This window comes from Hyperolius riggenbachi, chromosome 3 (assembly GCF_040937935.1).
Source record: "Hyperolius riggenbachi isolate aHypRig1 chromosome 3, aHypRig1.pri, whole genome shotgun sequence".
In the NCBI taxonomy this organism is placed as follows: domain Eukaryota; kingdom Metazoa; phylum Chordata; class Amphibia; order Anura; family Hyperoliidae; genus Hyperolius; species Hyperolius riggenbachi.
This window is the reverse complement of record NC_090648.1, coordinates 439,304,100-439,376,188: the sequence shown is the minus strand read 5'-3', so window position 1 is coordinate 439,376,188 and position 72,089 is coordinate 439,304,100.

Here is a 72,089-nt window from a genome sequence, read left to right as displayed (position 1 = left end):
TCTGTTTTATCCTCACTGCTAAAAGTGTCTGTTAACAGCTGTGATAAGAATCCCAGACTGAGCATTCAGTCTGGCTTTGCAGGGAATAATTATAGCTGAGTCATTATAGCAGAGCCACAAGGGGGCAGGCTTGGGCTTGACAAGACACCAGAGAAGACAGACTCTGCTATAATCTTTCCCTAGCAAAGCTAGACTGAGTGCTCAGTCGGGGATTCTTATCAGAGGTGATAACAGTCAGATTAAACAGAGAACAATGAAACAAAGAGCAGATTAGGTGTTTACTGTCATGTTCCCACTGATTTATAAGGTAAAATACAAGAGGGTGCTTCATCTCTGGTTCTCTTTAAGTATTTAATATTACAGTTGGAAGATTGAGACTCTTCTGCATCTGTAATTTGCAACAGTGCTGTTTTCTTTGTGAAGACATGTGAGAGAACGCGGAAAAGCCGCCGCGTGTGCTACTGAGGAGGCGGCTGATTCCGCGTCCAATGCGGCGGTCTGCACGCGGAAGCGTGTGTCTGGTAGCAGGGCAGAACGCGGAAAAGTCGCCACATGCAACAACAGTAAAGCGGCTGGTTCTGTGTCCAGCGCGGCGGTTTGCACGTGGAGGCGTGTGTCTGGTGTGGCTAAGTCTGTTGGTGCACACAGGCTTAAGAGGACAGCTGAGAGGCAGAATTCTTATACTGGGCAGAGAGAGTCAGCTGATCACGCCGATCAGCTGACTCCAGAGCAGGACACTATTGGTTGATCAATTAGGGGTGGTGCTGGAGAGCACTACTCCATATATAGTTACTGCTGGCCAGTTGCAAGTTGTCTGCCGTTGCGAACACTACGTGGAAGCACTCAGACCTTAGTTAGATCCAACAGTGTGTTTGAACCAGGTGGACCTGGGAATTCACACTGAGCCAGATTACTTGCGGGCGCGATGACGTCATCGGACGTCCGCCGGGCTGTACTGCGCAGGCGCAGTAGTTCTGCGCCTGCGCAGTACAGCCCGGCGGACATCCGATGACGTCATCGCGCCCGCATGGGACGCAGAAGTGCCGGGCCTTGGAGCACAGAAGAGCCCGACCTGGCAGCCGGCCTGGCCAGATCGGGTCGGCCACCGGGAGCCTGCGGAGCGGCGGCGAGGGCACCTCCTGCCGGCCACGGGCTGGAGGAAGCCCCAGGTAAGTGGATATTGATTTTTATTTTTTTACCTCCCTCCCTGAACCTTCCCTTTAAGCTAGTTCCAGGGTGTAGAGACCAAGGACCTCACACCCAGACTAGGGAACTGTATTATCATTGTGTTATACTCCAAACTAGTTCCAGGGTGCTGAGACCACGGACCTCGTACCCAGATTAGGGAACTGTATTGTCACCTGTGTTATACATCCGACTAGTTCCAGGGTGCTGAGACCATGGACCTCGCAACCAAGACTAGGGAACTTGTGCGATCATTTTGTTATACATCAGTCTAGTTCCAGGGTGGAGAGACCACGGACCTCACACCCAGACTAGGCATTGTTTGATATCTGTTATGACTTATTGCTTTCCTGACTACTCCTCTGTCCTCTGATTCGGTACCTCACATATCTGATATTCCGTTGCCAGACCCTGCTTGCCTTGGATACCGAATCAGCCTTCTGTTTTTGTACTTTATCTGTCCGTGTGTTACCAACCAGGCGTGCCCGACCACAAGAGCTATCTCTCCTCTAAAGAGATAGTCTCCAGATCAGATAGTGACATCCACCTTCAGGTGTCACTTAATCTCTGGCCCTTCCTGTCTCCAGCCTGACTCCACCCCTTGGAGAGTGTCAGGCTGCTGGAAGGTTCCTGTGCTCTCAGAGCAGTGTTCCTTTACTGCCTATTATCACCTGCTCAGCAGGTGCATTGCTCAAAGTACAACTGTTACACCAAACACTTACATACCTATAGGTGTCCAGAGGTTAGCATTATATCTGTATTATCAGTGATTTTGCAGATCATCAATAATCAGGTATATATCTGCATTCTTGGTGATACTGCAGATCACCAATAATCAGATTCTCTCTGTGTGCTGACACCAATCATTACAAGACAGAAGCAAAGAAGGCATTTAATAACTCTGCCTTACCTTGGTCATCCACCACTGAGTTCCCACCCTCATCTTTTAGGAGTCCTATACAGTCAACCTTTCTTTTTTAGAGTTGATGTACTTGTAAAACACTACAGAGGTGTTTGAGATAAGCAGCTAGGCAGGGAAATAAATGGAAGAGGAGGAATATATTGGATAAAAAGAACCCCCAGCATGCAACTGAATGGCAATGGTTATTAAAGGGCCAGTGTTCTTAATGTATGTGATAACCCCACACCATAACAGCAGAAAAAGTTTTGAAACTTTTTAATGCAGGATTAGCATCAATACACTCAGACCAGTTACTGTTGAAATTAGATTTTTATGGTGACAATACCGCTTTAAAGGTTATTATACTATTGTGTATCTTTTACAGCAGAGTGGATCTCTGAGTTCTGGTCCACTTTGGTGCCAGACGGGCCGTCTGAGTACCTCACAATCTGCTCAGTTACTAGGTTTTTTACGCACAACCATTTCTAGGGTTTACAAAGAATGGTGTGAAAAGGGAAAAACATCCAGTATGCGGCAGTCCTGTGGGTGAAAATGCCTTGTTGATGCTAGAGGTCAGAGGAGATTGGGCCAACTGATTCAAGCTGATAGAAGAGCAACGTTGACAGAAATAACCACTCGGTACAACAGAAGTATACAGCAAAGCATTTATGAAGCCGCCCACAACACAAATAAAAAATATTTATTTACAAAAATTCTTTTTAAAAAATTAGGCATCCCATCTGCCTCCGGTGCCCCTTAGTTGGGCGATTTCTTCCGCCTGCTGGGCAGATCGCTCTCTAAGCTCCAGGACCTGTTGTTGCAGGATCTGGAAGTCCCGCACTGGCACTCCCCGCTCCTGCCTCCTCAGGCTGCTCCTCAGCCTCCTCATTTCTCTTCTCACTTGCAGGTAAGAAGAGAGAGAAACTGTGGAAAGAATGGGAAAATATGTATAATCATTGTATCAATCAGGTTAACCTTTTACATGTAAAAAAAAAAACCAATTAAACCTGTAATGTTGTGTAAAGCTTATACAATAACATTTTGGGCCCTGGTCCACTATAGAAGTGATGCGAAGATAGCCACCTTGCCGCATTACATCACTTCTGCTGGCCTTCACATCACTTCCGTATCTCCCAAGTCCCGATGCATAAGTAAATAGAGGCGATAGGACGCGGATGGGGCCCTGCGAGAATCTGCAGCATGCTGCAGATTATTGGATCAGTCTACACCACTCCGCTTAACCTGCACGCAATAGAAACTATTCCATTGCCGTGCAATGGTTTCCGGACACCCGAGGTGTGCTGCATCGTACCGCATGTAATAGAAATGGAACATAACTTGAGTTAACCTAATATGAGATATTAATTATAGTACAAGATTTTTACCATATTGCAGGCTTCCGGTGCGCCTCCTGGCCACCCGTTCACTGTGGTGGGAAGGCCCCGGGGAAGATGAACTGGAGCTGGGTCTGGCGGCGCGGCTGTGGGTCCCGGGGTTGTGGTGGAGCATTTCCAGCTGTAATAAAGAAAAATAAATAATGTAATCTGAACTAAATATGTCATAAAATGGGTACAAAAGTATTAACTTTTTACTCAAGCTACAATTATTTTGATTTGTATTTGAAAATAATGTTTCAAAAAACCCTATTTAAAGTGAACCTTAAATGTGGCAAAAAATAAATAATAATAATAATTTACCTGGGGCTTTTACCAGCCTTCTGAAAACGACCTGTGTCTGCGCAAGTGCGCAGGACATTGACGGGTGCGAGGACGCGCAGTGGCTCGAAAGCAACACTCAGAAGTGGCAGGGGACTAAAGGATTGTCAAGTACTGTGCCTGTACCGTACGTCTTCAAGAAGGTTGGTAGAAGCTCCAGTTAAGTGAATATTTTTTAAAGGCGTCACAGTAAAAATTCACTTTAACCACTTGCCGACCGCACACTCATAACGTGCGTCGGCAAAGTGGCAGCTGCAGGACCAGCGACGCAGTACTGCGTCGCCAGCTGCAGCCTAATTAATCAGGAAGCAGCCGCTCGTACGAGCGGCTGCTTCCTGTCAAATCACGGCGGGGGGCTCCGTGAATAGCCTGCGGGCCGCCGATGGCGGCTCGCAGGCTAGATGTAAACACAAGCGGAAATAATCCGCTTTGTTTACATTTGTACGGCGCTGCTGCGCAGCAGCGCCGTAAGGCAGATCGGCGATCCCCGGCCAATCAGCGGCCGGGGATCGCCGCCATGTGACAGACCACATCCTGTCACTGGCTGCACAGGACGGATAGCGTCCTGTGCAGCCCGGAACACCAGGGGGAGGCAGCAGGTAGGAGAGGGAGGGGGAATTTCGCCGCGGAGGGGGGCTTTGAGGTGCCCCCCCGCCACCCACAGCAGGCAGGAGAGATCAGACCCCCCCAGCACATCATCCCCATAGGGGGGAAAAAAGGGGGGCAATCTGATCTCCCTGCCTGCACCCTGATCTGTGCTGGGGGCTGCAGAGCCCACCCAGCACAGATCAATCAAACCAGCGCTGGTCCTTAAGGGGGGGTAAAGGGTGGGTCATCAAGTGGTTAAAGGGAAACCAGAGATTAAATAAACTAAAAGATTTATACACACATGGGGCTTCCTCCATCGCTTCCACGTGTTGCCATCCTCCTGTCTCCTGCACCTGGTCCAGTTACTTGGGCCTGTTACGGAAAGTCTGACGTAGGACAAGTGCACTCTTGGCCTATCTCTGGGGAGATACGTAGTGGGCACAGTTGACTTGCACAGACTTACTGCGACTGTATGAAGTAACGGGACCCGGTGCAGAACATGGAGAAGACTGAGGATGGTGGCGTGAGAGCGATCCGTGCCCATGGGGCTGTAGGAAGCCACAGGTGTGTCTAAATCCACACAGCAAAGATATCAAAGGAGTGGCTTTGAGACAACTCTGTGTATGCCCTTGAGTGGCCCAGCAAGAGCATAAGCATCAATAAAATTGAATAACTGGCGAGATCTTAAAATGGCTGTGCACCAGAGCTGAATCATCCGCAAGGCAAACCTAGGCAGTTGCATAGGGCCAGGAGAAGTTCTAGGGTCCTGATGGATGATAGCACCTATCAAATCTTTCTAAAAAAGCCTGGTGATCAATCATCAGTGGTTATCAAAAACTAACAATTAGCAAATACTGCACAAATATCATCACTGCCCACACAAGAACACAAAAAATAATTTAGGTAACCCATTTTGGAATAAGTCCATAACAATAAAAAACTGTGGGAAAAGTGATCACTGATGCGCTGTGATGATGAATACCTTACTGATACTTTGACTGTATATACTACACAACTCTACTACAGCCCATGGCATTTTTATAGGATAAATTGATGCAGCATATTAAACCCAAGATACACGTACATAAACTAATAGTCTGCTGACTTACATCTTATTTCCTCCGTGACACGCCTGATGAGGTCCTGGTCCCTCCTCTTCATGTCACTCCACAACATTTGGACCTGTTTAGGCCTTAGGACCCGATTGAACTGGGTCCTCAATATGTCCTGCACCCTCCGAACTATGTCCCGCATAGCAGGACTGGCGCAGAGGTCATATCGGCCTGTGGTAAAGTTCTGGAAAAGAAATATTACAGTATTAAAGGGATTACCAGTTCAACGTAAAATAAAAAAAAATCACTTACCGGGGGCTTCCTACAGCCCAACTTGGCCACGAGGTCCCCCGGCATCCTTCTGGCTCCTCTTTGGGTCCCGCTGGTGGCTCTGGAAACTGGCGACAGTCAGGCCTACTGTCGGGACAGTTACTTCCTGGTCTGAGGCGTGCGCGTATTCGCCACGCAGTGTCAGCCACCGCGATGATGTGTAGTGGCTGGCGTGAAGACACCATTGACCTCAGACAAGAAAGTAACCGTCCCGACACTAGGCCAGAGTGTCGCCGGTTACCGAAGCCACCTGCGGGACCTGAAGAGGAGCCAAGAGGATGCCGAGGGATCTTCAGACCTACACTGGGATGTAGGAAGCCCCAGGTATGGCACAGATGATACAAGTTCAAAATGACAGTTATCATTACCAGTGACCTCACTGTTGCCCAAACATCATTGGTTATGAAAGCATTCGAAAAACTCATAATGGCTTATCTGAAATCCATCACAGATCCCCTGCTGGACTCTCTGTAATTTGCCTACAGACCTAATCCACAGATGATGCCGTTAACATGTGCATGCATTACGTACTACAGCATCTAGACACCCCAGGAATCTACACCAGGATTTTATTCATAGATTTCAGCTCTGCATTTAATACCATAATTCCATCACTGCTACATAGCAAACTCGGCTACCAATACCTGAATCCATCTACAAATGGATAACCAATTTCTTAACCGACAGAAGACAGCAGGTCAGACTTGGGAAACACACATCAAGCTCTCTGACTGTCAGTCAGTACTGGTGCACCCCAGGGCTATGTGCTTTCCCCACTGCACTACTCACTTTACACCAATGACTGCATCTCCACAGATCCATCTGTTAAAGAGGAACTCCAGCCTAAACAAACATACTGTCATTAAGTTACATTAGTTGTGTTAATTAAAATAGATAAGTAATGTAATCTCTTACCCACCCTGTTTTAAACGAACAGGCAAATGTTTGATTTCATGATGGCAGCCATCTTTTTGGTTGAAAGGAGGTGAAAGGGAGCATGCATGAGACACAGTTCCAATTGTCCTGTGTGCTGATCACCCCTCCTAGTTGCTAGGCAACGTGAATAACAACATAGGAAATCCCATCATGCTTTGCACAGCATCAGGGAAAAAATCCCAGGCTTTTTTCTTTGATGAGGCGGAGCTTAAAGAAAATCAGAACTGAAAATTAAAAGTGAAAATATACATACACAGGTCATACATACCTCCCGTGTAGTCTACTCCTCAATCTCTTTCTCCTCTCCTGCGTCCTGTTTGTCCACTGTGATCAAGGTAATTCTCTGCCCTCCATTTTAAAAATGGCCATTACACCATAACAGCTTCCTGCTCAGCACACAGTAAACTGTAACATTGCCCACTTGAGCCATAGGGAAACATGGACACATCAGCTCTCCTCTCAGCTGTAACTGACAGCAACTGATATATTTCAGTTCTGACAAAATGTTGTCAGAACTGGAAGGGATCATTGTCAGAAGAAAATTGTGAGCTTCTGAGAGGAACTGATGGCAAGATAACTATGTAATGTTCAATTGAAGTTACCTCATGTGTTTATTTTAAATAATTTTACTCAGTGCAGGTTCTCTTTAAGCTTTTGTGCAGCTAAAAATAAGAATATGAAAGAAACACAAAGTTCTGATGCTGTGAAACTGTTAAAGAAACACCAAGCCTTTTCAGTGCTGCTGAGTAGATTTTTAGTACAGAGGTTCACTTTAAGGTTCTGAATTATGCAGATGACACAAACAGTAGTTGGTCTCATACAAAACGGGGATGAGTCTGCATACAGGCATAGTGGGATAGCTTTCCTTCTGGTGCAGCAGCCAGGGCAGCCATCAGGGGGGGGGGGGACAACTGACACTGCAGTGAGGGGCTCAGGGCTTCTGGGGACCCTGGGCCCCCCCAAAGTGCTGGAAGGGCAGCATGTGCTGCCTGCGGCTCACTAACCAGCACACCGCATTCCAGCACTGAGAAAAGAGTGACATCAGCACTTGAACGTGGGGAGCAGATGAGTGTTCTTTACAGTAAGAGTGATTAAGATGTGGAATGCATTACCACAGGAAGTAGTTATGGCAAATTCTATACCTGCATTTAAAGAGGGCTTAGATGCTTTCCTTGCGTTGAAAGACATCTGTCACGGAACAGCCGTGAGGAACGAGAACGCAATCGGTTTATTGCGCCGATTGCCCGTGAGTGTAGTCAGGCCAGCGATTTAGAGACTGACATTCCTGTTTTTTTTTTAAATAGGCAGTTTTTTTTTCCCCTGTTAGCAGCTGGCAGGAAGACTGGCCCTGTGACTGCTGATTAAGCCAGAGGTGTAAACTCAAAGTTTGTCTAAGCTGATCTCACATTCAGATGTTAATTAAAGGAGCCAACAGGGCCTTTCATAGAAGGAGATCCCAAGAAGCAGAAACAGCTGGACTCCAGTCAGCCTGGCTCCAGCCTTAGCAGGAAGAAATGAATGTACTATATAATCTTTTGCCCATTTACAGAATACAATAAATAGGGTGGTTATGAGAGCGGTATCATTGGATCCGTAGGGTCATGCTGGATCTCTTGATACCAGTCAAGAGGAGCCCGGGGCCCCTACAACCCAGGTATAAATCTACCCAGGACCCTGATCTGCTGCACTAGCCATGTCGGATATCATATTAATCTGTATTTTCCACCAAGTATGAAGCTGTTACCCCCCTAAATATAACGTGTATGGTTCAGGAGTTACAGCATTTCATAAGTTTAGCCCTAAAATCTCTCAGAGGGAATGGACTGGCATTTGTTGGTGACTCAGAGGGGCCGGCATTGCCACACCCCCAAACCAGCTTCATCAAAAGCACCTGGCCAGCAGGCGGGCTGCGAGTCCTCCCATTCCATCCATCTGAGAACATCCTGCGGCCAGCCAGAGGACATAGGGCTGGTGGCCATTTTGCTGACCCATCTGAAACAAAGGACACATGTGCTAGCGGCCATCTTGATTGGCATCTTCTGGAACCTGGAACAAATAATTCTGCTGAACTTTGATTGAAACCAAGAGCTTTAAGAACTTGAAACCGTTTTGCTTGAACTTTATGATTTTCCCACAAAAGGACATATTTCCACAAACCATAAGTATTTTCTCCCTTTTTATTTCATACTGGCTATTACTGTCTTAATAATTGTGATTTTAATAATTGTCTGTATATATTAATTATTTATATTGCGTGAATAAACGACTTTCTCCAAGTCATTCACTGTCCGCTACCCTGCTTATCAGCACACGCAGAACTGATCCCGGGTCTCTGAAGATACGCTACTGTTTGTTTGTTGTTGGCCAGACAGAATATCATGTGTTTAACCGTTTTATTCGCAGGATTAGTCAGTCAGTGGGCTCCTCGGTCCCATGGTAACCGCGGTGGTGGCAGACCTACCCTGAACCAGTGTGTGAAGTTGTAATCACCCGTATCTCACAGGCTCCCTTCTGGTTTGTCTGCTGCTATCTCTTAACGGTTCCTGCGCATTGACTGCGACCAGAGTTTGCACGATCTGTGCGCTGGCACCGTTTAGAAGGCTAAGTGCGGTCAGACCACTGAGGGCTCCTGTGACAGTGTTAGGCAGCGGTTGGGACCTGTGTTGTGCTGAAAGTATCTAAGAAACGAACTAATTCGTTGGTGTAGCTGGAAGGCAATATATTTTTTATATATACAGAGAGACTGTGTAGCCAGTACCCCTCCCCAAAAGTTTTATTTTATTTGGCGTGGAAATGTCCGGGAACTACAAGAAAATGTGCCTGGCGGACCTGCAAAATCTTTGCCAAGAGAGAGGCATTGATGTCGGCCGCAAGAAACAAGGGGACCTGGTAACGGAATTGTTTCAATGGGATACCCAGCAACTGCGGGAGCCGGGAGTGTCCGCTGAAGTGGATACCAGCCCATCTGACAATCGAGGGGAACCAGAGACTGAGACTCCTGACCGTACAGAGGTTGTGCATCCTGAGGGCCCTGCATCAACAGTTACGCAGGAGACTGTCAGTATGGACCCCAATCCCAGAGTTTCTGACAGTACTCGCCTGGAACTGGCCAGTACTGGACTGTCCATGGGTGCTGACCCGGTAATGCAGCAGGCATTACAAAAGCTGATGGAGACTGACCTGGAAAAGTACATGCAGTACATGAAAGCACGAGAGGAATGGGAGCGCCAATCTGCAGAGGCGCGGGAGAGACGACAGCATGAGCTCAACATGGCAAAGGTTCAACAGGCCAGCCGGAGTTCACTGCCCAGCCTCCCTGCTGAAGGAGCTGCAGCACCCGTAAGTGCAAAATTTAAATTTGCTAATATTGAGAAAGACACAGACATTGACTTGTTTTTGCGGTCTTTTGAAAAAGCATGCCGTCAGTATCGTCTGTCCCAAGACCAGTGGGCCAGACATCTGACACCTTTGCTGCGCTACAAAGCGCTTGATGCCTTCGCAGAATTGCCTGCGGAGAAGGATAATGATTATGCTGCTATAAAAGACGCTATCATTACTAAGTACCAGCTGACGCCAGAAGCCTATCGGAAAAAGTTCAGGGCCTGGCAGAAAAAGTCTTCTGATTCATACCGAGATGTGGTCAGCAGCTTGCTCACCACACTCCGCCAGTGGACTCTAGGCCTCACCAAAGGGTCTTATGATGTCCTGGAGGACTTGATAGTCCTGGAACAATTTCTGAACATTTGCCCTGCTGATGTACGACAGTTTGTGCTAGAACGCAGGCCGGCTTCAGCCACTGTCGCTGCAGACCTTGCTGAGACTTTTGCAACTACCCGGGTGGCTGATACCCGCAGAACTGTCCCATCCAGCTGGAGAGGAGGTCAGCCCAATACCTCGGCAGACTCTCCTGCCCCTGTGAGCCGTCAGCCACAGAGGCCACCCAGCACAGCTTCTGCACCCAGGGCTGCAGCGCCTGGAGAGGTCACCTATCACTACTGCCGCCAGCCCGGACACATGAAATTCGACTGTCCGGAGCGGAGACAGACACCACCAGCACCTGGATCATCTGCATCACCTGTACCTCACCCACAGCAGAGGCAACCCGCCAGCGAACCACAGCCTGGATCATCAGATTTTGTCCTGTTTGCCCGCGGAAAGGAAATCCGCGACCGAACCGACCAGCAGCAACTTGTTAGAGTGAACGGCAAAGTTGTCACTGGATTTCGAGACACCGGAGCTGACATCACGTTAGTTCACTCACACCTTGTGCCAAAAGAGAGCATCAGCTCCAGCCGATCCCTTGCTCTTACTGGAGTAGAGGGCACCCTTTTTCACATAGCCCACGCGAGGGTGAAGATGGATTGGGGGGTTGGAATCCAAGAAAGGGTTGTTGGGGTTATAAAGGATCTCCCAGTCCCTGTGTTGCTGGGGACTGATTTGGGCAAGCTTGTGTCCTACTATGAACCTGCCACGACCGCCTTGTCGCTCACGGAAGGAGACGGACTCTCCACCCACCACCAGGTACTTTATACACTTGGGGGAGCACCAGGGGGAGGTGGGTTGAATGTGCCCAGTTCAAGGGTACCCGGTTCAACAGTGCCTGCTTCAAAGGCACCTGAGTTTGATGTACAACCTGTCTGTAATGAAAAAATGTCTATACCTGTCAATGTCATTGCTGCATGCAATGATGATTTGAGTAATGTCCGTCTGTGCCATTCTGACAGTGTACCTGTGCTAGCAGTACCGCGCGGCTGCACTGCTCAGAACCCGAGCTCAGAACAGGTGGAGGGGGTTCCGGCCTCCTCCCCCTCCTCTGACCGCAGGGATGAGACCTTTCAGCCGCTGGCCTCGTGTGACATGAGCCAGTTGGCTGAAACTGACAGCGCCGTATTCTCAGCCGCACTACAAAGTGACCCAAGCCTGGAGGTGCTCAGGCAGCAAGCCGCTGAGCCCCTCGCAGACGGGGCCGCTTTCAAGGTGTACTGGGAAGGTGGGAGACTGTACAGTGAGTCTGTACAGCCCCCTACAGGTAGATCCCACGCGAATACCAAATGGCTTGTGGTCCCGAGTGCATTCAGGGGACATGTTCTGATATCCGCACATGGTAATCCTCTGACAGGGCACTCGGGTGTCCGCAAGACACTTGCCGGTATTCGGAAACAGTTTTATTGGCCCCGGAGGAACAGGGATGTAGCGAACTACTGCAGGGCATGTGCCGTCTGTCAGGAGCTGGGAAGGTCCAGGGATTCCCGCGGGGTTCCCTTGGGTCCACAGCCACTTAGCAGGGGAACCCTGCGTGGGCTGGCTATTGACCTAACCAACCCACTGCCCGTTGTCGGCAGTCCCGGCAGACACCACGTCCGACTGCAGTGGCGCAAACGCCCTGTCCAGAACGGTCCATGTCGGGTTAACCCTGAGGGTAGAAGACCGCGACCGGTCCAGGGGAACCGAGCCACAGGCTCCAATAGGTTTTCCCGCCGCACCGGCAACCCGAGACCCGTCAGCCAGGTTGGCCGACACCGGAACGCTGATGGGCTGTCCGGGTGTCAGGGGGCACTAGACCCAACAGCGCCAATGGCTGCTACGGCGGATGTCTTGCTGACAACCCCCTACTCAGCGTCAGGAAGGGGAGGTGTCACGGAACAGCCGTGAGGAACGAGAACGCAATCGGTTTATTGCGCCGATTGCCCGTGAGTGTAGTCAGGCCAGCGATTTAGAGACTGACATTCCTGTTTTTTTTAAATAGGCAGTTTTTTTTTCCCCTGTTAGCAGCTGGCAGGAAGACTGGCCCTGTGACTGCTGATTAAGCCAGAGGTGTAAACTCAAAGTTTGTCTAAGCTGATCTCACATTCAGATGTTAATTGAAGGAGCCAACAGGGCCTTTCATAGAGGGAGATCCCAAGAAGCAGAAACAGCTGGACTCCAGTCAGCCTGGCTCCAGCCTTAGCAGGAAGAAATGAATGTACTATATAATCTTTTGCCCATTTACAGAATACAATAAATAGGGTGGTTATGAGAGCGGTATCATTGGATCCGTAGGGTCATGCTGGATCTCTTGATACCAGTCGAGAGGGGCCCGGGGCCCCTACAACCCAGGTATGAATCTACCAAGGACCCTGATCTGCTGCACTAGCCATGTCGGATATCATATTAATCTGTATTTTCCACCAAGTATGAAGCTGTTACCCCCCTAAATATAACGTGTATGGTTCAGGAGTTACAGCATTTCATAAGTTTAGCCCTAAAATCTCTCAGAGGGAATGGACTGGCATTTGTTGGTGACTCAGAGGGGCCGGCATTGCTACAAACCCAAACCACCTTCATCAAAAGCACCTGGCCAGCAGGCGGGCTGCGAGTCCTCCCATTCCATCCATCTGAGAACATCCTGCGGCCAGCCAGAGGACATAGGGCTGGTGGCCATTTTGCTGACCCATCTGAAACAAAGGACACATGTGCTAGCGGCCATCTTGATTGGCATCTTCTGGAACCTGGAACAAAGAATTCTGCTGAACTTTGATTGAAACCAAGAGCTTTAAGAACTTGAAACCGTTTTGCTTGAACTTTATGATTTTCCCACAAAAGGACATATTTCCACAAACCATAAGTATTTTCTCCCTTTTTATTTCATACTGGCTATTACTGTCTTAATAATTGTGATTTTAATAATTGTCTGTATATATTAATTATTTATATTGCGTGAATAAACGACTTTCTCCAAGTCATTCACTGTCCGCTACCCTGCTTATCAGCACACACAGAACTGATCCCGGGTCTCTGAAGATACGCTACTGTTTGTTTGTTTGTTGTTGGCCAGACAGAATATCGTGTGTTTAACCGTTTTATTCGCAGGATTAGTCAGTCAGTGGGTCCTCGGTCCCATGGTAACCGCGGTGGTGGCAGACCTACCCTGAACCAGTGTGTGAAGTTGTAATCACCCGTATCTCACAGGCTCCCTTCTGGTTTGTCTGCGGCTAATTCTTAAAGAGTAACTGTTAGCCCCCAAATTGAAATTTAAAACACTATTGCAATGTTTTATTTATTATATAAGTGAGCCAAAAAGCCAATGTAGAAGTTAAAAATCAATCTAATTTTGTTACTATGTAACCTTTCCCCCCAGCTCCGGACGCAAGCCGCATATCAGATACTGTAGCATGCAGAGCATGCCTAAGTCTGGCCGACCCCCCTCTCCCCCTTAGGACCAGGTGCCGATCTATTCGCACCACAAACAGCTGACCGCTCTGACAGGGAGAGAGAGCGGCAGCACTTCCAGAGCAGCACCGCAGAGCAGCCGGCGCCGTGCATCTCTCTCACATGTGATTCTCTCACATGTGACTCGGCGGCGGCTGCTCTGCGGTGCTGCTCTGGAAGTGCTGCCGCTCTCTCTCCGTGTCAGAGTGTTCAGCTGCGGTGGGGAGAATATATTGGCACCTGGTCCTGGGGGGGAGAGGGGGGTCGGCCAGACATAGGCATGCTCTGCATGCTACAGTATCTGATATGCGGCTTGCGTCCGGAGCTGGGGGGAAAGGTTACATAGTAACAAAATTAGATTGATTTTTAACTTCTACATTGGCTTTTAGGCTCACTTATATAATAAATAAAACATTGCAATAGTGTTTTAAATTTCAATTTGGGGGCTAACAGTTACTCTTTAACGGTTCCTGCGCATTGACTGCGACCAGAGTTCGCACGATCTGCGCGCTGGCACCGTCTAGAAGGCCAATTGCGGTCAGCCACCAGGGCTCCTGTGACAACATCCATGGCTACAATGTGGTGTACACGTGAGAAGTGGAACGAAAATCATACATGATTCCAAACATTTTTTACAAATAAATAACTGAAATATAAAATAAATGACTGAATGGAAGGCCAATTTGCATAGCTAGCTAAGGAGTTGTGGGCCCCGATGCAATTTTTAAATTAGGCCCCCCCAAGCACTCTATACATATTACATAGCAATTGATACGGGCGGCACACCAAAACCTGCCAACAGCAACTACAGTGTCAAAGATGCAAGAAGTGGATGGGAAACAGTGTGTTAATAACTACCACTATTCAAAGTATCTATAGAAGTGATTATTATGAGTACAAGACCAATACAGAGCTAACACTGGAGTTGAGGGAGGGCCCTTTGGGGCCCCTCTGGCCCAAAGGCCCCGATGCGGTCGCAACCTCTGCAACCCATATTGCTACGTCCTGGCACTCCCAAAAACAGTACCATTTGAATATAACTGCACCATACAATATCACTAACACTCTGCAATATGCCCAAGGGCCCCGATGTGGTCGCAACATCTGCACCCCCTATTGCTATGCCCCTGGCACTCCCAAAAACAGTACCATTACAATATAACTGCACCATACAATATCTCTAATACTCTGCACTATGCATTTTGTTAATATCGATTACTTACCATAATCAGCATTCTTTTTAGCTCTGGGGGTATCTTGGGAGCCATTTGGAGCGTCCAGCACAGCACAGCAGTCAGTCCTGGGGCACTTGCTTGCTTCCCTGAAAATCCTTACTTGCTAGCAAGTTGCTCCTGTGTGGACAGATCACAGACAAATCATAGCAGCCCTCAACCTGTGTCTCACACTCTACAAGCAAGGGGAGAGGGAAGAGGCAGGACGGAGAGAAACACTGTGGGGTTGATTCACTATAACAAATAACAGCCATATCAGAGTTAACATGCATTATCAGCGTCGACGTGCCTTATCAGAGTTAACATGCCTAATCAGAGTAGCATAGCGAGTGCTATGAACTTATGCCTGCTAATTAGCAATGACGAGAGCTCCACTTGTCCTGCCCTGAGCCTCTTCAGGTCCAATCACTTTAAAGGACATTATCTCTGCACTTTGATTGGTCCAATAGGCTGCCTGTCACTTGACAGGCAGCCTATTGGGCCTGCAGATTGGCAAACATAAGGGAATGTAGGAAGCTGGAGAGTGTACTAGTTAATGGCTCTGCCTCTGACACAAGAGGCCTGGGTTTTTAATCTCAGCTCTTCATATTCAAGACAACACCTATTCAGTAGGAAACCTTGGGCAAGACTCCTGCTACTGCCTATAGAGCGCATCCTAGCAGCTCTGCTCTGGTGCTTCGAGTCTGCCAGGAGAAAAGCACAATATAAATGTTATTTGTCTTGCCTTTGTCTAATATGAGGTATTTTCCCCTGGATTTGCTGTTTTCCCCTGGATTTGCACCCATTATCATCTTGTTTACTTGGCAGCAAAGGCAAGCAGGCAGGATGAGTCTAGGTGAGCTCTGGCACAAATGTACTAAGCTCATTGTTGATCATGGTGAGGACAGATGGTGTGCTGCAAGGAAGGAGAAGAAAAGAAGAAAGAAGTAATACTATAAATAAAAGATATTATTGAGTCATACCTCCCAACTTTTTGAGATGAAAAAAAGGGACACTTAACGGGGCACTACAGCGAAAAATTTTAAAATTTAAATTATGTGCAAACATATACAAATAAGAAGTACGCTTTTCCAGAATAAAATGAGCCATAAATTACTTTTCTCCTATGTTGCTGTCACTTACAGTAGGTTGTAGAAATGTGATAGAAGCGACAGGTTTTGGACTAGTCCATCTCTTTAAAGGGGATTCTCAGGGATATATTTATTTTCAAAAGCACTTAGTGAATCGCAGTTGCTCTGTCCAACTGCCAAAAAACTGTGTAGGGAGCAGGGAGGCTGGCCAGCATCATTGTTTAAATCCTTTTTAGGGAATATCTTTATAAAGAATAAAAGCCTTGCTGAGAATCCCCTATGAAGAGATGGACTAGTCCAAAACCTGTCACTTCTGTCAGATTTCTGCAACCTACTGTAGTGACAGCAACATAGGAGAAAAGTAATTTAAGGCTCATTTTACTCTGGAAAAAGTGTACTTCTTATTTGTATATGTTTGCACATATTTTACATTTTTTCGCTGTAGTGCCACTTTAAGCCATGCCCATGCCACACCCCTGGTCATGCCCCCACCACTCCCCTAGTCACGCATACCATAAAGATTTCATAGGAAAAATATGTTGTTTTATAATTCAAACCACACTGGTCCTTTCTATCCTGGTTCATTTTCATCCATAGTAACATTTTAAAATTAGTAATATATCAATTTAAAGGATGGGAAATACAGTTTAGAGTCAATCAAACATATTTTTAGTTTATAAATATATATATTTACATAGAAAGAGGGACAAAGTCCTGAAAGAGGGACAAATGAGGGGGAAAGAGGGACACAGGGACAGGGCTCCCAAAGAGGGTCTGTCCCTCCGAAAGAGGGACAGTTGGGAGCTATGTTGAGTGTTTCAGATCAGGTCATAGATATAAATAAAAATTGTGCAAAAAATAAATAGCAATGAGCACTTGGCTATAGTATAGCCGATCACCAGCAATGCAGGATATTGGAGGGGGCAGCGGTAGGGATAAGTAAGCAGGCTTTAGGGGTTTGGCTTCATAATAGCTGAACCCCACCTTGGCTGTAGGTTAGTGTTAGGGAGGTGTAAGTGTGTATGGGGGGTAGTGTTAGGAGAAGGTGACAGTAGAATATCGGTGCCATTACTGACACTCCTCTATCTGCAGTACACCATGTTCGCCCTCTCCCCACCTCACCTCTGTATCATGCAAATTGGCAAACATAAGGTTAGATATGAGAGGTGAGGTGGCTGCTCTGATGGTAACTTGCACACACAGGTTATCTTTGCGTCCGTGAGACGGGAGTGCACAGTTGCTGCTTGCGTTTTTGTAGGGAGTGGGGGGAGGGGGAGCATGTCCTGAAATGTTTTGCTGGGGGCCCAACATATCTGACTTACAGCCCTGGTGCTCCCTTAAGCTCAGAGAAGGATTACCTTGAAATGGGGCTCTAGGCAAGATGCCAAATTTGGGCCTGCTGCTGGTGGCCATCTGGCATCGTTGGTAAGGTAAGATGAGGGAGGTTTAATCATCAGTAAAGGTGCTAGCCAGGCCCCTAGGCCCCCATCAGGCCATAGGCCCCCACCTAGGTGGGGGGATCGGGTGCGGGCAGGTGGGGAGAGAGAGCAGGAGTCGGCGCTATACATCCGCACAGCCCGCATTCTAAGATATAGTAACCGGCTCATCAATGAGCCGGTTCTTTTTGTATTGAATCAAATGAATCGGCTCTGAACCGAATAAGTTAATTGGCTTCCCCCTAAATTGGCCCTAGACTAGGATACATGCGCTACACTACACATACATAGACATATGCCTATGGTAGGGATTAGACTGTGATCCCCTCCGAGGGACAATTAAGTGACAAGACTACACTCTGCACAGTGCTGTGTAAGATGTCAGTGCTATATACATATTTAAATGCATAATTCACTAAAAAAACAGCCTGCCAGCGCTGATCGCTGGCTGGTAGGCTGATCGCCGGGCCCCACTGTGTACAGTGACAGGAGAGGGGGCTCTTGCGAGTGCAAGCTTCCACCAAATCTCGCTCCTTGCGAGATGACGCCATATGGCCTCGCTGAGACCTGAGAGAGACGCTGTCCCGCCGACATCCTGCGTTAGGCAGAAAGGAAGCGGTTAAACGACAACTGTAACAAGAAGGATACGGAAGCTGCCATATTTATTTCCTTTTAAGCAATACCAGTTGCTTGGCTGTCCTGCTGATCCTTTGCCTCAAATACTTATAGCCATAGCCCCTGAACAAGCATGCAACATATCAAGTGTTTCTGACATTATTATTAGATCTGACAAGATTAGCTTTATGCTTTTTTCTGGTGTTACTCAGACACTACTGCAGCCAAACAGACCAACAAGGCTGCCAGGCAACTAGTATTTTATATATATTGTTATATATTATTTATATATTGTTTAAAATGAAATAAATATAGCAGCCTCAGAGATGGGTTAACATGTAATAGGACCCTAGGAAAGCTGAAGTGGAGAGAGGTCAGAGAAGGGTGCTGGTGGGCCCTTTGACACCCACTAGGCCCCAGGCACCTGCCTAGGTTGGCAGGGGGATGATCCTGCTCTGGGCATCATCCATATCCCTCTTGTTACAGATGTCCTTTAACCTCACTATGGTGAATTGGTGCCCATGGTCCCGTGTGCTGAACAGAAGTGCAACCAGGGGGTCTCCTTTACCTTTAAAGGATACCCAAGGTGATGTGTGACATGATGAGCTATACATGTGTTAGTACAGTGCCTAGCACACAAATAAGTATGCTGTGTTCCTTTTTTTCTTTGTCTGCCTGAAAGAGATAAACATCAGGTATGTAAGTGGCAGTTACGGTCTGAGTCATGACTTTGTCAGACAACAGCGTGACCCTCACTGATGAGAAATTACGACTATACATCACTTTCCTAGCAGAAAATGCCATCTGAGAGCAGGAAAGAGATAGGAAGGGTATATAGTTCATAGATTTTAGCTCTAGCATACTTCAATGAATGTGTCATTGAGCAAAAACAATACAAACTCAAAAAGTAGATTTAAATATAAAATAAAACTGTGGAACTTAAAAAGTCATTTTAGGAGAAGGAGGATAGATACAATTGTTTATTTTATTAGTTTATGTTCACCTCGGGTGTCCGTTAAAGATGCCCTTGAATGGTGCAATCTTTTTAGTACAATTTTACCAAATCTATGTAGTAGAAGGGTAAACTGTCAGAATATACTTTTAATGAATACTTTCGGTAGTCCCTCATATTACATGTGGTAAGATTGTATAATCAAGATTGTATCATTAGTTGGTACCTTAAGTCTACTGCTCCAGTTTAAAGGACACCCGAGGTGAAAATAAACGAATGAAATAAACAATTATATCTATCCTCCTTCTCCTAAAAATGACTTTTTAAGATGTTCCACGGTTTTATTTTATATTTAAATCTACTTTTTAAGTTTTTACTGTTTCATTGTCTCTGCTCAATGACACCTTCATTGAAGTATGTCAGAGCTCAAATCTATGAACTATTGACCCTTTTTGTCTCTTTCCTGCTCTCAGAAGCCATTTACTGACAGGAGAAAGTTTTATGGGTGCAATTACTTATCAGTGAGGGTTTTGCTATAGTCTGACCTGGTCTTGACACAGATAGAAACTGTCCCTTGCATACCTGATGTTCAACTCTTTCAGGCAGAGAAAGAAAAAAAGGAACACAGCCTAGTTATTTATGTGCTTGGCAGTGTTGCCAACTTTTCACGTTATTTTTTACTGACAAATACCTAAAAAATTACTGACAAGAGATTGTTTTTACTGACAAAATCCCCTGCGTGTAGCGTAGCGCGCCGGAAATGGGCGTGGTCATGCAACAGAATGTGGGTGTGGTCATGGGTGGGGCCAAATATACATGATTTTAGTAGTGCTGTAAAAGGTCTGCCGGGGAAGTTTGAGCTCTGCCATAGTGTCCCCCCCCCCCTTCCCCCAAAATACATGTAATCTTACAGCATTTCACCAAAAATCCACATAAAAATACAGATAATATGGCAGTGGTTCCCTAAAAATAGATGTAATCTGGCAGCAGCAATTCCCCCAAAATACACATAATCTGACAGTAGTTCCCCAAAATATACTTAATCTGACAGCAGTGGTTCCCCAAAAATAGGTAGCCCCAGGTCTATAGGTGTCCCCAGAATAGGTGGCCAGTGGTATAGATGTCCCCAGAACAGGTAGCCAGGGGTGTATGTACCCAGTATATGTAGGCAGGGGTATATGTCCCCGGTATATGTAGGCAGGGGTATATGTGCCCAGTATATGTAGCCAGAGGTATATGTGCCCAGTATATGTAGCCAGAGGTATATGTGCCCAGTATATGTAGCCAGGGGTATATGTGCCCAGTATATGTAGCCAGGGGTATATGTGCCCAGTATATGTAGGCAGGGGTATATGTCCCCAGTATATGTAGGCAGGGGTATATGTGCCCAGTATATGTAGTCGGGGGTACATGTCCCCAGTATATGTAGCCAGGGGTATATGTGCCCAGTATATGTAGGCAGGCGTATATCTCCCCAGTATATGTAGCCAGGGGTATATGTGCCAAGTATATGTAGGCAGGGGTATATGTCCCCAGTATATGTAGCCAGAGGTATATGTACCCAGTATATGTAGCCAGGGGCATATGTGCCCAATATATGTAGTCAGGGGTATATGTGCCCAGTATATGTAGTCAGGGGTATATGTCCCCAGTATATGTAGTCAGGGGTATATGTGCCCAGTATATGTAGTCGGGGTATATGTCCCCAGTATATGTAGGCAGGGGAATATGTCCCCAGTATATGTAGGCAGTTGAATATGTGCGCAGTATATGTAGCCAGAGGTATATGTCCCCAGTATATGTAGGCAGGTGTATATGTGCCCAGTATATGTAGGCAGGTGTATATGTGCCCAGTATATGTAGGCAGGCGAATATGTGCCCAGTATATGTAGCTAGGTGTATATGTGCCCAGTATATGTAGGCAGGCGAATATGTGCCCAGTATATGTAGCCAGGTGTATATGTCCCCAGTATATGTAGTCAGGGGTATATGTGCCCAGTATATGTAGGCAGGTGTATATGTCCCCAGTATATGTAGTCAGGGGTATATGTGCCCAGTATATGTAGCCAGGGGTATATGTGCCCAGTATATGTAGCCAGGGGTATATGTGCCCAGTATATGTAGTCAGGGGTATATGTGTCCAGTATATGCAAACACTAGCCAGAGGTATATGTCCCCAGTATATGTAGGCAGGGGTATATGTCCCCAGTATATGTAGGCAGGGGTATATGTCCCCAGCAGGGCCTCCATCAGGGGGGACAACTATGACTCCATTGATGGGCCCGGGGCCCGCAGGGGTCCCGGGACCCCCACCCAAACCTCCACCACCCCCTTCCCCCTACGCACGGTGCCTCCGCTAGCTACAACAAGCTGGGCCCTTTCTCTAGGGCTTGGATGCCATCACCCTCGTGCGCCTTGTCCTTGCCCGAATCCCCCCTCCTTCCCTCCCTGTGCTCCGGGCTCCCTTCTCCGTTAACTCACATGATAGCCCGATCCACGCGCCGGAACACGCCGCTCTCCTGCATAGCGTCCTGGCCGTCACCATGGTTACTTCCGGTATGTGCATTTGACATCATGAGATGCACATACCGGAAGTAACCATAGTGACGGTCGGGACGCCATGCAGTGAGCGGGAGAGCGGCAAGGTTCGGTGTGTGCACCAGGGGCCATGTATGTGAGTTAATGGAGAAGTGGACACGGAGCACAGGGAGGAAGGGGAGAGATGGGGAAAAGGCGCACAAGGGTGGGGGAAGCTGGCACATTAAGGGTGACATGGCTGGGGCCCACGGGACATGGGGAGTGTGTGTGTGTGTGTGGGGGGGGTGCATTGATGACACAGAGGAAGCTGGGGGAATGTGAGATGACAAGGGGGGAGAAAGCTGGGGTGTACAGGAGATGAAATGGAGTAGGGGGGGCATTATTGACACATGGGAGGCTGGGGAGACATGAGATGACAAGAGGGGAAGCTGGGGGGACAATGTGACGAAGGGGGGGGGGGTTTCAAGAGGTGATATGGGGCGCTGGGGGGACATTGATGGCACGAGGGAAGTTGTGGGACAAGAGAGGTGACACAGGGATGCTGGAGGAAGGAAGGCAATGTGACAAACGGAAGATGGGGGGGTCAAGAGATGACATAGGGAGCTGGGGAGACATTGATGACACGGTGGGAATCTGTGGGACAAGAGAGAAGACACAGGGAAGCTGGAGGAGGGGGGGAGGACAAGGTGACAAAGGGAAGACGGGGGGGACAAGATCAGTGATGCTCAGATGTCTTGATCCATGAATTCGGGGACCACTGCCGTTGCCCCAAAAAAATCTGCCTCTGGCGTGATTGGATCCGGATTTCGAAACGCGTCCATGGCACGACGCGGATTTTCGGCTGTAAATGACGCAATCACGGCTAGATCCACGGCCGAATCTGGATTTTCTTTTAACGTTAGTAGCAAAGCCCCCATACATGCTACAATCCCCAAAATTGCATGGATTATCAAGGTGATAAGGGGCTACAACTTCAACATAAAAAATTCCAAAAATATATTTTTTTTTTTGAGAAAATGGATTTTAAAGTGAAATCAACACTTGAAATGGGGCAATTATTTGGTAATAAGTGGTTTTAAACAGGGAAATACATGTTAAGCAATCACAGAGGTGAAGGTGAGTTCCAATGGCACTTGGCGGTGATGGTACTACTGGAGGAGGATGAGTGGCTGATGCCAAAAAGGCCCAGAGAGGTTTTTGTAATTTGTTGGGGTTTTTTTTGCAGCGATTAGCAATGACATAGCAATGACATAAATTTGAGACGGTTTTACACTATGAGAGGCCTTTTATTAAGTTTTTAGAAACTGTATGCTGAGCGTGAGGATGACCTCATAGAGCGTTGGAGTTCTATCCAGCATTAAGCCAGAGTGGTGGGGGACGACCCGGGAACGGTCCCAATGCCGCAATAGACCCAACTGAGGGTCTTTACAGACGGTGAGTCAGGCACCAAAGGGTGAGGTGCAGGCTGTTCTATCGGATGTCTGCCTGGCACAGGGGAATATCAATTTTTGTATCAATTTGTGGATGCGATGAGAAACTGTTTTTCCATGACACAGCTCTGAACTGCCTCTGTCACGTGGACTATATGATTGAATTAACAACGTAGAGAACTAGTTGGGTTGATGAGATCTTGATAAAGGATCCTACCTTGTTTTTGCTTTTTAATATTGATGTGCAATATATGTGTATCTGGAGTGTTTTATGTATCAAGCAGTACCTGAGTGCGCCACCTCTGTGAATTGTGTTTTTCATTAGGAGGAGGCGAACCAGGTTCTCTCATCACTATTATTTTCGCTACTACCATATTTAAGGTCAAGACTGTTTTTAGTACTATCAGGGCACCCGGGTGTCTAGCGCATTTGTGTTTTGTTATGCAGAGTAGTAATAGTAGCGACTGAGTCAGGAGGACAAAGCGGCCGGTCAGATCAGCAGCACAGAAGGACCATGGCAACTCACTGGTAGTAGTACCACAGTGTAATAGTACTGCCCTAAACATTACATGCGCCCAGTAACCAGGGCAGAGTGAACACAGACTAGTAGTAGTAGTAGTAGCGACTGAGTCAGGAGGACAAAGCGGCCGGTCAGTTCAGCAGCACAGAAGGACCATGGCAACTCACTGGTAGTAGTACCACAGTGTAATAGTACTGCCCCAAACATTACATGCGCCCGGTGACCCAGGCAGAGTGAACGCAGAGTAGTAGTAGTAGTAGTAGCGACTGAGTCAGGAGGACAAAGCGGCCGGTCAGTTCAGCAGCACAGAAGGACCATGGCAACTCACTGGTAGTAGTACCACAGTGTAATAGTACTGCCCCAAACATTACATGCGCCTGGTGACCCGGGCAGAGTGAACGCAGAGTGTAGTAGCAGCGACTGAGTCAGGAGGACAAAGCGGCCGGTCAGTTCAAAGGCAAGGCAGGCATGGTTAACACATTGCAGCAGCTACTTCATGTCCCCCTGTGTCCAACAATAGGGGCCAGGAACTCACCTTCCACCCAAGCCTGGTTGATTTTCAGGAAGGTGAGTTTGTCTACATTGGCGTGAGTTTGTCTACATCGGGGACCACGCCACCGGCCGCACTGAAGCATCTCTCGGAGAGGACACTGGAAGGGTGGCAGGACAGGAGTTCCAGGGCGTACTGGGCAAGCTCCCTCCAGATGTCCAGTCTCTTGACCCAGTACTCCAAGGGGTCCACGGGGCTGTCGGTGTCATTGAGCCCGCTGAATGACCCCATGTAGTCATGCTGTTTATTCGCTGCTAGTGCTGGTTGGAGGTGGGAGCTGTGGCTGCCGGCACCTCTGCTGTGGGTTGCTGCACTGCATACAGGCTCTTGCTTAGGCTCTTCAGATCTCCGGGGCGCCAGTTGCTGCTGCTGGTGGTGGTTGTTGTGCTGCTGGTGGCGATGTCAGACTCAGGCACCTGTTTCTGGGTTGGCAGAGGAGTTACAGTGGAGGTGGAAGGCTGGGGGAATGCTTCCAGTATTCTGCGCACAAGGGCTCCTGCAACTCCCTTGTGCGTTGCTCAGTGGTGCATGCTGTCATGAGGTCTCCCAGCTTCCCCTTCAGATGTGGGTCCAGCATTAAGGTGATCCAGATGTTCTCCCTTGAACGCATCTGAATCACCCGGTGGTCCCTGCGAAGGCAGTGCAACATGTACCCACCCATGGGAAATAAGTGGGCCTTGGCAGCAAGATTTTCATCGTCCTCGTCGTTGTCCCATATCCCATGCCTGTCCTCTTCCTGTGCCGTGTCGTCCTCCCCAAGCTGCCATCCCCGTACAATGCCTGCGGCGCTCTGCTCCTCCTCCTCATCATCATTCAGGTTAGGGACCTCCAACTCCTCCACCTCCTCCACTACCCGTGAGCCCTCCTGTGCTGCCATCTTGTCCTTTTCCAGCTGCCTTAGGGCTTCCTCCCCATGGTAAATTAAATTGCCCATTGCCTGCTCCAGCAGACAAACCATGGGCACCCACTGACACACAGAGGCCCGCTCCTCGCTGACCATCTTGGTTGCCTCCAGGAAGGGATTCAGCACCAGGCATATTTGCTGCATCAGTGTCCACTGTTCACTGATTTGCAGTGATGATGAGGACTTGCTGGTTGCTGGGGACACTTGGGTCTAGCATGTAGACCCTAAGAGCGCACCTGTGCTGACACAGCCGCTTCACCATGGCCAGAGTTGAATTCCACCGAGTTGGCATGTCAGTAATCAGGTGGTGTGGCTTGCCATATTGCTGCTGTAAGGTGGACAGGAGTGCAGAAGCAGTGGCTGAGAGGCGGAAAAAGCATACCACCGCCCGGGCATCTTGCAGAAGGTCGCTCATCCCCTGGTAGTTGTGCAGGAAGCGCTGCTCCACAAGATTGAGCACGTGGGCCAAGCAGAGGATGTGCTGGAGGTTTCCCTGCTGCACTGTGGCCACCAGGTTGGCCCCGTTATCGGCTGCCACATACCCCACTTCCAGGCCTCTGGAGGTCAGCCACCTCCGCTCCTGCTTCCTGAGGGCGGCCAGGACATTGGCAGCCATAAGCTGCGCTCTTGTCCTCCCTCCCTTCCACCAGTGTCACCCAGTGGGCCGTAAAGAACAGGTAGCGACCTTTCCCAAATTGGCTACTCCACGAGTCCATGGTGATGTGGACCTGCTCGCTCACAGAGTAATCGAGGGAACGGGCCACGTTTTCCACCACGAATTTGTGGAGTGCTGGGATGGTGTTCCTGCTGAAATAGTGGCGACTGGGGGTTTGCCACTCGGGGATGCCAAACCGGAGCAGAGTCCGCATATCGCTCCCCTCCTGCACCAGGCCTGTGGCTTGGAGGCAGAGGCTTGGTCAGAATCTGAAAGGTGTCGCTCAGCAGGGTCTGACGACGATGGGATGCAGGGGAGAAAGAGGAGAGAGACGACTGGCTGCCAGCCTCAATGTCTGTGTCCGGAGTAGCCGAGGTGGATGAGCACTTGCGTGATAGTACTGCTGCTGCGGTGGGGGATTCACGACCCTGAGGGAGGGATGATGCTGCTGCGGTGGTGGGCCTTGTGCTCTCAGCACCCCCTGCTTGCAGTGCCTGCCTCCTCTTGAACTCCTCATACTGATGGTAGTGGCGGCTCTTCAGGTGGCCCTGGAGGGATGAGGTATCCATCTTGGACATATTTTTCCCACGGCTTAATTTTTTGCTGCATAACTTGTACACCGCATATTTTTTGTCGTGGCTGACCACCTCTAAATACTTCCATACTGGTGACTTCAATTTACTCTGGCCCCCGCTAGCAGAGGGTGCAGCGGAACAATGTGTGCTAGTTGGGGGTTGCATGGTGGTGGTGCTGGCTGAAGCAGTGTCCTGTCTACTTCCTCCATGCCCACTGCTGCACCTGCCCCTGCCTGATACATGGCGATATCCTTGCCTAGGCCTAGGTGACTTGTCATCCTGCTCCAACCATTCTTCCCCGGACTTTTTTTTTCACTTTGGGTTCCCTTTAACCTACTTAGCAGTACTCACGAGTTAAGCTTGGAGTGGAAAAAACATGCCAGGAGCAGTATCCCCGAGCTGACCACTCGTGTTAGCCGCTAGAGGTCTATACAGAGCAATGCGCGCAGCGGGCATTTTAACTCACCTCCCGGTAAAACTACACCCACATCCATTTTTCATTAAATAAATACATTTTTACATTAAAAATTAGCTGTTTACCTCCTACACCAAAAATTACCCAAAATAAAATTTTTAATAAAAAAAAATTACAATTAAAAAACAAAACCAAAAACATAAATAGTTACCTAAGGGTCTGAACTTTTTAAATATGCATGTCAAAAGAGTATATTAATATTATTTTTTAAATTATAGGCTTGTAAATAGTGGTGGACGCAAATTGAAAAAATGCACCTTTATTTCCAAATAAAATATCGGCACCATACATTGTGATAGGGACATAATTTAAATGGTGTAATAAGCGGGACAAATAAAATTCATGGGTTTTAAATACCGTAGCATGTATTAATTTCAAACTATAATGGCCAAAAACTGAGAAATAATGTTTTTTTTCCATTTCTTTCTTAATATTCCTGTTAAAATGGATTTAGAATCAATTAATTCTTAGCAAAATGTATCACTCAAAGAAAGTCTAATTGGTGGCAGAAAAAACAAGATATAGATCAATTCATTGTGATGAGTAGTGATAAAGTTATTGACAAATGAATGGGAGGTGAAAGTTTTGTAGAGAAATAAAATAGGGAAAACCGAGAGCCCAATATGGTGTAGTATGTTGCAAACAAATGGAAAGGGATAGGTGAGAAAGATTATACTCACAAAACCATTCAGGAAACCACTGTATAAGCAGGTGAGGAGATTAGACCTGTCCTCAGTCAGGGTTAAGAAGTTGCTCTCTGTAGATAGGAAAAAACGGGGGGGTAGCACTCCCTTCCACCAGGAGTGGATTCAGTATATTTGTATGTAAAACAGAGGTGCCAGCAGAATAAAATTAGATAAAACGTTTAAAAATTGCTTGGAGTAAGTGGTGGGCTTACTTCCACAAAGCAGACACGAAATACTGTTTCAATAGTAATAAACACATTAATTATACGGTACCCCAAGAGTGCAACGCGTTTCGCAGGTCAAGCCAGCTTCATCAGGCAAAAAAAAATGGTGACAACAGAATTTCAGCAGTAACGGATTTAGCGCCTCAGTGAAAAAACAAGCGGAAAAAATAAGATATAGATCAGATTCATTGTGATGAGTAGTGATAAAGTTATTGACAAATGAATGGGAGGTGAAAGTTTCTCAGATGCAAAAAATAAACAACCCTGTGGGCTTAAGTGGTTAAACTATACCAGTTGACTGGCCGTCCTGGTGATCTTTCATGTATCAGTAGCGCCTGAATCACCCAATTGAAACAGCAGCAAACAGGTCCGGATTTGTACTTTCCAGTGCCCTAGGCCTGCTGTCTGTCACCTAGCCCCCCCCCCCCCCCCCCCTCCGACACCACCACCAAAAAACATTCTGTCCAACAGTCTGACTAGCAATCATTGGTTTGAATGGGCTTATTTCAGTTATGCTGCTCTGCCTCTCATTCAGCCAAGAATCAGTGGATGCTCTGCCCGCTCAATAATTCTTGCAATTTTCGCTCCTGCTCGAATGTGCACAGCAGCGGATAGTGTTCTGGGCATGCATACTTGAGAAATGACGCTGATGTATGTACTTGTCAAGAATGCATAACACTATACTGGCCCTGGTTGCTGTGCACATCTGGGCAGGAGCAGAAAATTACAGGGATCACAAGTCGCAAGTGGCCAGAGCATGCGCTGCTTCTTTGTCCTCTGTGAGCGACTCACTGCAGTCAGAGCCACAAACAGGTGGCAGGGCAGTGCAATGGAGAGAAGCCCATCCAAAACAGAGAACAGGTATGTAGCAAACATCCCATCAAGACCCACTTTGGATGTTTGGTTGTAATTAGAGTGGACCTAAACCCAGAACTTCCTCTCTGCTCTAAAAGATACACAACAACACAATAACCTTCAAAAAAAAAAAAAAAAACATTTCTTTGTTACAGCTGATACAAATCCTGCAATAAATCGTCAGTGTCTACTTCCTGCTTTCATGGAAGCAGACATATTGTTAACATCCTGTGCTTTCAAATGAGCTTAGATGTTGTGGCAGTCACGTGGCACAGGGGAGAGATCAAATTACAACTTCAGATTAGACACAGATGAGGGGGAATTACACAGGCTCTCTAAAAACATACAAGGTGGATTTTTCTATGTTTTCCTTCTGTCCTGTGCAAGAGTCAGCTCCACTTTAAAGCATCTGAATGCCATTTATTTATATTTGCTGAAACATCTATGCATCTCTTTTGAATGTTGAATGTACATATGGTGGTGTGCTCTAACATATTGACAGTATACGGGAACAAAGTCTGAAGAAGGTTTATTAGCAGAAAGATTACTTTTCTCTTTTAAGCCAATAAACGGTATCATCCTGATTCAAAACTCTCTGCTTTCGCTGATGGCTAAGATGGTACAATTCTCCACTGCTACAGGATAGCAGGATGCCAAACCACACGCTAGCATAGAGGTAGTAAAAGCTCAGGAGACAGTGACGGTTTAGCAATGAAAGGAAAGCAAACAGCATGTTTATTCCTGCAGTTCTCATAGATGGTAGGAACAGAAGGACAGAAAATGAGTCAGGAAAGAGTTAACTGAGACCACTGCTGGCTAGGAAGAAAAAAACCTAAAGCTATAAATTTAGGAAGAGATAAGAAAGTGTAATTTACAGCTGCTGGGGTCAGTCTGACCGCTGTAAAGGAGAAGGTGAAGAAACTAGCAGAGCTCACTGATGTTTGTGAATGCCTGCATTAAAACTCAGTGGAACTCAGTTCTATCTGCTTTGTAATGTAAATATGTAAATCCCTGATATTTATAACATCACATCAGGAAGTGAGAGAGAGATTCAGGGATTGAAGAACTCTGGAATTCAGGTATTAGTGCAGAGCAGGGCGCTGGCTGCTGGCTGCACTGCGGGACCGGAAGGGATGATTTACTTTGGCATATGACCTCTTCTCTCTCCAAGTCCTGCTGCCCTTCTGATTTTATCGCACAAGGCCTTTGTGGCCTTTCGAGAAATCCGGCCCTGGCAGCAAATCCAGTTAAACTTCAGTCAATATCTGATCTGCATGCTTGTTCAGGTTATATGGCTAAAGGTTTTAGAGGCAGAGGAGGAGGAGGACAGACAGGCAATGTGCATTGTTTAAAAGGAAATACACATGCCAGACTCTATATCCTTTTCACTTCAAGTGCCTTTTAAGATGTGGAATTTCTTGTCACAGGAAGTAACTATGGCATGTTCTATACCTGCATTTACTAAAGGGCAGTGGTGTAACAGTAGAGGATGCAGAGATTGTGACTGCAATGGTGCCCCTGGACTAAAGGGGCCCACTTCTGGCCCTCCTACATCCATCGTATTTGCTTTTCATTGGTGCTGTGCTGGTAAAGAACACCTCTATATGTGTATTGCATAGTGGTAATCCTAACAAACTGTCTTGTTACTCTAAATAGCTGCAGCTGTCCTTGATAGGTTTGGGCTCCATATCAATAGAGCATTTGGGCCCCATGTGATAATCCCACTGGGGCCCCAAGCTCCTTAGTTACGCCACGGCTAAAAGGACATGGATGCTTTTCATATCTTGAACGGCCTTCGCAACTATGATTGCTAGGCTTGGGAAGGTGATAACTTGATCCAATCAGGAACATGGTTTCTGCCCTTGTGTATTTTCTTTCCTCTGTATTCAGCTGCAGTAAGTCTCAAGAAGTTGTACTTGATGAACCTGTCTTTTTTTCAATGTAGATTATTGCATAATTATTAGGTGTATTTTAAAAGTCACGGAATGATCTGCAGCAAAATACCATGTAAACAATAAAATAAATAAACAAATCAAGAAAGTTTTTTAAGCATTTACAAATGGGTAATACAGTATATGCCAAAATTCTCAAAACTCAGATGATGGCCCTTTAAGTAAAAATGCCATGGAATCTTAGTATGTAGAATTTGGTAACACAAGACCTTTGTTGCTATTAGGGACAAGCACACCAAATTTGCAAATACACTTAAAGAGACTCTGAAGTCTCAGAAAATTCCGCTTTTTTGCAAAAACCTGTTCAACATTATTGCCCTAACTAAAACGCTGCATCCCGTGGCTGAAATCTAACTAAATCCCCCCAAACTCCCTGGGGCACACTGCAGGGAGCGCTTCCGTGAGAGGCAGAGCTTTCAGCTGCAGCTCTGCCTCTACACACGTCTTTCAGCGCGTATCTCCGCCTCCGCCCGCCCCTCTCAGTCTTCCTTCACTGAGAGGGGCAGAGAGGGGCAGGGAGAGGCGGAGATACGCGTAGATTGACACGCATGGAGGCAGAGCTGCAGCTGAAAGCTCTGTCTCCCAGGGCAGCAAAATCCACGACCAAGAAAGTTGTGGATTTTGCAAGGGGAGTTTGGGGGGATTTAGTTAAAGTTCAGCCGCGGGGATGCGGTGTTTTAGTTAGGGCAATAATGTTGAACAGGTTTTTGCAAAAAATAGGTGAATTTTCTGAGACTTCACTGTTTCTTTAACCTTCCTGGCGGGAGGACGAGCTCAGCTCGTCCATAGCTGCTGAGGCTGATATCTCTGGTCCTGCTGGGCCGATTTCCTCCAAATAAAGTGCGCCACACGCAGCCAGCACTTTGCTTCAGTGCTGGGCCGAAATTACGCATTAGCCTAATTACGCATCGTAATTCACTACAAATGCACTGTAAGCGTTACGTGTAAGGTTACGGTATTACACGTAATTAATTACGCGTAGACCGTAGGTTACGTTATTACGCGTAACAAATTACGCGTAAGACAGTAAACTCCTATTGAAATTGCACAGTCTGCCGTAATCGCGTAATATTACGCTCCCGTATAATATAAAAAAGCCGCCGACTTTAAGGGTTAATAGCAAAGCCCCCTTAAGTGCTAAAAGCCTCAAATTTGGAGAATATATTAAGGAGATCAAAAGGAATAAGAGGAAATTTTTTTTTTCAAAAAGACCTTATAGTTTTTGAGAAAATCGATGTTAAAGTTTCAAAGGAAAAATATATACATTTAAAAACCCGCCGACTTTAACGGTAAATAGCAATGCCTGCTTGAAATTTAGGAACACCAAATTTCCAGGGTATATTAAGGGGATCAGTGGGAATAAGAGGAAAACATTTTTTTTCAAAAAGACCCTATAGTTTTTGAGAAAATCGATTTTTAAGTTTCAAGGGCAAAAATGTCTTTTAAATGCGGAAAATGTCAGTTTTTTTTGCACAGGTAACAATAGTGTTTTATTTTCATAGATTCCCCCAAGTGGGAAGAGTTTTACTTACTTCGTTCTGAGTGTGGGAAATATAAAAAAAAAACGACGTGGGGTCCCCCCTCCCAGACCTCTTTAACCCCTTGGCCCCCATGCAGGCTGGGATAGCCAGAATGCGGAGCACCGGCCGCGTGGGGCTCCGCACCCTGACTATACAAGCCCGCATGGTCCATGGATTTGGGGGGTCCCGGAAGGGGAGGGGCAGCCAAGCTTTCCCCTCCCCCTCCGAGCCCTTGTCCAATCCAAGGACAAGGGGCTCTTCTCCACCTCCGATGGGCTGTGGAGGTGGAGGCCGCGATTTCCTGGGGGGGGGTTCATGGTGGCATCTGGGAGTCCCCTTTAAAAAGGGGTCCCCCAGATGCCCACCCTCCCTCCCAGGAGAAATGTACCCCTTACCCATTTCCAGCATGTATATGGGTGACAGGTGTGGGCGGAGTGGACGGCGGGAGCCGGTGGGGACTTAGCGTAAGTGTATGCGGCGGCCGGCGGGTGCGGTGGAGTTACAAAGTGGGGGACAAGGGGTTAAAGAGGTCTGGGAGGGGGGACCCCACGTCGTTTTTTTTTATATTTCCCACACTCAGAACGAAGTAAGTAAAACTCTTCCCACTTGGGGGAATCTATGAAAATAAAACACTATTGTTACCTGTGCAAAAAAAACTGACATTTTCCCCATTTAAAAGACATTTTTGCCCTTGAAACTTAAAAATCGATTTTCTCAAAAACTATAAGGTCTTTTTGAAAAAAAAAATTCCTCTTATTCCCACTGATCCCCTTAATATACCCTGGGAATTTGGTGTTCCTAAATTTTAAGCAGGCTTTGCTATTAACCGTTAAAGTCGGCGGGTTTTTAAATGTATATATTTTTCCTTTGAAACTTTAACATCGATTTTCTCAAAAACTATAAGGTCTTTTTGGAAAAAATTTTTTTCCTCTTATTCCTTCTGATCTCCTTAATATATTCTCCAAATTTGAGGCTCCAAGCAATTAAGGGGGCTTTGCTATTAACCCTTAAAGTCGGCGGCTACCTAACATTGATCCATGCGTAAACTTTTCCGCTTGGGAGCATGGCCTTACGCATTAATTGCTAATAGGAAATTACGCGTAAGGCAATAACGTAACAACCTGCATTACAGTATTCTTACGCGTAATTGCGTAAGGGCTATGCGTAATTACAGAGATGAACCGTAAATATATATCTACGCCGTAAGCGTAATTCCGTAATGCGTAATAGCTTAAAATTACGCGTAATGATCCGTAAGCGTAGTTTTTTCCATTACGCCCAGCACTGCTTTGCTTGCTGCGTGTGGTCTTCGATCGCCGCCGCTCAGCTGCGATCCGCCGCCTGCAGCAGCGGAAGAGGGCCCACCCCGCCAGAGCCCTGCGCTGCCTGGACCAATCATTTTCAGGCAGCGCAAAGGGCTGGATCGGAGGCGTCTGACGTCAGGACGTCAGCTGACGTCCATGACGTCATCCCGATAGTCGCCATGGCGACGGGTTAAGCCTAACAAGAAATCCCGCTCTTCACAGGATTTCTTGTTATTTGTGATCGCCGACAGCAATCATAAGGGCGCACCATGTGCGCCCTCTAGTGGCTTTTCATGCTGCAACTTTCAGCTTCTCCCTTTCATTCCCCAATAACTTTATCACTACTTATCACAGCGAAATAATCTATACCTTGTTTTTACCACCACCAATTAGGCTTTCTTTGGGTGGTAAATTATGCTAAGAATTATTTTAATCTAAATGCATTATAATAGGAATAATAATAAGAAAATTGAAAAAATTCATAATTTTTCCGTTTTCAGCCATTACAGTTTTAAAAATGCTACCATAATTAAAATCCACACATTTTATTTGGCCTTTTGTCCCGGTTATTGCAACATTAAAATTATACCCCTAGTGTAATGAATGGTGACAATATTTTATTTGGAAATAAAGGTGCATTTTTTTTAGTTTTACATCTATCACTAATTTTTAGCCCATTATTTATTAATTATATGTCCTCTTGACATAAATAATCATTTATTTTTATTCCCCAAAGTCAGTAGGTGTGTTTTACTATTTGGCCACAAGATGTCCCTACTGAGCAAAAATCCCATTAGCGTACAATGTACGCTAATTGGGATACAATGTATCACTACTTGTAACCAGGGGAGTGACGTAGGCTTCCTTGGGAAGCCTCCGATCACAGCAGCGGTGGTGAGATTATGAATGGAAACATTGTTTCCATTCATAAATTTAATGATCGGGCGGCGGAAACCGGCGGAAATCAGCGGCTCCATTTACAGAATAAACACTGTTTTTGAACAAAAACAGTGTTTATTCACGGCGGACATGTACGGATTGGCAGCCAATCCCCCCTGCTAGCAGCAGCTGCGCGATCGTGGGCATCTGCCCGCAGGATAGCCTGCAATGCCCCCAAACTGCAGGGATGTGACTAGCGCGTTCCTGCGGCTTTAGCCGCTGCTGCTGCGGACGAGAAGCTTACGTCTGCGCGGCTGAAATGGTTAATTCTCTCACAAGACATGCTGCAACACAATAGCACACTGGCTGGCTTCTGCTGTGCAAGTCAAATGAAATACTGCTGCTTTCCTGCCTCCCCCCCACCTCACTCACTATCATACTCCTCTCACAGCACAACAAGCTGCTTCCCCCCAATTATGACCTCTTTACCTCACTCTCTTCTCGCTTCTCCTCCTACTCTGACTGCCTGCTGTTAGTGTAAACACAGTACAAACATGTCGCCCCTGTAATCTCTACGCCTGATGCAAATGTTTCCCTTTGCTTCATGAGAGAACCGGCCCTGTGCATTGAATAGTGGTAATCCTTAACTGTTTTCTTACTCTGATTACACCTCTGGAACAATGACACTATCATTGGTAAGTTTTTGAGGCTTCATATCAATAGAGTGCTTGGGCCCCATGTAAAACTCGCACTGGGGCCCAAGCTCCTTAGCTATACCACTGGATCTTGTCCATATCTAACTTTTGTTTTTCAAAAATAACACTGTTGTAACCAGGTAGTACAAGTGAGAGGCAGCACACCGTCCAGTTAAGCAAGCAGGATGTGCCACGGCTATCCGGTCACCAGACGGCTACTCAATGTAGAGCAGAGGGGAGAGCCCGAGGTGAGGGAGGGGGGGGGGGACTGTGACAGAGGTGCTCTGCTTGCTATAGCTGAATTGCTGTTGTTTATCCCCTGCTTATTGCCTGAAGAAGTGGGCTGTACTAGGGCTGATCGGAACAGCTTAATTCCGATTTCATCGAAATTTCATGTACCGCATGCGAAAACCGAGTTTCGTGTTCCGAATTTTCGTGTTCCGAGTGCATTTCTATTGAATTAAATAGTGTTAACTTCTGCGGTTAATTGTAAAGCCCCCTTACATGCTATCATCACCAAATTTGGCATGTATGTTAAGCAGATGAGTGGGAACATGGTAAAAAAATTTTTTGTGAAAAGAGCTTATAGTTTTTGAGCAAATCGATTTCAAAGTTTCATAAGAAAAATGTTTTTTAAACTGTGTAAAATGACACTGCTGCAGAACAGGTTACTGCATTCCGAGTTCTGTATACATATTGTATACATTTCATGAAAACACCAAAGACAGCGTGGGGTCCCCCCTCCCAAGCCTCCTTAACCCCTTGTCCCCCATGCAGGCTGGGATAGCCAGAATGCAGAGTCCCGGCCACGTGGGGCTTCGCACCCTGAGCTATACCAGCCCACATGGTCCATGGTATGGGGGGACTCGGGAGGAGAGGGGCGGCAAACCTCCCCCTCTCCCCCAGAGCCCTTGTCCAATCCATGGACAAGGGGCTCTTCCCCACCTCCGGTGCCCCAGGAGGAGGTGGGGGCCGCCGACGTCCTGGGGGGTTCATGGTGCCATCCGGGGTTCTCCTTTAACAAGCGGACCCCGGAAGCCGCCCCCTCCCCAGGAGAAATGAGTATAGGGGTACACGGTACCCCTTACCCATTTCAGCAGAGTTAAAAAAAGAAATAAAAACACGACAACGAAAAAAGTCCTTTATTGTTCTAAATTAACCAGGGATACTTACCTTGCAATAATCTCACGCCGGTAACCTCAGGAGTGGTCCCACGCCAGTATCCTCTTATGACATCCCACCTCCCTCCCACACTGACGAACTCCCACCACTGAATGGTCACAGTCAGCCTCTGCATCTGTATAGCAGAGGCTGAGAACACGAAAATGTTGTCTTTAAAACAAGAAATTTCGGCAAACAGTGATGCAATCAAAATGGCCATTGGGAAATCCCCGATCGCTGGAGGCCACACTAGAGTGGCGAAACCAGTGATTTTTCACATAGATGGTGGGTCCAGGTGACCAGAGCAGGAGGTGCCCTAATCCCCTGGACCCACCCATTCATGTGAAATAACGCGTATTCTGACACTCTGAGGTGGCCTCCGGGGAACGGGGATTCCCCAGCAGCCATTTTGTTTATGACACTGTTTGCCGAAAATTCTTGTTTTAGCAAACAATTTTCATGTTTCTTGCTTATGCAATACAGATTGCAGAGGCTGTCTAAAGCCATTCATCCCCAGGAGTTCTGCAGGATCGGCAGGTGCGCGGGATCTCCTAAGAGGATAGAGGGGGGCACAGTGCAGGAAGGTGGGAAAGTGGGCACAGAGCGGCGGGGAGGGGGGGGGAGCCTCCCCTCCCTCACCTAGGGTCCCCCTTCCGTGCTCCCCCTCCAAAATTGCAGCCAGCAGCGGCAGCGAGCGGGAATCACTTACCGAGAGAAGAGCTCTGTGTGCCGCTGCTGGTCTGGTCTCCTGCATTGCATTGTCCAATTATGCTCTCACAGGAAGTACTGCGCAAGCGTGATTGGACAGTGTCAGTGCAGAATACCAGACCAGCGGCACACAGAGCTATCGCTCTCGGTAAGCCGTTCCGCTGGCTGGCTGGAATTCTGGAGGTGGGGGGGAGTGCGCAAGGGGGGGCCCTAGGTGAGGGAGGGGAGGCTCTGTATTGCATAAACTAGAAACACGAAAATTGTTTGCTAAAACAAGAATTTTCGGCAAACAGTGTCATAAACAAAATGGCTGCTGGGGAATCCCCGTTCCCCGGAGGCCACCTCAGAGTGTCAGAATACGTGTTATTTCACATGAATGGGTGGGTCCAGGGGATTAGGGCACCTCCTGCTCTGGTCACCTGGACCCACCATCTATGTGAAAAATCACTGGTTTCGCCACTCTAGTGTGGCCTCCAGCGATCGGGGATTTCCCAGTGGCCATTTTGATTGCATCACTGTTTGCCGAAATTTCTTGTTTTAAAGGCAAAATTTTCGTGTTCTCAGCCTCTGCTATACAGATGCAGAGGCTGACTGTGACCATTCAGTGGTGGGAGTTCGTCAGTGTGGGAGGGTGGTGAGATGTCCTAAGAGGATACTGGCGTGGGACCACTCCTGAGGTTACTGGCGTGAGATTATCCCAAGGTAAGTATCCCTGGTTAATTTAGAACAATAAAGGACTTTTTTCGTTGTCATGTTTTTATTTCTTTTTTTAACTCTGCTGAAATGGGTAAGGGGTACCGTGTACCCCTATTCTCATTTCTCCTGGGGAGGGGGTGGCTTCCGGGGTCCGCTTGTTAAAGGGGAACCCCGGATGGCACCATGAACCCCCCAGGACGTCGGCGGCCCCCACCTCCTCCTGGGGCACCGGAGGTGGGGAAGAGCCCCTTGTCCATGGATTGGACAAGGGCTCTGGGGGAGAGGGGGAGGTTTGCCGCCCCTCTCCTCCAGAGCCCCCCCCATACCATGGACCATGCGGGCTGGTATAGCTCAGGGTGCGAAGCCCCATGTGGCCGGGACTCCGCTTTCTAGCTATTCCAGCCTGCATGGGGGACAAGGGGTTAAGGAGGCTTAGGAGGGGGGACCCCACGCTGTCTGTTTTCATGAAATGTATACAATATGTATACAGAACTCGGAATGCAGTAACCTGTACTGCAGCAGTGTCATTTTACACAGTTTAAAAATAATCTTTCCTATGAAACTTTAAAATCGTTTATTTCAAAAACTATAAGGTCTTTTCACAAAAAAATTTTTTTACCATGTTCCTACTCATCTGCTTAATATACATGCCAAATTTGGTGATGATAGCATGTAAGGGGGCTTCACAATTCACCACGGAATTTAGCACAATTGACTTCAATGTAAACACGAATTCGGTACTCGGAATTGCAGAATTGTCGAGTTTCGAGTGCTTACTCGGAACTGCCAAATTCCGATGGCAAACTCGAAATTCGGAATCCGAGAGCTCAGCCCTAGGCTGTACCCGCGAAACGCGTTATCTTTGGGGTATTTTCAATAAATGTGTATATCTATATATTTACAGTCCTTGGTGTCTGCTTTAACGGAGGCGAGTCCACCACTTCTTTCCAGCAATTTTTTAAAAATTGTATGTACTTTTATCCTTCTGTTGCCTCTGTTCACCTACCAATAAATAAAATTCACTTGTACAGCAGAGTAGGATTACTAGATAGAACCAGAAAGAAAGTTTCCTTTTTAAAAAATATTTGCAAATATTTTTGCTTCACATAAGCAAGAAGGAACTCTCATGACGTGTCATTTCCGCTCAGTGAGTGAATATGCAGATCATTTCTTTATGTCCCTCAGAAGGCAACACACACTTTTAGAACTGCTGATTTTTGGAGTGCTTGTGGACTTTACAGAGTCTTTCTAATCCAACCTGCAGATAAGAGCAAGAAACTTGGACGCCTGTTAGCGGCGGAAGATTGGGCGCCGCCATAGGGACCTATTGTATTATTGGTAAGCAGGGAAAATTTGGTTGCCACGCAAGGCATGGAGTGACATGGCTCTATAGGTGAAGCCCTGAAGACCAGCAGTGCCTCTGTAAAGCATCAGCCCCAGATCTGCTACCTGAGGGGTTGTTTACTAATCCCTGATGAGTGACAATCATTGCATTGCATGTATGTACTTAGCTGGAAGCCCTGAACACACTGGCTGAATTGGATTAAGGTAAGGCAAAAGAGCAGTTTGTGCCAATGCTGATGGTCATCCACCAGGCCCCTAGACTCTCTCCAGCCCTAGGCAACTGCCTAGAATTGCTTTGTAAATGATCCGGCACTGCTCACTGTTATGCTTCTCCCTGCTTCTGCCCACTTTTCAGTACCATTTTACTGATCATTACATGAATTGTCGAGGAATATAATGTTACCAGTAGAGATGGTCCGAACAGTTCGCCTGGCGTGTAGTTCGTGCAAACTTCAGCTGTTCGCGTCCGCGGCAAAATGCGAATTCTTTTCAAAAAAGTGTGCGTTCACATTTTCCCCATAGACTTTAATGGCACCGACTTTAACGGTTAATAGCTAAGCCCCGACATGCTATAAACACCACATTTTTTTTTTCAAAAAGACCTTATAGTTTTCGAGGAAATCGATTTTAACCACTTCACTCCAAAGGCGTTTTTAATCTAACGGACAAAAGTGATTTTCAACCGTCCAGAGCTCATCACTACTAATCACAATGAAATGATCTATATCTTGTTTTTTTCACAACCAATTGGGCTTTTTGGGGTTTGTTTTCAGTAATTACTTTATTTTCTATGCATTTTAAAGGGAAAAAGAAAGAAAAAATGAAAAAATACACCATTTCTCCAATTTTGTCCCCTATAAATGTAATATAAACACTGTTACTGTACATAAAACCAACACATTTTATCTGCCTATTTGTTCTGGTTATCACAAGATTTTAATTATGTCCCTACCAGAAACACCATATTTGCAGGGTATGTGGAGGGGGACAGTGACTACAAAAGGAAAAAAAATTCAAAAAGACCTTATAGTTTTTGAGAAAATCAATTTTAAAGATCTCGTTCTGAGTGTGGGAAATGTTTCAACCGCCGACTTTAGTGGTTAATAGCAAATCCCCCTTAAATACCAGAAACACCAAATTTGAAAGGATATGTGGAGGGAGACAGTGACTACAAGAGTAAAAAAAATTCAAAAAGACAGTATAGTTTTTGACATAGCAAGGAAATGAGCAGCGCTACTTAAAAACAGACTAGTGCCTACCTGCAAAAGAGTGCAAGCCCCACTTTCCCTGGCAACTCCATGGCAGCATAACATATGGGCAGTTCCCTTCCTACAACTGCCAGATAGGACCATTCTAACTATAAAAGTGAAGCTCCACCCATAGACAGCACTCCTTTTTTCGTCCTCGCTGCCAGATAAGTGACTTCCTTTTTTCCATCCTTTCAATGGTGGTCTTTTTACATATATATTTAATTTTTTGTTATATATCTGCTCTTCCAGAAAACCTTACCTGTACCGCTGTTTGGTAGTCCGGTCAGTCTCTAAGCCTCCTGACCGAAGCTCTGCTCCTGGGTTCTAAATGAACTGATGGGGGCAAGAGTGCTGGTTTGATCTCCAGTATCTATATATTCACTAAATGTGATTTACCTGGCCCCCCGCATTGAGGTTATTGCCTACACTTGGGGCGCCGTTGTGCTGTGTTACAGTTGCACCATTACCTTTATTTTCGCTGGTTTAAAGTGTGTAGAAGCGGTGTGGCGTCTAGAGGTGGCTTCTGCGCATGTGCGCATAGGTAAAAGGTCGCGGCGGCCATCTTTGATATGGGCATACTGCTCTATGCACAGCGGGCGCCATCTTTGATGTGGGCGGATGCGTCCTGAGACTATTTTATGACGCAAATCTGCTCGCCGCTGTCCATATCGGCAATATCCAGATTGGGACGCAGTCGGACATTCACCCAGGGTCTGGGACTCTCCTTTGCCGCCGCAGACGCAACCTCCGCCGTACATCAGTCACAACTCTGATGAGAGGTGGGTCCTCCGCACACTATGAGCTTCCTCCTATGTGTAAACTCACACTAGTTGCTAAAAGCATACTTTTTTTCCCCACAGCTTTCTCTCTCCTACAGGATGGGGAAACACACTAAAAAAGATCAAAAAAGACAGAGGTAAGGGAGGTAGGTGTAAGAGGCTTTCACTCCCTAGATAGGGAATGACAATACTGATTTGAGGTCTTTTCTTCTTTTCTTTTGCAGCCCAAAGCGCGCTCTTAATAAAGAAGATTCGCATGGGTCAAGCAAAAGACATAAAAAATCCTCTGCAGATAATAAGTCTGATAAAAGACCTCGCTCTGTAATACGTTGCCCGTCAGTTACTTCTCCAGATGTGGGGTTCAGAAAAAGGACTTATTCGTCCAGATTAGCCTCTAGCTCTTCGGAAACTCCATCTTCACCGCGTCGGAAGTGTACTAAAAAAACGAATAGACCAACGGAAGACCAATGCTGGATATGTGGGAAAGAGAAATTACCTGACAAAATGGTCTGTGGAACATGTTTAATAGAAATCACTGGAGAAAGCCGGGATATATCTGATGTGGTCAAGCAGTCTGTGAAAGATGCGATGGCCCAGTATGGAAAAAAATCACATCTCTCTATCTCCTCAGCAGATATTGGCCAGAATCAGCCCGATACATCAGACGATAGTTCGGAAGACTCAGCAGACTGGGATGAAGTGGTAGATTTCTCGACAATACCCTCCTTTATAACCCAGGTTAAGCAAGCCATAGAGTGGGAGGATGTGGAACAACACGACACTTCCAAAAGAAAGAGATACTTTAAAAACCTGGACAAATCTAGGATCTCGTTTCCTCTCATGGAAGAAATAAAGGAACTTTTTGAAGAAGAATGGGCACAGCCAACCAAAAAACCTTCAATTCGAAATCGTCTCAAGAAAATGTATCCTCTGGCTAGTGTGGATGAACCATTGGTGGAGGCTTGTCCAGTCACGGATGCAGCAGTTGCGAGACTAGCAAAAAATACTACACTACCGCTGGAAGATGCAGTTTCCTTCAGAGACGTTCAAGACCGACAACTCGACCAGGATCTTAAAAAATCCTATATGGCTTCAGCAGATGCTTCCAGACCTGCTATTGCACTAACATCGGTCTCAAAAGCCTTGAAAACTTGGGTAAATGATCTTGCGGAAGCGATATCGCAAGGAGTAGACAGAGATGTGCTGTTAGCTTCCTTGGATAACATAAGAATGACGGCTGACTTTATGGGGGAAGCCTCCTTAGACATAATAAAGAGTGCAAGTAGATCTATGCTCTATTCTGTATTAGGGAAGAGAACCCTTTGGTTGAAATCTTGGTCGGCGGATCCTTTATCTAAATTAACCTGGTCTAGAATTCCATACGATGGGAAAAACCTGTTCGGCCCTAAAATGGAGACTGCCATATCAAGGGTGACCGGGGGTAAAACTGGCTTACTACCCCAGGACAGGAAGTTTAGGAGATTTAAATGGAATCAACAAAAGCAACAAAATTCCCAAAGATATAAACAAGCCAGAAGTTATCTTCCTACAAAGCAGTACAACAGAAATTGGAGAAGCACTCAATCTAACTTCACAAAGTCTGTTAGGGGTAGAACCCCCTCTACGACGTCTAATAACACGAAATCCTTTTGACAGATTACCAGCCCAAACTGTACAGGTAGGGGCAAGGCTCTCCCTCTTTACGGCGGTTTGGGCGGAGCAAGTAAAAGACTCTTGGGTCAACCAGATTGTAGCAAGAGGTCACAAATGGTCATTCAAAGAGATACCGACTTTGCCACGGATTGTGGAAACAAGGGTCCCCAGGAATCCTCTAAAAAGGGAAATTCTTCAAGAATACATCCAGAATCTTGTTTCGTGCGGAGCAGCAATTGCAGTCCCGGAAAAAGAGAAATACAAGGGCTACTACTCTCCCCTCTTTCTGGTGCTAAAAAAGACAAAGGATTGGCGACCTGTCATAGATCTCAAGTCACTCAACAAGTTCATAGACATACCGAAGTTCAAAATGGAATCACTTCAGACGGTGGTGAGGACAGTCAGGGCTGGAGACTGGATGTGCTCCCTCGATCTGAAAGACGCTTATTTTCACGTTCCTGTCGCTCCTTCATATCAAAGATTCTTGCGCTTTCTCGTGGGAGGCATCCATCTCCAGTTCTGCTGTCTTCCCTTTGGTCTAGCCACTTCTCCAAGGACGTTCTCCAAAGTTCTGCTTACACTAGTCGCCTTGCTAAGGCAGGAAGGGGTGAGACTGTTACACTATCTGGACGATATTCTCATTCTAGCCAGGTCAAGATCTCAGTTGATAAAACATCGAAACAAAGTAATAGACAAGCTAACCGAATTCGGTTGGATTCTAAACTTCAAAAAAAGTCAGCTAAACCCATCACAAAATCTGACTTTCCTAGGGGCCCAATTCTCTACAATAGAAGATACAGTGTCTCTTCCGACAGAAAAACAGGACATAATTATTCAGAGGATGACTCTAATTCAGAAACGTTCCACTTTAACAGCCAGACAATGCATGAGAGTGATAGGACTGATGTCATCCACGCTGGCCATGGTCAAGTGGGCACATTGGCACCTCAGAGTGTTTCAACTCAATTTCCTGAAACAATGGAAATCTCGTCATCTGAACGTAAAGATTTTCATCCCGCACAGAGTACGTCAAACGCTGGATTGGTGGAAAGACCGTTCCAATCTTCAAAACTGTTACACATTAACTCCCCCACTTTGGGTAATGATAACTTCAGACGCCAGTGCGCTAGGTTGGGGAGCCATCATGGAGGATTGTGTGGCTCAAGGCGTGTGGAGTTCACCGATGAATCACATAGTCTCGAACATCATCGAGCTCAGAGCTGCCCACCTGGCTTTGAAAGCTTTCTTACCACAGATTTCAGGAAAGGCAATTTTGTTACGTCTAGACAACAAAGCAGCAGTATGCTACATCAAAAAACAAGGTGGGACACACAGCTATTCTCTGATGAGGGAACTGAGTCCAATAATGAGTCTAGCTCAACAGAATCTAACACACCTATCTGCAGTTTACATTCCAGGGATAGAGAATGCTCAGGCCGACTCCTTGTCCAGAGGCAACATTTGCAACAACGAGTGGTCCCTCAACCCCAAAATTTTTCAGCTCATAGTAGAGAAATGGGGTCTACCCCAAATAGACCTATTTGCGACTACTTCCAACAGGAAACTCCAGAACTTCTTTTCACGCTTTCCGGAGAAGGAAGCAATAGCAACGGATGCCTTGATACAGAACTGGTGTTTTCAGAAGGCTTATGCCTTTCCCCCAACCCCTCTCATCTTCAGATTTCTTCAGAAAGTTTTGACCTCACGGGGGGAGATTCTGGCTGTACTGCCCAACTGGCCGAGGAGGCCGTGGTACACGCTCCTGGAATCCCTAGTAGTGGATCACCCAATGCCTCTTCCTCTGATCCCGGACTTACTAATACAGAAAGGCTTCTTCCATCCGAATCCAGACAAGTTGAAGCTCACAGTTTGGAGGTTGAAAAGCAAAGACTTGTAGATGAGGGGTGCACTCAGGAAGTTATTCAGACGCTACTCTCTGCAAGGAAAACTTCAACAATCTCAGTATATAACAAAGTTTGGAGGAAGTTTGTAGAGTTCTCCAATCTTTTCCAATTCAATCCTCTAACACCAACTATTTCCAACGTCTTGCAATTTTTGCAAAAAGGTTTGGAGTTAGGTCTTGCATACAATACCTTGCGGTCCCACACCTCAGCATTATCTGCAATTCTTGGAGTTCCATGGTCGACGAACGCATTGGTTAAACAGTTCTTCAAGGCTGTCCTGAAGATAAGACCACCTAGAAGGCCTAGGTTCCCGCAGTGGGACCTTCCACTAGTTCTTGAATTTTTGTCTGGCTCACCTTTCCTTCCAACAGACAAGTGTTCCTTATACAACTTAACATTAAAAACGACCTTCCTAATAGCCATAACCTCTGGTCGTAGGGTATCAGAAATCCAAGCCCTAGGGTGGAAAGAACCATTCCTGTGTTTCTATGAAGACCGAGTAACCTTAAATCCGGTGGAGGCCTTTAGGCCAAAAGTATCGTCCTATTTTCATTTGAATCAAGAGTGGACATTACCGTCCTTTAAGGATCCGCAAAACCCGGATGTTATTCATCCACTGGATCCAGTGTCAATAGTGAAATCCTATCTATTAATGACTGAGCACTTTAGGACGTCGGAGAAACTGTTTGTTCTACCTTCAGGCCCAAACAAGGGAAAAGAGGCCTCTATAAGAACTATAGCCAGATGGATAGTGTGTATAATCCAGAAGGCATATAAGGCAAATAACCTGGCACCGCCACAAATTGTGTCGGCCCATTCTACCAGAGGCATGTCAGCCTCGTGGGCGTCCCTGGGCAAGGTGTCGCTAGAGACTATCTGTAAGGCCGCCAACTGGGCGTCATCAAATACTTTTATAAAGCATTACAGGATAGAACCTGCATGTCTGTCAACAGCTTCCTTTGGAAAGACAGTCATTTCCTTAGCCGCTGGACAGTCCTTGTAAATGTGTGCTGTATCACTGATGTTTGTTGTGATTAAATTGAATTGTTTGCTGCAAGTACCCTCCCTCGTGTTTTCTTATCTAGTTAATACCCATATGTTATGCTGCCATGGAGTTGCCAGGGAATTTGGAAAATTGTATACTTACCTTCAGGCAATTTTCCTTTCCTGGCAATACTCCATGGCAGCATACATTTCCACCCTCTTTTGGGCAGCTCGTCCGAATTGAGGAGTGCTGTCTATGGGTGGAGCTTCACTTTTATAGTTAGAATGGTCCTATCTGGCAGTTGTAGGAAGGGAACTGCCCATATGTTATGCTGCCATGGAGTATTGCCAGGAAAGGAAAATTGCCTGAAGGTAAGTATACAATTTTCCAAATGTGGGGTCGAATACACACCGAGCATACACATGACCTGTCTACCACTGGAGGATGTTGGTTTCCTGTAACAGCTTGCATGCAACCTATTAAGTACTCGTCCCTCCCACTGCGAAGAAGTCAATCCTCCATGGGAGGGGCCTAACACTAACTAAATCCTAACCTATGTATATGCATAGCCTGGGTGCGCTACCAAGTAAAATTGAAAAATCGAAAATTGCGCAAAAGGTGGATCAGCGCAACACCAGGCCGCCTCCGAATGGCCTCCAATCAGAGATGATCCACCTCCCTCCCAGGAAAAATGAGTATAGGGGTAAAAAGTACCCCTTACCGATTTCCATAAAGGGTTAAATGAAATAAAAACACAACGATGAGAAAAGTCTTTTAATGTTCTTAATTAACCAGAAATACTTACCTGTAACTTTAAAAAAAAAATCCCATGCAAATATCCTTGAAAAAGGTCCCACGTTAATATCTGATAATCTTGCGACCTTCTTCTGTAACAACTTGATTGAAGATCTCCGCCGCAGCTCTCAGCTATACTAAGTATAGCTGAAAGCGCATCCGCCTATGTGGATGCATTGCCGCCAGCTCCCGCTGTCCTCCCTGCCCCCCCCATTGTCACCCTCACCCATGCTGGCACCCAGTGCACCTATGGTGCACTGGGTGCCAGCATGGTCGAGGGTGAGAAGTGTGAGAGGCAGGGAGACAGCGGGAGCCGGCTGCAATGCGTCCGCATAGGACGCTCTCTCTCAGCTATACCAAGTATAGCTGAGAAAAAAGCATCTTTAAATTTCCCTCAAAAGCTTTCCCTCCAAAGGTTTCTTAACTAGAGATGGCCCGAACCGTTCACCAGGCGAATCTCTGTGGGCCCTGTACTACTTCCAGGTCGCTATGACCCGGAGTAGTACGCCTGCCCTGGCCCGGCGGTGCGCGTCCTAGATCACGCTCCTGTTGCCGGGCACTCTCTGCGCATGAGCGTGACGTCATTCATGACGTCACACACATGCGCAGAAAGTGTTCGGCAACAGGAGCGCGATCTAGGATGCACACAGCCGGGCCAGTGCAGGCGTACTACTCCGGGTCATAGCGACCCAGTAGTAGTACAGGGCCCAGAGATGTTCGCCGGCGAACGGTTCGGGAACCGTTCGCGACATCTCGGTTCTTAACAGACCAATGGGGATCAGAAGGATTTTTTTCCTATTGTTCCCACTGTTCTTCTTAAAGAGGAACTCCAGTGAAAATAATGTAGTAAAAAAAATGCTTCATTTTTACAATAATTATGTATAAATGATTTAGTCAGTGTTTGCTCATTGTAAAATCTTTCCTCTCCCAGATTTACATTCTGACATTTATTACATGGTGACATTTTTACTGTGGGCAGGTTATGAAGCTGCTCCTAGCTGTTTTGGCTGTTAGAGACAGCTGTAAACAGCTAATTCCTGTCTGTGAACATTGCTACATTGTGGCAGTTTGCCCAGAGTACCGCGGTACTCAGAGCTTCTTGTGGGAGGGGTTTCAGCACAAAATCAGTCATACAGCACCCCCTGATGGTCTGTTTGTGAAAAGCATCACATTTATCATGTAAAAGGGGGTATCAGCTACTGATTGGGATAAAGTTCAATTCTAGGTTGGAGTTTCTCTTTAACATTCCCTGCACATTTGGTGTTTCTGGCATTTAAGGGGGCTTTGCTATTAACCGCTAAATCGGTGGAGGTTGAAACATTTCCCACACTCAGAACAAGATCTTTAAAATTGATTTTCTCAAAAACTATAAAGTCTTTTTGAAATTGTTTTACTCTTGTAGTCACTGTCCCCCTCCACATTCCCTGCAAATTTGGTGTTTCTGGCATTTAAGGGGGCGGAGATCGAAACATTTCCCACACTCAGAACGAGATCTTTAAAATTGATTTTCTTAAAAACTATAAGGTCTTTTTGATTTTTTTTTTATTCTTGTAGTCACTGCCCCCCTCCACATACCTTGCAAATTTGGCGTTTCTACTATGTGAGGGAGCTTTGCTATTAACCGCTAAAGTCGGCGGCAGTTCGCCTGCCATTAAAGTAATATGGTGCCCGCTGCGAACAGTTTGTTCTTGAACTTTTACGAAAATCTGCGTTCAAGGTTCGCGAACCCAAAATCTAAGGTTCGAGACATTACTAGTTACCAGTGTTTCATAATCATCTCAGCAGCCATGAAGCAGAATGGCGGGGGTACTGTGTAGCATCACCATGGTTACATTGGCATGGCAACCAAGGAGGAGATTCATCTTTCACCTGGAGATAAATAAATTGCATTCAACATTATTATATCTGTGCTAATAAGAAGAAACTGCAATAACATACATTAAATGAATACCCTCCTCACTAAATCTACATAATATTGTCTTCATCACTTCAGTGTTTGCAGCCTGTAACTTACCTATCCAGAAATCACCCTTTAGTGTTTAGATTACTAAATAATAGCAGGACTATATGGTTTACAGTATAACCGAAGAATGGCTTTGTATATCCATCCCATTACCCTTCTGTCTTTTCTACTTTTTTTTTGTAGGAAAGAGGCAGGTCAACTACACTCACCTAAAGGATTATTAGGAACACCATACTAATACGGTGTTTGACCCCCTTTCACCTTCAGAACTTCCTTAATTCTACATGGTATTGATTCAACAAGGTGCTGAAAACATTCGTTAGAAATGTTGGCCCATATTGATACAATAGCATCTTGCAGTTGATGGAGATTTGTGGGAATCACATCCAGAGCACAAAGGTCCCGTTCCATCACATCCCAAAGATGTTCTACTGTGTTGAGATCTGGTGACTGTGGGGGTCATTTTAGTACAGTGAACTCATTGTCATGTTCAAGAAACCAATTTGAAATGATTCGAGCTTTGTGACATGGTGCATTATCCTGCTGGAAGTAGCCATCAGAGGATGGGTACATGGTGGTCATGAAGGGATGGACATGGTCAGAAACAATGCACAGGTAGCCCATGGAATTTAAATGATGCCCAATTGGCACTAAGGGGCCTAAAGTGTGCCAAGAAAACATCCCCCACACCATTACACCACCACCACCAGCCTGCACAGTGGTAACAAGGCATGATGGATCCATGTTCTCATTCTGTTTACGCCAAATTCTGACTCTATCGAGAATCATCAGACCAGGCAACATTTTTCCAGTGTTCAACTTTCCAATTTTGGTGAGCTCGTGCAAATTGAAACCTCTTTTTCCTATTTGTAGTGGAGATGAGTGGTACCCGGTGCGGTTTTCTGCTGTTGTAGCCCATCCGCCTGAAGGTTGTGCGTGTTGTGGCTTCACAAATGCTTTGCTGCATACCTCGGTTGTAACGAGTGGTTATTTCAGTCAACGTTGCTCTTCTATCAGCTTGAATCAGTCGGCCCATTCTCCTCTGACCTCTAGCATCAACAAGGCATTTTTGCCCACAGCACTGCCGCATACCGGATGTTTTTCCATTTTCACACCGTTTCCATTTTGTAAACCCTAGAAGTGGTTGTGTGGGAAAATCCCAGTAACTGAGCAGATTGTGAAAAACTCAGACTGGCCCATCTGGCACCAACAACCATGCCACGATCAAAATTGCTTAAATCCTCTTTCTTTCCCATTCTGACACACAGTTTGGAGTTCAGGAGATTGTCTTGACCAGGACCACACCCCTAAATGCATTGAAGCACAAGCCATGTGATTGGTTGATCAGATAATTGCATTAATGAGAAATTGAACAGGTGTTCCTAATAATCCTTTAGGTGAGTGTATGTTCTAATAATAAGAATAAGTATTTTCTGTGTACTTCCCCTCCTGATTCTGAACTGTGTGTTAAGGTGGCCACTAATGGTCCAATTTCTAGCGAAAAATCGTTAGAGCGATCAGAAATTCTGATCGGAAGTGAAATTGCTCACTACAATATCAACAAACCAATCTTTGCTTTCTATCTATCACAACCAACAAGAAAATCCAAATTTTGATTCAACAAAAATCCAATCGGACAACTATTTTTATAATCATTCATATTCCATTGTGCCCATCAACAGAGATTATTTACAACCAATCCGATCAGAATTTCTGATCGCTCGAACGATTTTTCGCTAGAAATTGGACCATTAGTGGCCACCTTTACAGTTACTCAGCTGTTTATCCCTGAGTGCAATCATACCTAATAAAACGCAAGTGTCTCTGCGTCCCATGTCCCTGTGCGTGTCTATTTTTGTTGTACGTATGTGCAGGGAAGGACACAGAGACACTGAGGAGGTTGCTGGGGGAATGAGTGATGCTGCTTGGAGAGGAGGGCGGGGCCAGGAGGGCGGGCATGTGCGCGCAGTGGATGAGCGTGACAGAGCTAGCCCGTTTTTAAACGGCTAAGGTCACTAGTGTCCTATAACTTAGCATTTTACTATGTCGCTGTCATTTAGACCAAGTTCACATTAGAGTTAAAAACCAGTCCCTCCCGGATCGGAAGGGAACAGATCGCAATGGATGGGAACAGGTCCAATGTAACGGACCACAAGTTTTCTCCTGCACCAATTTTTCCGGACTGCTGAGCCCAGCGGAACGAAAATGGAAGCTGAAGCTCTGCATTGGGGACAATAAGAAAATGGAATGTTTCTTCACACTAGTGAAGAAATGGTCTGTTCCAAATAGAAAAATATACTTTGGGGATGTGGGTCTGGGGGGGGGGGGGGGATGTGGGGAAATGCAACAGAAGCAGCGGAAGGCAAATGGAGTGGCAACGGAGTGAAAACGGATCCGATCCACCGATGATTAGAGATGGCCCGAACGGTTTGCTGGCGAATGGTTCAAGGCGAACTTCCAGGGGTTCGCGACCGTGGAGAACCGCGAACTTTTCCGGAAGTTTGGTTTGCCCCCATAGTGCACCATTAGGGTCAACTTTGTCCCTCTACATCACAGTCAGCAGGCACATTGTAGCCAATCAGGCTGCGCACGCAGTGTCACTGTACCTGTCCGCTACCTGTCTGTGTGTACAATTTACAAATCTGATTTCTACAAAATACACAAGGTTGATCCTTTCAGAAGTATATACTAACACATAACTTATTAGTTTATATAAAATCGCTATAAATGTTTTCACTTTTCAGTACATAACAAGGTAGGATTTTAGGTACTTGAAAGAGCACATGCACCTTTTGAAAGGAGTTTTTGTGACAGTGCTCAAAAACCCTAGACCTTGACTAGATTGCTATTTATTCTAGATTGCTCTGTTAGCAGAGCAGGAGAGCTGACAGAGAAGGAGCGCATATTGCTCTCGTTTTTTGTTTTCTTTATTTGATGTATATATAATGCTTTTTTCTTTCTGAATGCACTAGCAACCTTTACACTAAGCACTTTTTTCCCTGATGACAACTCCATGTAAGGAGTCGAAACATGTTGGATTGGTGGGGGTATTGTTTTATATGTAGAAAGTAAATAGCAATCTAGTCAAGGTCTAGGGTTTTTGAGCACTGTCACAAAAACTCCTTTCAAAAGGTGCATGTGCTCTTTCAAGTACCTGTCTGTGTGTGACAGGTGCACATTGTAATACCCATTACTGCATATACCTACCTACCTAACTGTTGTTCACAGTGCACCCACCTACCTACGTGAGTTGAGCCCACGCAGTGTCATTGTGCCTGTCCGCTACCTGTCTGTGTGTGACAGGTGCACATTGTAATACCCATCACTGTATATACCTACCTGTTGTGTTCAGTGCACCCACCTACCTACGTGAGTGCATGCAGTGTGATATACCACTCTGTGCATACCTGTTAACTGCACCTCTGCGACTGCACATTGTATTAGTCAAGTCAGTGCATACCTTTCACTTCATCCCCCCCCCCAATATGGACAAAACAAAAGGCAGAGGCAGGCCACCTGGCAGGTCTATTCGAGGTCACGCTGTCGCGTTTTCGTGCGGCCCTCGACCAAAGTACAGTGTTCAGAAGAAGGCGCTTGCCATCAACCACCAATATTGTCAGGACGCAGTTGACTATTTAACACAGAATACCTCATCTTTCTCAGCTTCCGCACGGAACCGTGACATATCTTCCTCCTCCTGCTCTAATTCTGGCACCCCACTTAACACTCAGTCGGCCACCACCACCAAAGTGACATCACCCCAGGGCTCGGCGGTGTGGAAATGTTTTTGTGCGTCAACCGCTGGCCGGTTGACTGCCTTCTCCGCCACCATTAACAGGGTCCAGGACTCCAGGCGGATTTCTGAATTTTTAAGGCCGCTGCTAGCAGTGGCCGCTATAATAATTTTTCTGGTGCGTGTACATGCCTGCCTAATTTTTCTGGCTGCACTGCAGCTGCAACAACAAAACAAAAGGCATGTACATGTGCCAATTCCTCTTCATGATCATTACCTTGCCGCGGTGAAGGGGCTTGCGGATCACAATAAAGCAATGACCGACGGCTATATAAGTGTGTCGGGGGGGGGCACACCCACGATAATAAGGTCATTGCTTCATTGTGGACAGACCAAATTTGATCAGCTGGACAGTCACTGTTCTGTCATTCAGCTACCTCAGCCCGGCGACCATGTGGGCTTGAAAACCGCCACGGCCTGCACTCTGGCCATGGTGCGCACCAGTCCAGCACGGCCGTCACAACACAAACAGCTGTTTGCGGTGCGTTACACAATGAGTTTGGTGTGTCAGTGTGAAGCAGTACTCTAATTACACTCCCTGATTGATGTATACACATGCAAGATGTTTGAAAGCACTTTAGGCCTGCAATTTAGTATTCAATGTGATTTCTGCCCTTAAAACGCTGCTTTGCGCCAAATCCAGATTTTTCCCTGGGACTTTTGGCATCTATCCCACTCCGCCATGCCCCCCTCCAGGTGTTAGACCCCTTGAAACATCTTTTCCATCACTTTTGTTGCCAGCGTAAGTGTTTCTATTTTTCAAAGTTCGCCTTCCCATTGAAGTCTATTGCAGTTCGCGGGAAGTTCGCGCGAAACGAACTTTTGGCGGAAGTTCGCAAACCCGGTTCGCGAACCAAAAATTGGAGGTTCGGGCCATCTCTACCGGTGATCAGATCCATTTTCACGAATCCGTTTGCAACTTCAATGCAAGTGTGAACCGGGCCTTACAGAAAGAACAGCCGCGCTAGCGTTTTGCGCGTGTTATAATGTGCGTAATGGTTTTTCGCGTGCAAACTTTTGTGCACGAAAAACGTTATGCGCGTTCTAACGTGTGAATCAACCCCTTACAGTGATATCGAATTGTTTGCCATATAAAAGCACCTTTTTTTCCACAACTGTTGCAGGGCGTCTGTTATTATCACTACTATTATCAGAGACGCCCATATGCCCACTTACAGTAATATCACATTGTATGCCACATAAAAAAGCACAAGCACAGTTTTATCACTAGTGCTCCAGGGCCTCTGTTATCACTGTATTGTGTTTGCACTATTGCACAGCTCTGTGTCTGTGTGATATACTCCACAGACAGAACACTGTCACTGATGCGCAGGTGTGGCCCCTTCCAGTATGATTAGGTAGCTGCCCCCAGTATAGATTAGATAGGTAGCTGCCCCCCAGAGTAGGTTAGATAGGTAGCTGCCCCCCAGTGTAGGTTAGATAGGTAGCTGCCCCCCAGTGTAGGTTAGATAGGTAGCTGCCCCCCAGTATAGATTAGATAGGTAGCTGCCCCCCAGTGTAGGATAGGTAGCTGCCCCCCAGTGTAGGTTAGATTAGGTAGGTGCCCCCCAGTGTATGTTAGATAGGTAGCTGCCCCCCAGTGTAGGTTAGATTAGGTAGCTGCCCCCCAGCATAGGTTAGATTAGGTAGGTGCCCCCAGGATAGGTTAGATAGCTAGCTGTCCCCTATAATGGAGGGGGGAGCCAGAGCCGCGGGGAGGGCAGCCCGACCTCTCCCTCCCTCTCCTCTCCCGGGCGGCCTCCATGCTCCCCCCTCAGATGCAGAGCGAGCAGCCGGGAAGCGCTGTTTACAACTCACCTGCCTGGCTCCAAGCGCTGCTCTCTTGCCGCTGGTCTCCTCTCTCTGCATAGATGCGGATACACACGCTGCTTCCTGTTTAGCAGGAAGCAGCGTGTGTATCCGCATCTTTGCAGAGAGAGGAGACCAGCGGCGAGAGAGCAGCGCTTGGAGCCAGGGAGGTGAGTTGTAAACAGCGCTTCCCGGCTGCTCGCTCTGCATCTGAGGGGGGAGCACGGAGGGCGGCCTGGGAGAGGGAGGGAGAGGTCGGGCTGCCCTCCCCGCGGCTCCGGCTCCACCCTCCATTATAGCGCCCCCCTCCCAACAGCGCCCCGGGCGGCGGCACGCCCCGCAAGGCCCTAGAAACGGGCCTGGCTCTGTGTCTGTGTAATACTCCACAGACAGAAGACTCTCACTGAGTGGCTGGGGGGGGGGGGGGGGGGGGAGGAGGAGACCTTTTGTGACCTCAGTGAGGAAGAGGAGCTGGCTATCTCGGCATCCATCCTTGTCCAGATGGGGTCTTTCATGTTGTCCTGCCTGTTGAGGAGGAGACCCCTGTATAGAAATGGTTAAAGGAGAACGACCTGTACTGAGTGGCAATGCTACTGGACCCTCACTAAAAGCACAAAGTGGTGAAACTGTTAGCGGAGGTCTCACCTCTTTTTAAACCCTTAGCTCCTCTTGATGTTTGTATGCCCCTCTTAGTAAGCATACTGTGATGCCCAAGCCCCGTTACTGGGATACTTCTACTCAACACATTATCTGTTGTTTGGTTTATTTTGTTTTGTTATTTCACCCCCCTCCCCCCCCAAAAAAATCCTAAAATAAAAAATTAGTTCAAGCTAAATCAGTTTTGATAGATCTAGAGCATGATCCCTGGGCAGAAAATTAAAACCAGAAGGGAAGGCTATTCAAAGAAAGGTAATTTTGTGGGGGATGGGCTAAAAACGATGCCCGTTGTTCCCAACATTTAAAGAAAGATGAGCTTATCACACAGCTGAGGTGAAGGCTCTTGATGAAGGAACTGGCCAGACAGGTAAGTCAGCTTGTGGGCATATTTACAGGGGTGCTGGCACCCGGATGGTCCCAGACCAGTTCCAGTACATGTGGCACAATTTTAAAGTCACCCTTTTTGTAGATAGCGACCAACAAATGCAGCAATTATTCCCATTATGATAAAGGCTACTACCATTCCCACCTCAGCTGCAGCCACAATTCTGCCTCTTAAAGCGGACCTGAACTCAGAACTTCTTCTCTGCTCTAAAAGATAAGTAACCAGGCCCAGATTTACATCACATGAGCCTATGGGCACAGATGTCTTGGCACCAGTGGCGTACCTAGGGCATCTGACACCCGGTGCTGGATATTAAATGACACCCCCCACCCCGCCCACCAAAACAGGAAAGGAGTGTGACATGCTAAGCGCCACAGTGGGTAACGCCAGGTATAGGTGCCACCAGTATAGGTAGCCTGGAATAGTTGCCCAGACACTAGGTAGCCTGGAATAGAGTCCCCCAGTATAGGTAGCCTGGAATAGTTGCTCCCAGTATAGGAAGCCTGAAATAGTTGCCACAGGTAGAGATAGACTAGAATAGTTGCCCCCAGTATAGGTAGCCTGGAATAGTTGCCCCCAATATAGGTAGCCTTGGATAGTTTCCCCCAGTATAGGTATCCTGGAATAGTTGCCCCCAGTATAGGTAGCCTGGAATCGTTGCCCCCAGTATAGGTAGCCTGGCATAGTTGCCCCCAGTATAGGTAGCCTGGCATAGTGGCCTGCAGTATAGGTAACGTGGAATAGTTGCCCCCAGTATAGGTAGCCTGGAATAGTTGCCTGCAGTATAGGTAGCTTGGAATAGTTGCCTGCAGTATAGGTAGCGTGGATTAGTTTCCCGCAGTATAGCTAGCCTGGAATAGTTGCCTGCAGTATAGGTAAACCGGAATAGTTGCCTGCAGTACAGGTAGCCTGGAATAGTTGCCCCCAGAATAGGTAGACTGGAATAGTTGCCTCCAGTATAGGTAGCCTGGAATAGCTGCCTGAAGTATAGGTACTCCGGAATAGTTGCCTGCAGTACAGGTAGCCTGGAATAGTTGCCCCCAGAATAGGTAGACTGAAATAGTTGCCTCCAGTATAGGTAGCCTGGAATAGGTGCAGCCAGTATAGATAGCCAGGAATTTGTGCAGCCGGTATAGGTGGCCTGGAATAGTTGCCTCTAGTATAGGTAGCCTGGAATAGGTGCAGACAGCATAGATAGCCAGGAATAGGTGCAACCAGTATAGACAGCCAGGAATAGGTGCAGCCAATATAGATAGCCAGGAATAGGTGTAACCAGTATAGGTAGAAAGGAGTAGGTGTAGCCAGGAATAGGTGCAGCTAGTATAGATAGCCAGGAATAGGTGCAGCCCATATAGGTAGCCAGGAATAGGTGCAGCCAGTATAGGTAGCCAGGAATAGGTGCAGCCAGTATAGGTAGCCAGGAATAGGTGCAGCCAGTATAGGTAGCCAGGAATAGGTGCAGCCAGTATAAGTAGCTAGGAATAGGTGCAGCCACTATAAGTAGCTAGGAATAGGTGCAGCCACTATAAGTAGCTAGGAATAGGTGCAGCCACTATAAGTTGCTAGGAATAGGTGCAGCCACTATAAGTAACTAGGAATAGGTGCAGCCAGTATAGAAAGCCAGGAATAGGTGTAGCTAGTATAGATAGCGAGGAATCGGTGCAGCCAGTAAAGGTAGCCAGGAATAGGTGCAGCCAGTATAGGCAAAGCCGGATTTGTCTTTTTTACTGCTCTAGGCCAACTGTTAACATCACTCCCCCCACCCCATACAATAATGTAGTGCCATGGTGCCCTGATTACCTGGACCCACTCAACTCAGGGCTGTTTCTGACCTGTTTGGTGCCCCTGGCAAGTCAGCCTTTATTACCCTCCCGCATCCTCGGGAGATTGCTTCAATGTTCCTTGCAATGATTAGGCATAGATGGCAGATTACGTTAGGGTTAGGCACCTCCAAAATATGGGGATAAAGTTAGGTGCAAATATCCCACATGAAGAAAGCTGGGGCGGGGGAATTAGTGCAAGTTATGCTGGGAACACACGATGCAACTTTCCTTCTCAACGACAGGAATCGGTTGATTATTTCCAACATGTCCAATCTGTTTCTGATCGATAAAGGGATCGATTTTGTGAAGTTATCATCAGACAATCAATCCCTTTATCGATTCAGAACAGTTGGACATGTATACATAATACTACTGATCACCCATAGATCGGACGAGAAGTTGCATCGTGTATTCCCAGCATTAGGATTTAGTAGAAAGCATCAGGTTAGGCTTACTAATTGGGAGATAAGGGTGGTTAAATTTTGAGCTCCTCTGAGGATAGTCAGTGACATGACTATGTACTCTGTAAAGTGCTGCAGAAGATGTCAGTGCTATATAAATACATAATAATAATATGGTAGAACATTACACTTTCACTATAGTAGGAATTAGATTGTGAGCTCCTCTGAGGACAGACAGTGACATGACTATGTACTCCGTAAAACGCTGCAGAAGATGTCAGTGCTATATAAATACATAATATACAATATGGTATGATAGGTATGGAACAAAGGGAGAGTAAGTGCATGAAAATACTAGGGGGAGAGAGGAGAGAGAAAGATTGGAGAGAGTGGAAACACAAGAGACAGGAGAGCGAGACGGTGAAATGAAAGGGACAGGAGAGCGAGATGGGGAAACACAAGAGACAGGAGAGCGAGATGGGGAAACGCAAGAGACAGGAGAGCGAGATGGGGAAACGCAAGAGACAGAAGAGCGAGATGAGGAAGCGCAAGAGACAGAAGAGCGAGATGTGGAAACCCAAAACACAGGAGACCGAGATTGGAAAACGCAAGAGAAAGGAGAGTGAGACAGAAGAGCGAGATGGGGAAACGCAAGAGACAGGAGAGTGAGATGGGGAAATGCAAGAGACAGGAGAGCGAGACAGAAGAGCGAGATGGGGAAACGCAAGAGACAGGAGAGTGAGATGGGGAAATGCAAGAGACAGGAGAGCGAGACAGAAGAGCAAGATGTTTCACCAGGACTTCAGTCTGCACCAGTCCCGTTTGGAAGGGACATGTTGAGAAACAACCATCATCCCTGCATTGTGGAGGAAATAGAGGACAGAGAGAGGAGACCATGTGGTGGGACGGGGAGAGTGAACAGGCCAAGAACTATTCAGCTGAGGCAAGCTTCTTGTATGAATTGCAGGGAGCTGATTCTCTCTGCTCCACAACTACAGGCATCTGCAATCAGCTTGTAACACTGAACTCTGCAGCACTGGACTGCCCGCACTATTGATTAATCCTTCTGGTCAGCACATACGCTGATCAGAATAATGAATGAATAATGTAGGCAGTGGGTGTCACAGGAGTCAGTGTACACACACTGATAGCTGATTCTGTAGTGCGGGGAGAGAGCAGCTCCATTAGCACAGCTTACATGTCCACAGGGGAAGGCTGCACAGATAAGCTGCTCCCAGCCAGCCAAATCCCAAAATGCCATAAGGGCTGCAAACAACAAAGCCACATGCTTCCTGCTGGAGACAGGAAGCTGTGTGCAGCCCTGCTTTTCTGGCGTAATGAGGTGACCAGGGGGGTTCTTGGCAGTGGTAACCCCCAGCTTCAGGGGTTCAGCTGTCACCCCCCTGCCTGCTGAGAGGGGGGATGGGCCGCTCCTGTCACCACCCCCTTAAGACGCCACTGCTTGGCGCCCTAGACTTTGCCCTCCATGAACCTACAAACCCCCGCTAAACTGCATCCCAAGTGTGCTGACTGTCCCAGCTGTCCCCTCTCCCCTACTTCCCCTGCACATTGTAGGTAGCTACAGGTGCCCCTTAGCATTAGGTAGCCCATGCTATCCTCAGTATTAAATAGCTAGAGGTACCCCTGACTAGAGGGAGAACTTGTCAGTGGAATGCCAAGAGCAGGGTGAGTAACCTCTCATCTACGCTCTGCTCAGAATTCTGCATAGGGAAAGAGGGGGGAGGCACTAGGGGAGGGGAGTGAGCTGACTTTCCATTATTGGGCGCCTGTAGGCACGTGCCTACAGTGCCTTAAGGTAAATCTGGCCCTCTAGGCAACAGCATAATAACCTTTACAGAAAAACAATTATTTGTTGCAGCCCACAGAACTCCTGCAAAATCTGCAGTTCCTGGAAGCAGACAGAGGGTTAACATCCTGTGTTTACAAATTATCTTACGCATCTGAGATTCCTGTGCTGACAGAGCTAAGAGCTCAAATTACAATTGTGATTATTGGCAGCTGATGGGGAATTAGATTGGCCCTTCACTCTAAACACAAACAGGGTGGATTAGTCTGTGTTTCCCTTGTGTCCTGTGTATGAATTCAAGTCCACTTTGTTTTTTAAACTCTTTATTTACTCACAGAGATCAGAAAATACAGGTATCCGAGGTTTACAATATTTGAAACAAAGGCATACACAGAAAAAAGAAATAGTGTATTCTAACAAACAATTTATGACAAATTTTCAACTGACTCTCTGAAAATGTTTCCCCCTTTTTCAAACCGTCCCACCCCCCTCCCCTCAGTTCCCATCTAAAGGATTTTTAAGGTAGCATTTTACATATAAGCTATATCTGGGAAACTTCCCAAATATCCCCTCCCCCCCAAACAGAACACCTCAGACATCCCCTTCTGGCACCCGTCATATTGGAGCCAGGGAAGTCCAAGGTCACACATCACAGCCATAAAACGTCTTCACAAAAAAGAAAAATAGAGTAGAAAAGGTTAGTCTGGATGTAGATATGAGGGTTAAGGTAAAAGACAACAAATTTAAACTGTAGCAAAATAAAAGGAAAGAATCATGCGTCATCATCACTCCCTTCCAGAGGGCCAAGGGACCCTGCAATCTTTCCTCTTAAGGGGCCCATACACCTAACAATTTTCCCGCCGAAATATGGCCGTTTCAATCACAATGACCGAAACGGCCGTGAAATCGCCGAGCACACCTCTGACAGAACGATGGATTTCCGTCTGAAATCCATCGTTCCCGTCGATCCATCCATGCGGAAGATTTCTCTCCGGTCGGGAGTGAGTCGATAGCGGTGTTCATATGCCCGACGACTAACGCAATACAGCGGAGATACATTACCTGCTCCGCCGCCGCGAGTCCCCGCTGTCACCTCCCGGCTGGCATCTTCTCCCATCACGGCATCAGTGTATAACTTCCTGTGTCACTGCAGTGACAGCGGAAGTACAAATAGAGGGCGCTCTATTTGAACTTCCGCTGTCACTGGAGTGACAGAAAGTTATACGCGGATGCCGATAGGAGAAGATGCCAGCTGGGAGCCGATGCGAAGAAGATGCCGGGACCAGGCGGAGAAGAAGACAGCGGTGGACCAGGGGACTCGTGCCGGCCGGAACAGGTAATGTATGCAGGGGGGGGGGGGGTGGCGGCGGTGGCGGCAGCAGCGGCAGCTCCACAGATTGTGATCGGCTTCAGGCTGAAATCGATTCACAATCTGTTTGCAGTAAGGTGGCCATACGATCCCTCTCTGATCAGATTCGATCAGAGAGAGATCTATCTTTTGGTCGAATCTGATGGCAAATCGACCAGTGTATGGCCACCTTTAGATACCAAGAAGTGTAGGTGAACGGTCTCATAATCTGTCTATCACGCTAGGCGCTATGTGGACCAATACACAATGGGCTCTATTCACAAAACTTATCACACAGGAGTTGTTTATCACCTAATTGATAAAAATAACCTTTCAGCACATTTACAATCAAAATAATCACTCAAAGTAAGTTATCCGATTAACTTTATTTCAACGTAACTTTTATTAACTTAATTATATTTTTGCTCTTTGGAAGCTTAAACATGTAACATAGAAAAGGTGAAAACAGAAGAAAACGGGTGAAAAGCTTTGTGAATCATGCCCAATGGGCTCTATTCACATTGGGCTCTATTCTCAATGAGTTTCCGCATGCGGTAAAGTACATGCGGGAAGTTTGCACCCAAAATACCGGCAAGTTGGGATTCTCAAAATGTTCCGCATGTTTTTTCCGCATGCGGAAAAAGTGTGATAAAAGTGCGGGATTCATGCGGTAAAATTTCCGCAAAAGTCGGTATTTTCCGCAATAAAAGATCAATTCTCAAAGATGTTCAGGCGCATCTTTTCTTCGTTAATTACCGAATTTTTATCACCTACAAGAAGTAGGTGATATATTCCGCATCCCATTGACTTTAATGAAGTGTGGAGGCTTAAGGGCTGTGCTTGCTGGACTTTAACTTTTTTTTTTTAAACACTTTTTCATGCGACCTTTTTACCGCATGATTCCCGCATGAATAATGGCTGTTTCCGCATCTTTTTTCCCGCATGCGGAAAACATGCGGAAAATATTAGTGAATGTGGAAAAAATGCGGAGTTTACCGCTGGCGGAAATATAGCGGTAACATTTTGCGGTGGTTTTGTCTGTTAGTGAATAGAGCCCAATGAGTTACCGCATGAGTTAAATTAGGTAGTGATAAACACCGACCAAAATATCTCCATTTTGAAATTCACAATTTTATTTACCTCATGCGGTAAAAGTGAGGTAAAAGTGTGGTAATTACCTCAAAATTTATCTCCAATTTGAGATTCTCAATTGAAAAGTTGTTGTTAATTAAGGATTTTTTTTATCACCTACAAATGGTAGGTGATAATTATCACTTCTCTGCTTTTGGCCTTCAGGATGGAGCCTTTTGAGCTTTGTTTGCTGGAGTGTATGTCAATTTTACATAGAAGGCAGAAAAGACGAGTGTGTCTAATCTCAAGGCGCACTTTCAGACCTTGTACAGTCTTTTAGATGATTTAATAGATGCCGAGGAGGAAATTCTTCTCTGCTCTAAAAGATAAGCAACAGCATAATTACATTTAAAGAAAAACATTTCTTTGTTACAGCGGATACAAATCCAGCAAAAAATCTCCAGTGTATGTACTTCCTGCTTTCATGGAAGCAGACATAGGGTTAACATCCTGTGTTTACACATTAGCTGCTCTGCTGAGGCAGCCAGCTGGCACAGCTGAGAGCTAAAATTATAGTTGTGATTATTCACAGATGAGGGAGAATTAGACAGGCTAAATTATATACATACAGGGTGCATTTCTAGGTTTTCCTTCTGTCCTGTGCAAGAGTTGAGGTCCCACTTTAAATGTGACAGGCTTTCCTGGGTCGTCTCTGTGTAATGGGTGGCAAGTATATGGGCTGCCCTATAGTGGTCAAAAAAGCTTTATTTCCGTACATATTACTGACAGTTTTATCACCTGTTTTATCACCTGTTTATCACCTGTTTTACCGCACTTTTATCAAACATTTATCACACTTTGTACATTTTTAGTAAATACTCACTATTTTCACTATTTTTAGTGAATTATCACTGGAGGTAATTTTTCACCCAAAAAAGAGTTACCGCACATGGTTTTGTGAATAGAGCCCAATGGGCTCTATTCACAATGCCTTACCGCATGCGGTAAAATAGTATGTGCAAAATATCACCCAAAAGATCACCATTGTGTAATTCTGAAATATTTATCTCCTTAATTTTCCGCATGCGGTAAATGTGCGGTAAAAAGGGACTACATTTCCTCCACTTTGAAATTCTTAATTGAATAAATGTGCGGATAATTGGTGATAAATAAGGCCTGGAACCCACTGAAAACCGCAAACGCAAAACGCAACCGCTAGCGTTTTGTCTGAGCGGTTTGCAAGCGGATTCATGCGCGTTTTTGGTCGTGTTTTGCAACATTGTATTTTTTTCCCCAGCGGGTGCCTAGCGTTTTGCGTTTTTATCCTGATTGGTCCTGTGAATTATTTTTAATTTTGTTACAGTGTGCTGAACCGCAAAACGCTAGCAAAACCGCTCAGTTTAGGTTTTGCTGAGCGTTTCTGCTAGCGTTTCAATACTTTACATTGAAGCGCTAACGCTCCCAAAATGCTGCAGGTCCTGCATTTGCGTTTCTGGGAAACGCAAACGCTCCTGTGGAAGTTGCCCCATCCATTAACATTAGCCCAGCGTTTTGGCAAACTGCTAGCGTATCGCAGTGCTGCCAAAACGCTGCCAAAAGCGCTCCTGTGGGTTCCAGCCCTTAGGATTTTTTATCACCTATAGAGGGCAGGTAATAATTTTCACTTCTCTGCTGTTGGGCTTTAGGATGGAGCCTTTTGAGCTTTGTTTGCTTGAGTTTATGTCAATTTTACAAAGGAGGCAGAGAAGACGAGTGTGTCTAATCTCAAGTCGCACTTTCAGACCTCGTAGTCTTTTATAAGATTTTATAGATGCTGAGGAGGAAATACCTCTCTGCTCTAAAAGAGAAGCAATAGCATAAAAACCTTTCAAGAAAAACATTTTTTGTTAGGCCTAGTGCACACCAAAAATCGCTAGCAGATCCGCAAAACGCTAGCGTTTTTTTAAGTGTTTTTTTCTTCTTATTATGAAGCGTTTTGCTAGCGTTTTGCGGTTTTGTGTAGCAGATTACAGATATTGTTACAGTAAAGCTGTTACTGAGCAGCTACTGTAACAAAAATGCCTGGAAAACTGCTCTGATCTGGCGTTTTGCGTTTTTCCTATACTTAACATTGGAGGCAGAAAAGCCTCCGCAATCCAAAAAATGCTGCAGCCCGGGAGTATGCGTTTCTGCAAATGCCTACCGCTCTGGTGTGCACCAGCCCATTGAAATACATTACCCAAGCATTTCCACATCCGCAAGCGGTTCTAAAAACGCTACCAAAACCGCTCGGTGTGCACCAGGCCTTACAGCTGATACAAATCCTGCAATAAATCTCCAGTGTGCCTACTTCCTGCTTTTATGGAAGTAGACATATTGTTAACATCCTGTGTTTACAAATTAGCTGCTCTGCTGAAGCACCAAGATGGCACAGCTGAGAGCTCAAATTACAGTTGTGATTACTCACAGATGAGAGGGAATTAGACAGGCTAAACTCTCTAAATACACACAGGGTGCATTTCTATAGATTTTCCCTCTGTCTTGTGCAAGAGTTCAGGTCCACTTTAAATGTGGCAAGCTATTCTCGGTCATTTCTGTGTAATGGGTGGCAAGCATATGGCCTGCCCTACAGTGGTCAAAAAAGCATTACTTTCGTACATGTTACCGACCAATTACCAAACACTTAACACATTTACTGCAACATTACCGAACGATTACCGACCGTTTATCGACCATTTTACGACACTTTTATCGAACATTTATCACACTCTGAAAATTTTTGTGAATACTCAAAAAAGTCGGTAATTATCACTGGAGGTAATTTTGTGACCCCCCCAAAAAGTTACCACATGTTATTGTGAATAGGGTCCAATATCAGCTGGCTGCAGTACGGTGAGCTAGGCAGGATCGGAGTCGATAACAGGCTAGGGTCATACACGTTAGATCAGATGGCTGCAGTATGGTGAGCTAGGCAGGATCGGAGTCGACAACAGGCTAGGGTCATACACGTTAGATCAGACGGCTGCAGTACAAAGGACTAGGCGAGAGAGTGGTCAGTAAAGCTAAAGGTCGTATCTAAAGGTGCCCATACACTTGCCCGATTTACCACCGACAGACAGCAGATTCAATCACTGTGATCAAATCTGCTGAGAAATTGATGTGCAAACACTGACCGTTCGACCGATTTCCGCCTGAAAATGATTGATCCCGTCGATCTGTCCACGCAGAAAATTTTGCTCGATCGCCGACGGGTCAGTGCATCGATAGCAGCGTTCAGATGTCTGATGACCATCGCTAGCGGCAATACATTACCTGTTCCGCCGGCACGTGTCCCTGCGGTCCCTTCTCCATACTGGGCTTCGGCTGGCTTCACTTACTTCTTGTCGGGGAAGTTTAAACAGTAGAGCGCCCTCTACTGTTTAAACTTCCCCCAACAGGAAGTAAAGTGAAGCCGGAGTCCAGAGCGGAGTAGAGACAGCAGAAAACGGGGGAGTCATGCCGGCCGGATCAGGTAATTTATGCAGGGGACGGCAACAGCAGTGGCAACTCCACAGATTGTGGTTAGGTTGCATAGTGAAATCGATTCAAAATCTGTTTGCAGTGTCGGCAGCCAATAGATCCCTCTTTGATCAGATTCGATCACAGAGGGATCTATCTGCTGGTCGATCTGGTGGCATAATCAACCAGTGTATGGCTGCCTTTAGTCAGTCTGGTAGTCACATTGAAATTCAATATGATTCTCACAGAGGGCTCTATTCATAAAACCTTACCGCAAGTTTTCCGCTCAAAACAGCGGATTTTCCCGTCCATTTAGCAAAGTGGGCATTCAAAAAAGCTGTTCCCGCATGAAAATCTACAATCCCCCAGCAGAGCGAGAAATTTCCGCCTTCTCCAGTGTTTTTCTAGATTTATCTAGAAAAAAGTAACAAAATGGCCATTCATAAAGATTAGAGGAAGCGGTATGTGGACGGGAAATACCGCTTCCTCTGATTTTGCGGATTACATACAAGTGAATGGGACAGACCTCCCAGTGAATGGGACAGACCTCCCAGAGAGAGCAGTGCACGGAGGGACTCTGCCGGCTGAAGTGTTTCCGCATGCCTTCCGACAGCTTACCGCCAGCCTCCAGCGGGAGATCTCCGCTCTTGCATCGCAGCTTTCAAGATTTCTTTGAATGACCACCCAGGGCTCTATTCATAAAACCTTACCGCAAGTTTTCCGCTCAAAACAGCGGGTTTTCTCGTCCATTTAGCAAAGTGGGCATTCAAAAAAGCTGTTCCTGCATGAAAATCTACAATCCCCCAGCAGAGCGAGAAATTTCCGCCTTCTCCAGTGTTTTTCTAGATTTATCTAGAAAAAAGTAACAAAATGGCCATTCATAAAGATTAGAGGAAGCGGTATGTGGACGGGAAATACCGCTTCCTCTGATTTTGCGGATTACATACAAGTGAATGGGACAGACCTCCCAGAGAGAGCAGTGCACGGAGGGACTCTGCCGGCTGAAGTGTTTCCGCATGCCTTCCGACAGCTTACCGCCAGCTTTCAGCGGGAGATCTCCGCTCTTGCATCGCAGCTTTCAAGATTTCTTTGAATGACCACCCAGAAGTGTAAAATACCGCTGCGGTATTTTCCCTCCAGGAGTTTTTTCGCCACAAGTTTTTTATGAATAGAGCCCCCAGAAGTGTAAAATACCGCTGCGGTATTTTACCTCCAGGATTTTTTCCGGCTCAGAAGTTTTATGAATAGAGCCCGGAGGGCTCTATTCATAAAAAAGTTGTGGCGAAAAAACTCCTGGAGGGAAAATACCGCAGCGGTATTTTAGACTTCTGGGTGGTAATTCATAAAAATCTTGCCAGCTGCGATACAAGTGCGGAGATCTCCCGCTGAAAGCTGGCGGTAAGCTGTCGGAAGGCATGCGGAAACACTTCAGCCGGCAGAGTCCCTCCGTGCACTGCTCTGTCTGGGAGGTTTGTCCCATTCACTTGTATGTAATCCGCAAAATCAGAGGAAGCGGTATTTCCCGTCCACATACCGCTTCCTCTAAACTTTATGAATGGCCATTTTGTTACTTTTTTCTAGATAAATCTAGAAAAACACTGGAGAAGGAGGAAATTTCTCGCTCTGCTTGGGGATTGTAGATTTTCATGCGGGAACAGCTTTTATGAATGCCCACTTTGCTAAATGGATGGGAAAATCCGCTGTTTTGAGCGGAAAACTTGCGGTAACCTTTTATGAATAGAGCCCAGAGGGCTCTATTCATAAAAAAGTTGTTGCGAGAAAACTCCTGGAGGGAAAATACCGCAGCGGTATTTTACACTTCTGGGTGGTCATTCAAAGAAATCTTGAAAGCTGCGATGCAAGAGCGGAGATCTCCCGCTGAAAGCTGGCGGTAAGCTGTCGGAAGGCATGCGGAAACACTTCAGCCGGCAGAGTCCCTCCGTGCACTGCTCTCTCTGGGAGGTCTGTCCCATTCACTTGTATGTAATCCGCAAAATCAGAGGAAGCGGTATTTCCCGTCCACATACCGCTTCCTCTAATCTTTATGAATGGACATTTTGTTACTTTTTTCTAGATAAATCTAGAAAAACACTGGAGAAGGCGGAAATTTCTCGCTCTGCTGGGGGATTGTAGATTTTCATGCGGGAACAGCTTTTATGAATGCCCACTTTGCTAAATGGACTGGAAAATCCGCTGTTTTGAGCGGAAAACTTGCGGTAAGGTTTTATGAATAGAGCCCAGAGTGATAAAATACCCAGCAAAACCAGCATAGATTGCTATCACAGGCAGTGAGCAACTGAATCAAGAGAGCTTATACACAGGGCTCTATTCATAAACCATTACCGCAAGTTTTCCGCTCAAAACAGCGGGTTTTCTCGTCCATTTAGCAAAGTGGGCATTCATAAAAGCTGTTCCCGCATGAAAATCTACAATCCCCCAGCAGAGCGAGAAATTTCCGCCTTCTCCAGTGTTTTTCTAGATTTATCTAGAAAAAAGTAACAAAATGGCCATTCATAAAGATTAGAGGAAGCGGTATGTGGACGGGAAATACCGCTTCCTCTGATTTTGCGGATTACATACAAGTGAATGGGACAGACCTCCCAGAGAGAGCAGTGCACGGAGGGACTCTGCCGGCTGAAGTGTTTCCGCATGCCTTCCGACAGCTTACCGCCAGCTTTCAGCGGGAGATCTCCGCTCTTGCATCGCAGCTTTCAAGATTTCTTTGAATGACCACCCAGAAGTGTAAAATACCGCTGCGGTATTTTCCCTCCAGGAGTTTTCTCGCAACAACTTTTTTATGAATAGAGCCCACAGGTGGAAAAGATCACAGACCAGCCCAGAAAAGGAACTGGCAAATCAGCAAAGGTTCCAGCAGAAGAGTGTCAGCTGACACCCACTAGATCCGCCTCCTCAACCTATAAGAACTGCTCTGGGATGGGCGCATCCCCCTGGGGAGGCTGGAGAGACGTCCATGCTGAGTCACAGCCGCAGGGGTGCTGGGGATACGGCTGCATAAATCTGAAGAGGAAGCTTCCTGCAGCAGCCTAGTGCTGCCTGAGCACTTGCTGGAACCATTAGCAGGTAAGAGAGTTACACTGTCCGATTTCCACCCTAGGAGCAAATTGTAGGATGAATGGGCTCCAAAGCTTAAAGAGCTTTTTTGTATTAAGTGATTTTGTTTGCTCTGCATTGAATTTAGCTATATATAACAATTTACGCATCATGTCTAAAACCTGTTTTTGGGAGGGAAGTTCAGAGTGTATCCATTGGCTCAAAATACATTTTTTTTGCTGCCAAGAGAAACAGATGTTCCAAAGGTTTTAAAGTAATCATTTTTATCTGACCCTTGTGAAGGCTGTGAAGTGCTGTGAAATAAGAATAGCACCGGATCCAAAGGCCTAGTTATTTTAGTGATTACAAGAAAGAAAAAATGTGTGCATCAACCAAGTTAAAACCTGATAAATCTGGCTTTGCAAATTTGGCCTAATTGGCTAATCACGAGACATTGCTCATGCAAATATGCATTTGCTTTCGCATGCCAAAATATGCAGGGTCTAAAACAAAAAAAACGCAGAGCGGTTGCCCTGCAGGGATTAGTTCATGCTACATTAGCACTATCCAGGAGCGCCACTGGGAGGCTGTCCAATGTCCCCATACAACCAGAAAGCCTCGGGGGCCCCAAGCCCTCACACTGCCTGGAACTTGCACAGCGGCACCCCAGAGAGGGAGGCTGGGAGATGCAGGCGACCCCCCCCCCCCCAGCGTGGGCAGTGCCAGGAAGAGCGGCCCGCACCCACCTCCCAAAATTAAAAACAGGCACTTACCTTAACGTTCATTGCGTTCTGCTGCATGTGCATGACCTGGGTGTGACACATAAGAAAGGAGTGAAGCATGGGCCCCCCAAGCTTGTAGGGCTCAGGGGTAGCTCTCGCGCAACATTCCAGAGGGGGGGGGGGGGGGGAGGACAGGCGCAAACAGCCTGCTCCAGGGCTCTCACTTCCTAGAACAAGCCATCCACCACCCGCCACCAAAGGATAGAAATGCAATACTGATTACAATAAAGAAAAAATGTGTGCATCAACTAAGTTAAAACCTTATAACTCTGGCTTTGCAAATTTGGCCTAATTGGCTAATCACGAGACATTGCTCATGTAAATTTGCATTTGCTTCCGCATGCCAAAATATGCAGGGTCTAAAACTAATACCGCAAAGCGATTGCCCTGCGGGGATTAGTTCATGCTACATTAGCACTATCCAGGAGCGCCACAGGGAGGCTCCCCAATGCCCCCACACTCCTGGATAGTGCTAATGTAGCATGAACTAATCCCCGCAGGGCAACCGCTTTGCGGTTTTAGTTTTAGACCGTGCATATTTTGGCATGCGAAAGCAAATACATATTTGCATGAGCAATGTCTAGTGATTAGCCAATTAGGCCAAATTTGCAAAGCCAGATTTATCAGGTGCGACTTGGTTGATCCCTGACCTATTTTGAAGTACTTAATACTCCCGTATAGTTCTGAGATGGATCTTTTTTCTGTTACATTACCTAGCAGTTTCAGAAAGCTGTCATGATTTGGCAATGCTCCCGAACGTCCGAAAGTAGATTTAAAGAAGTGCTGATGCTGCAAATAAAGAAATATATGTGAGCCAGAAAGACGAAAATGAGATCACAATTCAGAAAAGGTAAGTAAAGTCCCTCTCTGACTTAAAATATGTGAAAGGATCGGCATCCCCTTCTGACGCCAAGATTTTGCCATAACTCCTCCTTGACCACCCGGAAAAGAAGACCAAAGGCATCAGAGGGGAAACATGACCTCAGGTCAGCTTTAAAGAGACACTGAAGCGAAAAAAAGATGATATAATGAATTGGTTGTGTAGTACAGCTAAGAAATAAAGCATTAGGAGCAGAGACATAAGTCTAATATATTTGTTTCCAGTACAGGAAGAGTTAAACAACTCCAGTTATCTCTGCAAATAGCCATTGAGCTCTATGACTTTGAAAGTGGTGGAGAGCTCTGACTTCTGATGGTTTTTATCTCCACTGTATTGTTTTTTTCTTTTGCAGAAAACTGTTCAGGACAGGCCAAAAGTTCACTGCCTATTCTGCAAAAACTTTTAGAATGCTGATTAATGTGTAAACTGCAAGTATTAGAGAATGATGCAATGTTATAAAAAAAGCCGTATAACTGAAAATAAAAATATGAGAATATTTTTTTTTGCTACAAATATTCTAGTAATTACCCCTACTACACAACCCATTCATGATATCATAATTTTTTTTGCTTCAGTGTCTCTTTAACCCTCCTGGCGGTCTATTAGAAACCGCCAGGGGGCAGCGCAGCACTATTTTATAATTTTTTTTTTTTAAATCATGTAGCGAGCCTAGGGCTCGCTACATGATAGCCGCTGTACAGCGGCATCCCCCTGCCCGCTTCTATCGCCTACGGCGATCTTTGATCAGGAAATCCCGTTCAAAGAACGGGATTTCCTGAAGGGCTTCCCCCATCGCCATGGCGATAACGTCACCGACGTCATGACGTCTAAGGGAGTCCCAATCCACCCCTCAGCGCTGCCTGGCACTGATTGGCCAGGCAGCGCATGGGGTCTGGGGGGGTGGCGGCATGGCGCGGCGATTCAGCGCTGGGCGGCGGCGATTGGAATGCACACCCAGCTAGCAAAGTGCTAGCCGCGTGTTGCAAAGAAAAAGTAAGCAAATCGGCCCAGCAGGGCCTGAGAAATCCTCCTGTGCGGCATAGCCTGAGCTCTGCTCGGGCTTACTGCCAGGAAGGTTAAGGCAAACACGAAGTGACATTTCCTTGAACACCCCCCCCCCACCTCACTGGCCTCCCAGGATTTTTATTGTATGGATGGAGATTCACTTTAAGTGGAAGCTGAAAGGCTCATGCTCCATCAAGTGTGCGCACCCTTGTATAAGACATTCCTGGCAAGCCCGCAGCTGCTGTTTACAGCCATTCAGGAGCACAATCTAAGAGTGCATTTGAAATGGAGAATGTCACTGCACCCACCTGCTCTGCTGCCATGCTGTTATTCCTATGACCCAATCACAGTACAAAATAGGGAGAGCTCTAGTCTTAAAGGGGCCAGAGCTGTCTTGTCTGAAATAGATTAAATAAAATATGGGAGATTTACCATACCTACCTAAGAAGAGGGACAACTCTGGATTCTTTAAAGGCTTCCCACAGAGTTCTCCAGTCCCCAGTTGCCACTTACAGGCCCCCAAAGATTCTACTACTCTTCAAGCACTAGTGTGACAGAAGTAGGTGATATCTTTCAGGCCAGAGCTGTCTGGTCTGAAAGAGGTTAAATAAAATAATTCAGCTGCAACTACCTTCTCCTAGGGGTCTCTCCTGTGCACCCTTGAGACAACGCAGTTATTTTAGTAACTCAGCATCTCCATTTCACCCCCCCACTGGCCACTACACACACACTGGAAGAGAGTCTTCAGGACCAAGTGGCAGAGATTGGATGGCTGTCATATAGGATGGGAGGCAGACCCAATGCTGGAGGGGGTAGGCTAAGTAGCATAATCAGGACCATGCACCACCACTGTGCCTGTATGCAAGTGTAGGAGAAGAGATATGACAGTGGTTGAAGCACAGGAGGGGTCCCCAAGGAGAGGGAGGGGAGGAATAAAAGTAAACGTTTGGACCCATCTCCCAATAGCCATAAGATGTATACCTAGCACTGTGCCTACTGGATCAGGCCTCCTTCCACCACGGTTGCAGGTCTGCAAGGGTGATTGTTTCACCACTGATTCAGATGCAATGATCAATGGAAAAAGTTGATTTGACTTTTCAATACAACAATTTTACTGAGTAAACTTACTTCAATTATGTCATTCTGCCTTGAGTGACTACCCTTTAAAGCAAACCTGTGAGGTTTGAATCTCATCAGTCTAGATACATCTCATCAGTGTAGATATGTACCGGTAGCTACTGAGGTGGGAAGCCGCTGGATCCTCCTCTGCCAGGCCGATTAACGCTGGGAAACCCGGAGTGCGGCTGCACTGCACAATAGTACGTAGCTGCTCTATGCGGATAAAGCCAAGTCTGATCAGGTCCATGCTACTGCACAAGCAGCTCGCATCTGAACAGTAACATGAACTTCATCGGCCAGCTTTTTCAGCTAGAGCCCGAGCAGTTCAGTGTTACTGAGCATTCACGAGCAGTCGACAAGTGGTTGTCAGCGGTTTTCAGAGTGACCCAGTGGAGAAACGTCAAGAAGGAGCAGTATGGGGGAAGGCTCTAAATTAACCAGAGGTTACCCTCTAACTAGGTAATTACCCAAATTTGGCACT